General features: G+C 50.9%; 1 protein-coding gene and 1 long non-coding RNA gene across 2 annotated transcripts; one reads left to right on the forward strand and one right to left on the reverse strand.

Moving 5' to 3' along the window:
• Positions 1 to 2,979: 2,979 nt before the first annotated feature.
• On the reverse strand, positions 2,980 to 32,600 carry CCND2 (cyclin D2). Its single transcript, XM_065942634.1, has 5 exons — positions 32,096 to 32,600; positions 30,160 to 30,375; positions 27,356 to 27,515; positions 17,878 to 18,026; positions 2,980 to 8,362 (listed from the first exon to the last, which is right to left on the reverse strand). The coding sequence occupies exons 1-5, from the start codon at positions 32,288 to 32,290 to the stop codon at positions 8,213 to 8,215; spliced, it is 870 nt and encodes a 289-aa protein (XP_065798706.1). The 5' UTR covers positions 32,291 to 32,600; the 3' UTR covers positions 2,980 to 8,212.
• LOC136173192 (uncharacterized) lies at positions 31,281 to 56,327 on the forward strand. Its single transcript, XR_010664190.1, has 3 exons — positions 31,281 to 31,336; positions 55,415 to 55,598; positions 55,720 to 56,327. It is a non-coding gene; the product is annotated as an uncharacterized lncRNA (long non-coding RNA).
• The last annotated feature ends 14,546 nt before the right edge of the window (positions 56,328 to 70,873 follow it).

Below are 70,873 nucleotides of genomic sequence, written 5' to 3' on the forward strand. Positions count from 1 at the left end.
GACTCTTTACCGTCTCGGGAAGACCAAAACATCTGGGTCTTAGAGTGGGCACCTGGATTGAACCCGGGCCCCTCCTTGGGAGTGTGGAGTCTTAGCCATTAGACCACCAGGGAAGTCCCTAGAGCAGAAACAAAAGACCTGGGGTTTTGACATCTCTGCTCCATCACTAACTTCCACTTGCAGAAAGGACACTTGCGTCCTTTTCATAAGGGTAACATCGGTGTTCACGGTGTTTAAAGTCTGAGATTTTCCAAGTGTCAGATGAAGTGGGTCTGAGAATGTGTGTGAAGGGGCCAGTGGATGGATCCCAAGCCAGCTGTGCAGGGTGAGGCTTCGGCTTCCTTCCCACCTTCAACACCCAGAGCCCAGGACGGGAGAAGCTGGCCGCCCTGGACGGTACTTGGGAGGAGAGGTGCTGAGTGTTATTAACAGACAGGGCACAAGTACTGCGGGCACACAGATTGGGGGGAGGGGAGGGAGGGACCTGGCTGCACTGTCGGCCGTGCAGAAGAGGATTCCAAGGATGGTTAAGAGCAGCAACCAACGAGAGAGGCCTTGGAAACTCCCGAGAGGCCCAGCAGACGCCGCTAGGCAGAAACCCAAGAAAAAAGCTATGCCTGCTTTCCTCCAAGAACACTGGAAGTGCACGGCGGACGGAGACAGAGGGGAACTTCTAGAGTCCTTGTAAGATGAAGCATCCTATGGAGTTACTAGGGGATAACAGGGAGGTGGCTCATCCGGACTTGTCCCTCCATGACCACCGCTACCCTTCCTGCTTGCAACTGAGGTCAGAATTAAACTGGAAAACAGCCTACCGTGACTTTTTCCCCCCTTAGAGACTAGGTTATTATTTTCTGTCTCTGCAGCTCTATTTCCTTTAATATTTTATTGTTTAACTCTCATAGAAATTCACATTTTTAAATTTTCACATTTCAGATTTTTATGTTGGAGTGTAACCGATTTACAATGTTCTGTTAGTTTCAGGTATATAGCACAGTGATTCAGTTATACATTTATCTTTTACAGAGTTATTACAGAATATTGAGTAGAGCTCCCCATGCCATACAATAGGTCCTTGTTAATTGTTTTATAACATACAGACATGTATCTGTATGTTAATTCCAACTTCCTACTTTATCCCTACCTACCACCTTTCCCCTTTGGTAACCATAACTTTGTTTTCTAAATTTGAATCTGTTTCTGGTCTGTGAACAAGTTCCTTTTTTTTTTTTTTTTAAGAATCCACATGTAAGTGATATATGGTATTTGTCTTTCTCTATCTGGTTTACTTCACTTAGTATGATCATCTCTAGGTCCAACCATGCTGCTGCCGATGGTTTTAATTCCTTCTTTTTCATAGCTGAGTAATATTCCATTGTATATATGCACCGCAACTTCTATTCAGTGACTTTGAAAGAGACAGGTAACTACAGAGAAAATGAATTTTCATAGCAACAGCAAACGGGCATGACCCATCACTCCTGGGAAAGAGGCTAGTCTGAGTTTCTGAGGTCATGGAGCAACTGGCAATTCGTTTAAGGGTGGCCATTCCCACCCCTTTCCCAGGCTCTGCCTCACCACCCTTTCCTCCGATGCAGCGGTGGTCCTTAAGGGAGAGATATATAGAGAGAGAATCAGGAATCAGGCAGGAGCCACCGGGAAGCAACCGGAAAAGCTGCAGCAGTCTGGTTCTCCATGGACACACCCCACCCAATTAGAGATGGGGCCTCCCTGGCGGCTCAGTTGGTAAAGAATCCGCCTGCAATTCAGGAGACCTGGGTTCCATCCCCAGGTTGGGACGATCCCCTGGAGACAGGAATGGCTACTCACTCCAGTATTCTTGCCTGGAGAATCCCATGGATGGAGGAGCCTGGTGGGCTACAGTCCATGGGTTCACTCAGACATGACTGAGCGCACACACACACACACACACACACACACACACACACACACACACATCCCCTGGAGACAGGAATGGCTACTCACTCCAGACACACACACACACACACACACACACACACACATCCCCTGGAGACAGGAATGGCTACTCACTCCAGACACACACACACACACACACACACACACACACACACACACACACACACATCCCCTGGAGACAGGAATGGCTACTCACTCCAGACACACACACACACACACACACACACACACACACACACATCCCCTGGAGACAGGAATGGCTACTCACTCCAGACACACACACACACACACACACACACACACATCCCCTGGAGACAGGAATGGCTACTCACTCCAGACACACACACACACACACACACACACACACACACACACACACACACATCCCCTGGAGACAGGAATGGCTACTCACTCCAGACACACACACACACACACACACACACACACACACACACACCCTGGAGACAGGAATGGCTACTCACTCCAGACACACACACACACACACACACACACACATCCCCTGGAGACAGGAATGGCTACTCACTCCAGTATTCTTGCCTGGAGAATCCCATGGATGGAGGAGCCTGGTGGGCTACAGTCCATGGGTTCACTCAGACATGACTGAGCACGCACGCACGCACACACACACACACACACACACACACACACACACACAATCTTAAGATGGCACCTCGGAAGCCAGAAGATGCTCGCTCAGACCCAGGAGTGAAGAGCCGGCAATAATCAGGAGATAGCATCTGAGGTCAGTTATGATAGCAGTGACTGACACGCCTCTTGAAAGTGGTCTGAGGCTCGGGTTTTTTACAAGAGGGTTGCCTGGGTGATCCTTGTTGTTGTTGTTGTTTTTAAATAAAGGCCATCGATGGCTTGCACCCAAGTGACACATTTAAATGACCCTTCAGGTTAGGATCCACATTTTACCCCAACACCAACTATGGCCAACAGAGTTCTGACCCAAGAGGGCTGTGCTCCACACTGAGGACTGCTGGTCTAAAAAAATAAGTCAAAGAGCCAGAGACCTTAGGTCAAAGTGAGTTTATTGTCCAAATAGCATAATCTAATTGCATCCAGAACCATATTCAAATCCATCTTTAAGCTAGTCAGAAAAACAGGTTATTATTTTTAAAAATCACTTAACACTGAAAAGATAGGACCTCAGAAAAGGCAGCTTGACTATACCACGTCACCATCATAGCCAATACAACATTTTTTTTCCCATACTTCCTAAAAACCTTCCGTGTATACTGGTCATGCTACTTTAGCACTTGCTCGCACGCCGACCAAATAAACACCCACACCTCTTATAGAGTACATGGTGAGAGATTAACATTGACTCGATATGGCATCACACTCGTTTAAAGCAAAAAAAAAAAAGAAATATAATAATAATAAAAGAAAGTCGAGGACGAGAAACTGTAACTGAGAGAGAGAGATCTGAGGTACATGGTACAAGGGTAATGAACATAATGGAAAAAATCCAATGGCCCCGTGACACGCTGGGGATTTCAGAGGTGGTGAGCAGTAAGAAACAGAACCAACTTAAAAAAAAAAGAAAGGAAAGGCATCTGTGAAAATACACTGGCTACTGTAATAGCTACAGTCAGTAAGGCACTTTTCTTCCCCCCAAAGTAGGCTGCAGGCAAAGGAAAAAATGCGACAGCAAGAGCGCGCGTGTACACGTCTGCCGAAGGCTTCCGGAAACCTAAGCCAAGAAACGGGTCTGAGGGTCCAGGCGAGGCTAGAAGCAGAGACACCGGGATGCAGAACAGTGGTTCTGGAGGAAAGAGACTGTTCCGGGTTGCTTATTAGAATCCAGAACCAGGAAAAGCCGGATGGGATGAAGAAGCCATGAACATCCTAATGAATTTCCCGCCTTGTTTCACACCAACGGGTGACGGAAACCACGCCGAGCCCACAGCGGAGGAGCCTGCGTTCGTTCTAAAGCTACAGGGCGCATGTTGGGTAAGGGACTTCACCGTCTCAGCACTGATTTCCCTTTTAAAGCTATTCTTGGGGTTGGACTGTCTCAAAGATAAACACGGAGGAACCCTTTTGGCTTAGAAGCCAGCTGGCTTACTCAAGATTTCCTGCCCATTCTTATCTCCCATTCCCACTCTACCAATAATTCTCTCTTCTTGAACTAGAAAAATCAGTATATTTACATGATATAAGGTGCACGTCTGTTTCTTCTCCCAGCCCTGTCCCCCCCGTGGCCCATGGGGAGAACAGTCTGCTGCCCTCTTTGAGAAAAAGTCATCCAGTCCTGCCGCCACCCTCATCCGGCAGTCCCAGGTCTCCTGGGACCCTCAGGGGTGGGTGGCAGCCTCCTCGGAAGGGAAGACCCCGATGCCCGCAGCCAAGGGCCGCCCCTCCCGAGTCACACATGCCCGACTCCAGTGAGGACAGGAGGCAGGATGGGGCCTCTGAACAGCCCACCGTCCAAGGGGGACCTGGCTGGGGAACAGTGGCTGCTCAGTGGGGTGGGGACAGTTCCAGAGGACAGCCTCCGTGGACAAAAGCCCCTTCTCTCAGTCTGGAAGTGGGGGGTGCAGTCTGCTGAGGCACCCATCCCCTGCCCCCACCTGCAGGCTTCTCGGCTGCGATGAACAACCGACATGGAACTGACTTATGTTCAGCATATATTTTTGGCATACGAGGATTTTCACCCCCTAGGATTTGGCCAAAATAGGGGAAGGAACAAAATTTGGCCGGCGAGGGGAACAATCAGTCCCCACTGATGGAGAAAAAACAAACAACCAAAAAAAGAAGAAGAAAAAAAACATAAAGAGAACAAAGTGAAGGAGAGATACGACGACAAGGTAGGAAAAATCCAGAATAGGTTGGAACCTCCTTCATGGGAGGAAAGAGAAAAAAAAGAAAAAAAAAAAGAAATGCACCTGAACTCCTCTGGGACAGAAACTCCTACCGAGAAAACCAAGATCCAAGATCCGAGGAGAGTGCACAGGACAGTTCAACAATGCCCGGGGCCCGTCTTTTGTGTAAGGAAGGAGCAGACAGGAAAGCAGAAGCTACCTAGCACCCTTCCCACCTGCAACCCTACGCCTCCCATCACGCTAGGCACAAGGCGGAAAAGGAGAAAAAGCTAGAAGGTCCCAGGAACCCTTAGGGCTCCAGGGAAAGTGGAGAGTGAGAGGCCGCAGGGGGATCTGCTGGCCTGTCTCGTCCCTTATTCCTCTCACTCGCTGCTCCCGTTTGAGCTGAGCAGCTGGTCACTGTTAGAGGGATCTGTACCTCCCTTTCTCTTTAGGTCCCAAGAGTCTCAAGAACTCTAGGGCCCATGCTTGTCTCCACCACACAGACCACCCCCCAACCCCGGTTTGCCCAGAAGAGCAGCCTACGCAGGATGGCCTCTTGATAAAACACAGGCCGCTCAACCTTTCTCCTCCAAACCTCAGAATTCACCGCCCACTGGCCCACCAGGAATCCTGAGCATCTCAGGATCACGTAACTCACCGAGTCCTGAAACCCTTCTAACCCACGTCAACGGAGCCTGACTCACCTGGGATTCCATCTCTGGACAGAAGCAGCCTGCCCACCTGCCTTCAACCACCGATCCGATACTCACCCCGACCCGTTTTCCCGATCATGCCAATTCAGCACACGATTTAAAACCTGAAAACCATTCAATGCCACTCAGCGAGGACCACGCCCTTGCCCCAGCATTTTGCCTGTCACAGGCCAGACAGGTGGGAGCAGTTCCCATGGCAACCCTGCCTGCCGCAGGTTCAGACCTAGGAAACCCTCTGAGATCGTCCTGAAGGGGGAAGGGGCCGGGGTGGGGGGAGTGGCTGCCAGCATCCAGGAGAGAGAAACTTGCGAGAGAGAGAAACATGCCGAAAGAAGGGAAACCTCCCAGGTGAAAGAACTGGAAGCAGGTGTGCTTTAGAAAGGCCCGCCCGATGAGGCTCTCTGAACAAACAGCCTGCTGGAATTGTCTGGTACCCAAGTGCAGATGCTGCGTGCCCAGCACACTGCATCCCTCAGCGCTGTGTGTCGGCCTCGCGGGGGAGGGGAAATCCCTTGGTCCAATTGCATTTTTTCCATCATGATGAGGATACCGGAGTCAGAATGGAAGCCTGATGACCTTCACCGCTGAGGAGGTCTCTGGGCGTGAGACCCTTACCTTCCATCGGGGAGAGGCTGTGGCCCCCTCCCCCCCTCCGCCTTCCCTAACTGATGGGCTCCCAAGCAGAAACTGTACGGTTGTGAGGTATTAATGGAAACAAAAATGTGAACCATTTTCTTTCGTAGCTATTGATTTTGTCCAGTAAACCTGAGGTAAAGAATACTCTGTCTTTGAAGGATGTGATCAGAGAGGGAAAAAAAAAAAACCCATGAATATGCAACCAGAAGAAAACACACGATGTATGGAAGAGGGCTTTTCCAGTACGAAGAACTCCTATCTCAACCAACTACTTCAGGACTTGGAAGTTTAAGCAGTAAAATAATATATTATAAAAATGTTTATATAATAGCAGCACACTCGGTGAAACATTACAGCTAGGTACTGTTAATGTGGATAACGATGAATGATCTTAGCTTCTTAGCAGCGCAAAAAAAAAAAAAATAATAAAAAACTGAACATAATAAAATGAAAAATAAGAGACCCTTAGATTTTTCTCCATCTTAAACCCTCCATACTATGAAACAAGGCAAAATCTGCGTATAAAATAATTCTTCAGAGTAGCCTTGTTCTGATCTTATTTTTTTTTTACTTAAAAAGGCAAATATTTTAATAGCTTCATTACCTGTCAATTATAATTGTGCAAAAAAAAAAAAAAGTTGGTGCATCAACCTCTCTGCTAACTGAATGCCTCTAAGACGTGGAGAGGAAAAAAAGAAGTTCAAGTACGCTGAATGCAACTTTGCAATGAAATCAACGACAAAAGAAACAAAACGGAAATGGGAACAAAATGCCACACGGATGACCCGCTGTCTGTCTTTGCACCAGCAATCATGCTTCTTTCCATGTCCAAAGGGGAAGTATAGAGGTGGGAATTAAGATCCTTGTGTGCCATCAAAATGGTTACAGATCTCTGCTTTTAGGAATGTTGTCATAGGGATTTCAGCGGAAGGGGATGTGTCTTGAGTCCCTGGAGGGGAACCCAGAGAGTGTTGGATACAGGACAGCAACCTGACCGGAAGGTGGGGGGCAAGAGGGGAGGGGACACAGGAGGAGGAAGGAGGCCTCTAGTCTGTATGATTTGCATAAACCAATCCATCTACCCCCTCGGGAACAATTTTTCAAAGTGCTTTTCGAATGGAATGGTTTATACCAACGCTCACCTGTGGACCGGACATGCCAATCAGCACCAAAAAAAATTAGTTTTTTTTTTTCCTAATGAGGGATGCCAAGGTCACATTACTCTCTTGAACACCTCAGGAGAAAAAAAAAAGTTCCAGATCCCACCCTGGGGCTCCATCTGCCTCCATTTCACGGAGTTTGTGGGATGGCCCATAGCTAGATTGCCCCTTTAAGATAAAAATGGGGTGGTATCTGCAACGAACCAAGTTTGGAAGAAGAAGCAAGGTATCGAAAAACATGAGAAACCCAGGATCCAATCACCTGTGTCCAACGGGCAAAACAGAACATCTCTTTTAGGTAGCAGCTACTGCAGACAGCAAGACTTGTCACTAGAGACCCAGCATCGGTCCTGACTTAGCAATAAACAGTTGGTTGGGAGTCGGGCGCTTCTCCATCCAAAATGGTTCGATTGCGCTGAGATTATTCATCACTCCCTCCCCATCCTGTCCCTCCTTTATTTCTAATTCCTTCTCAAGTTCATTGCTTCGCAATCCAATCCTGCCATACATGGCATCCGCAGTTCTTCCAAATTATCCTAACAGGGGTACATACGTGCTAGTTCATAACATGGAAAAAAAAAAAAGTCTCTAACTTGTTCCCATAGTGCAGGCGTATATTTTTCTCTAGCTACTCTGCAGGTTTTCCTGTAAGCATGTTACTATGACTTTTAACATCAAACAGTAACTGTTGGCATATATAAGGGATTCCCTTCTGTTGTACTTCAAATAGGCACCAAATGCTTGTAATGATTTCGTTTTTATAGGACCTTTATCTCTCACTTCTAAAAGATCTTTCAATAGAATCTAGGTGGGGGCAGAATTTTTTTTTTTTAAAGTTTCATCCTAAAACGTAAGAGAGCCAAATACAACCAGAGAGAAGGAGAGAGCAGATTGGACGCACCCCTCCCATTTGGCCCGCCCCACATCCTCACAGGTCGATATCCCGAACATCCGTAGGGGTGCTGGCTTGGTCCAGCTCATCCTCCGACTTGGATCCATCGCCCTGGTCCTGACGGTACTGCTGCAGGCTATTCAGCAGCACCACCTCAATCTGCTCCTGGCAGGCTTTGAGGCAATCCTAGAAGGGAGAAGCAAGGAGACCAGAGCCGTTAGCAAGGGTAACAGGACACAGAGCAATCAACAAAGAGAACACACACGATTCAAGCCCGCCCATCTCCACACTCCAGTAGGTGGTGGTGGTTTAGTCACTAAGTCGTTTCTGACTCTTGCGACCCCCTGGACTCCAGCCTGCCAGGCCCCTCTGTCCATGCGATTTCCCAGGCAAGAATACTGGAGTGGGCTGCCATGTCCTTCTCCACTTCCAGTAGAAAGAAAGTCAACATGTACAAGAGGTGCGTCCTCCTGGTGGCCAGGGAACCACTCCAAGTGGGCTACATAGGCCGGCAGCATCCGCATCACCTGGGAGCTAGTTAGAAACGCAATTCTCAGCTCTCTCCGAACCAGCCGCATCTCAGAATCTGCGTTTTAGCAGAAGCCCAGGCAGCGCTGGTCAAGGCGAGGGGCCATTTACAGCCATGTAGCACCTGGTAACTCAAGGACCAGCGAGATGCCTCCTGCTTAGGGACACTGCGTGGTGAGAAGGGGAAGGTGCAAAGGGGAAGGTGAGCCCTCCAGACAGTGTGACAACGCTAGACCACCCGAGGGACAGGCAGATATAAGCGAAAGGACTAAACTATTCTGAGCCGCATAGCCACTGCAGCAATGCTCATAAACAAGCCAATTTGTCTGTCCGCTTATTTACCATTCCCTTAACTCTCAAAAAATACAACACACAGTGTTTACCAAGTTCTGGACACTTGAGCCGTCTAATTCGGGAGAAAGCGAAAAGAAAAAGCTGCAGCACTGCTTTGAGATTAGTCTATATTTGGTAGGGAAGATTCAGGGTATGTCAGCCCCAGGCAGGAGCTCCTCTAAACTGGGTGACATTGACACGGCAGTAATTAACGGGTGTCATCAGGGTGGGACGGTGGTTGGCGCTAGCAACCGGGGTGTGAGCTGAAGTAACTGTTCGTAGCAGATACTGGGTAGGCCAAAAGGTTCATTCGGCTTTTCCCGTAAAATGTTAAGGAAAAATCTGAATGGACTTTTCGACCAACTCAGCACCTCCCGACCTCTCTACTCATCAAGCTTGGTTTCCTGGCACTCTTGTAAACGTATGGAAAATATGTGAACTCCACTCTGCCTGGGTCTTTCCACAGTTTCATGTATGTTCCCCCTGTGTTTGGTCCACCATGCAATTTTCACTGCCCAGAGGTTGCAGTCTGCCAAGCACACAGGCATTATCTCTATTTTCCAAAGATCTAAAATAATGTTGGAGCTCCTAGGAAAGTTTCCATGCCCCCATATTTTCCTTTTGTATCTCTCAGCCACCGTACACTGTTAAACCACAGCTTTTTAGGAAAATTAACATTTGGAGCGACAGCAGACCCAGCGCTGAGAGCAGATATGAAATACCACTCAGAATGAGTGAAGAGGGACAGAGGAGGTGGCATCTGCTGTTCCCATGGCCAGACTTGTGGGCACCGCTGAGTTATTCTCCTTCTCTGTCCTTGGTTTCCTCATTTGTAAAGTAAGGCTCGGGAGATGCTCACAGAGGGAGGATCAATGGAGATATCTAGATGAAGCTCTAATCATTCGTTACAAAGAGGAAGTCTTGGAATCTGAAAGAATTTCTGAGGTTTCTCTGAAATGAGGTACGAGTGAGCATTTGCTCACGACAGGTGACGGGGGCAGTGGGACAGGCACTGGGGATGGAACGTCCAGCAGGGAGGCTGACTCTTTGCAACCCCATGGACTGCAGCACGCCAGGTTTCCCCATCCTTCACTATCTCCTGGAGTCTGCTCAAAGTCATGTCCATTGAGTCAGTGATGCCATCCAACCATCTCATCCTCTGTCGCCCTCTCCTCCTCCTGCCCTCAGTCTTTCCCAGCATCAGGGTCTTTTCCAGTGAGTTCACTCTTCGCATCAGGTTAACAAGGCAAAGACTGACGACAGTCAAAACTGCTCTGGCTGGTCCCCTAAGAAGATCCCCGCCAACCGTCGACTTTCCTTCCTCTGTGATTCTGCTTCTGCATCAACACAACTGCCACCCAGCAACATGATGAACCCAGGATGCCACAATAATTTCTGCATTAGCCACACCAGCAGCTGAGACAGGCGGTCCTCTGAACAGGGGGATGGGGCTCCAGAGAGCTAAGCAGCTTGGTAGGGGGCCAAGGACAGTCTCCCTGGGGGTCACCCAGGTGCCTGCTCTTCCTGGTATTCAGGTTTCCCTCCCAGCAGCCTGAGACCCTAAAGGAACAGTTCTGAGAAAGTCCTTCGGGGCGGGGCTGGTACACCAGGCAGTCACTTCTACGGGACTTCGAGATAACACAGGCATCGAACGTCATATTTATGTAACTTGCAGCCCCAAACCGTTTTCTTGAATAAAATGAAGAAAGATTTCACACAAAACACAGACTCTCCTTCCTCCAGTCAATGTAACCATTTTTGACAGTGGCCAGCTCTTCCTCTTTGATACGTCTTACTTCAAGAGAAAAGGAAGGACCATAGCAGTTGTCCCAGCAATGAGGATGGAGCAGGAAGCGAAGGCTCTCAGGGGTCAATTGTGTCCCCCATTCCTAGGAAGCACTCTGACCCTCCTCTGGTTCCACTGCTGACAGCATCCGAGTTTCAACTGTGGGACCTGTCGCTCTTGGCTAGATGAAAACCTACCAGAGGGCAAGAGCTCATTTTGCATAAAGGATGCCGATGTTCTCTGACAGTGGCATGAAGGTAAGAAATCAGCCTCCCTCTTCCTGGAGAACGGAGTTCATGCCCTGCACTTCTTTCCTATAGATTTTTCTGGCCATGCAGCATGTGGGATCTTAAGTTACCAGACCAGGGATAGAACCTGTGCTCTCTGCAGTGGAAGTGCAGAGTCTTAACCACTGGACCTCCAGGGAATTCCCCACTCCCTGCATTTTAACACCTTCCTTCAGCATGGCAGGAGCCCTTCCCCTTGGTGGACTTCCTAAGACTGTGAGAATTTCCTGTGAGCTGCTGGCAAGTGAAGCTGGGAGGGCGGGTGGGCTGGTACCCCCACCTGCAGCAGACCTGAACCCCCACCCAGTCCCCCCAGCCCCATCCTGCCCAAGGGGCTCTCAATCTCCCCAGCGGGGACCAGGGTGGAGGGTGTGACCCAGAGGGAGGAGGCCAAGCCTGTGGATGGAGACAGACAAACAGACCGGGGACAAGCTGCGGAGCCTGAAGGGAACAAGAGGCAAAGCTGGAGGAGAGTGACGGCAGGGTTTTCCTGGGCCGGGTTCTTGGGGGTGATACACATAGATCCTTACAGAATCTGAGGACTAGGGGCTCCAGGGGGACTGTAACAGCCAGCAGCCCTCGCTTCCCAGCTTAGAGAACCGAACTGGAGCTGGCTCGTCCCCCAGGCACATGTAGTCAGAAGTTAAACCCGGCCTTCAGAGGGCAAGCTTCCTATTCCAGAACTCTCTTCCCACTGCACCTCTCTGCTCCTTCCAGGTTCCAAGGAAAGACAGACCAGAGAATCTCCAGGAAAGGCAGACACAGCCCAAGAGCGGCCTGGAAAACCCCCACGACAGGGCCTCAGATGAAAAGACGCCCCGGGGCCCTCTGCTCCTCAGCAGCCTCCAAAAGCACCAGCCATTGTGTCGAGATGCCCCAAATTAAGCTGATTAGAAGGAGGGCCATAATGCTCGTCTGTCAGCCTGGACAGGTGGCACTCCCCAGCGCTGGGGGTCGGGCAGGCCTCCAGCCCCACGAGGCTGGGCCCCCTCCCCCTGCCTGCCCCGGCCCGGAGCCCTGACAGCCGCGTTTGTGATGCCGGGCGCCGTCCCCCGGGCCCCGACTTCCTCCGCTTGCTGGCTCCAGCCCCGCGCCCTGCACCCTCCTCGGCCTCGGTGAATGGGCTGCGGAACTGTTACCATCGGCCCCCAGTGTCGCTGCATCAGGGCATTGTCACCACACACGCACTGCACTCAACGGGGGGACAAAGGGCTGAATGAGCCCCAGACCCGCGGCCAACTCAGGCACAGACAACTTAGGAAACTATCTCATTCTTCCTTTCTTCGCAGCCTGTTGGGCTTATTTCCTTGAATACCAAATGAGGCCCGCAGTGAAAATCAGGCAGGCGCGCGGGGAAGCGTCAGCTCCAACTCTGCTTCCTCTGCCGCCCCGCCCCCGGCTTCCCTTCCTCCAGCCACTCTTCGGGAGGCCCCTGACCACACAGACCCGGTCTCGTCCACGAAAGGCAAGTCTCGGGAACACAGAGGTCTCCGGGGAAGGTGTGCTCGCGAAGGCTCCGGGGACCAAGATGACGTCAGTTGCGTCCAACTCTGTGCGACCCCACGGGCTGTAGTCCGCCAGGCCCCTCTGTCCATGGAATTTTCCAGGCAAGAATACTGGAGTGGGCAGTCATTTCCTCCTCCAGGAGAATCTTCCCGACCCAGGGATCAAACCCACATCTCCTGCGCCGACTGCACTGGCAGTGGGATTCTTTAACACGGAGCCTCCTGGGAAGCCCAGTCTTAATCGCATCTCCCCTGGCACTGCAGGTTGTTTTGCAATAGCTCACAGACAATAGGATGCTAATATGCCAGGATAACCCTAGGGGGAGGGATGTCCTGGAACTTCTCTGGGAGCTATTTGAGACTGAGACAGAGGGGCTTCCCTGGTGGTCCAGTGGAACCAGAACTTTGAGATTGAGACTTTGAGTCTCAACTGATTGGCACTTTGCCTTCCAATTCAGGGAACCTGGGTTCGATCCCTAGTTCAGGAACTAAGATCCCACATGCCTCACAGCCAAAAAAGCGAAACATAAAACAGAAGCAATGTTGTGACAAACTCAATAAAGACTTTAAAACTGGTCCACATTAAAAAAGAAAATCTTAAAAAAAGAATGCAACAGACTTTTGGTATCATCTAGGTAGAACAGGGTATTGACTTGAGTCCATACCTGTTCTGTTAACTATCTTCCAATAACTTCACATTTTCAAGGCCTGTGAACCCCATTCTACTCGCTCATTAGGGATTTAGGAAACTGGTGTCACGTGACAGTGAAGTGACTCGCTCTAAGAGAAAGCCAGGTAAAACTCGGGGGACCCTGACATGCTAAGTCCTCTTTCACTTTCCAAGAGACCTGGGGAGACCAGAGCCGGGGAAACACACTCAACATCCACCTGCCAGCTCTTTGTCCCCTTTCCCTTCCTCCCCCCACCCCAGCATCATTCCCCGATGATTCTGCCAGGGGATACGGAGAGAAAGGACTGAGTCAAAGTTGGGTCTCATTCAAGAGTCTATAGACAAGTGAACAAGGAGATAAAGGCGGGCGCCAAGTGGAGCAGGATGCCGAGGGGACGGAAGAGGAACCCCGATTCTGCCAGGGAAGTGGCCCAGTCGGTTCTCCCTTCGCTAGCAGACCCCTGGCAACGGAAGCCCCGGTGGACGGTCCCCCAAAGCCAGCATGGCCTCTCTGGCTGGTGTCTGTTTTTAGCAACCCTCATGAGTGGAAGGAAAGACTACTTAAAATACACCACCCTCTGAGACTTCTATTCCCTGTAAAACTGTCAGCCTTCTCACTCAGCTTTCTCTTTGGCATGAAGCGTTCCGGTTTATTTTGGCAACCAGAGTGAGCAACAGAACACGGCTTTCTACAGCCGTGTGCGTCCCTCCTATCAAAGCTCACTGCCGCCGGCCAAGGAGCCAGAGAGGTGGGTCTGGCTGTCCTGGGGTAGGGGAGTCGAGGGGACCCTCTTTCCGCAGCCGGATCTGTGACAACCTACGGAGAGAGGACACCAGCAGCTGGTCCGGGATCTCCGGGTGCACAAGGCTGACACACAGCTGCGGGGACCCTGGAGTCAGAGGCCAACGCACCCCGATTTCCTAGCTGTCTGAGCATCAGGGCCCGTGGGGCACATGGTGGTCAGAGCGCCTGGCTTCCCCGCGGGAGGACTCAATGCAAACCCCTGGGGCCTTCAATGTGGTCCGAGGGTCTACATCTACAGCCACAACTTTTTGTGAAGGCAAAACATTGGCTTGGCCAAAAATTTCACTCAGGTTTGTCCATATGCTCTTACAGAAAACCCTGAATGACCTTTTTTGGCCAACCCCATATACACCACCTAACACTGACCATCTTCAACTCTTTTAAATGCAGTGTGTTAGCTTTAAGTTCCTTCACTGTGTTGTGTGACCATCACCCTCTCCAGATCTTTACATCAACAACCACTCTCCCCCTTCCCCCACCCTCTGGTCCCTGGGAACCTCTATCCCACGTTCTGTCCTTATGGATTCAACTACTCTAGGTAAGTGGAATCACATTTGGTCTTTTGGTATCTGGCTTGTTTCGCTTAACAGGTCCAAGGCACACCCACATTGTAGCATACATCGGAATTTCATTTCTTTTTAAGGGTGAACAATAGACCATGGCATGTACAGACCATATTTTCTTTCTCCATCCAAAGGACATTTTCTATCATCAAGTGATGAAACTTGATGCTTTTCCCTGAGTTTCACATTAGGCCCGGAGAGTCCTGTACGCAGGCTGATTTCCTACTACGCCTCTAGTTCCTCACACTGGCTTAGCGTCCACTCATTTGCTCTTCATCTGCTGGGAGTTTAGGCATTTTACTGTTGATTCTCCACACACTCGCTGAGTTCCTTGAACACAGGAAGCTCATCTTTCATTTTCCACGTGTCACCCACCCCCGGGCTTCTCCCACGCTTGCCTCGGGTCTGGTGCCTCGCTCATTCGTGTTGCCTTGCTCACAAGGTGACAGCCTGCCCCCAGGGCTCTCCAGACTATGACTCACAAGATGAAACAAACAGCATTGTAAAAAAAAAAAAAAAAAAGTTAAAACCCAGAGCTGATGATCTCAGTCTGCAACCTGGGATCTGAGCGGGAGCCCTGAAAGCTGCAATCTGAAGTCTCACCCGTAGGGTGCAGGCACCACCTGGGACCTTTTCCCAACTGGGGCTCCGGACTGCAGTCGTTCGGGACTTCCCAGTGCTGTTCAAAGAGTCTGGATGTGGGTATCAGCCCAATTAGAGGATGCATTTGCTGTTACTTCTCCCTGCTGTTTCTATTTCTTTTAACGACTGTACACTGAAATTCCCTAGACAGGGAAATGGCAACCCACCCTAGTATTCTTGCCTGGAGAATTCCATGGACAGAGGAGCCTGGTGGGCTACAGTCCACGGGGTCGCCAAGAGTGGAACACAACTGAGCAACTAACATTTGAACACTTAATACTGAAATTAAGTCAAATAATTCTCCATTAAATATTGTTTTAAACAAGAGCCCTCCAGAGAGTCCAGACTGATGGGAGAGAGGACTCGGTGCCCAAGGACACACACACACACAACAGCTGAGCCACAGAGGACAGACACGCCCTGGGAGAGCGGGAGCCAGGCCTGCAGATCCGAGGGGAAGCTGGAAATGCCTGAGGTCTCCATCTGTTCTCTGAAAACTTGGTCCACGCGTGCTCAGGATTTCACATCAAAATGTTACACTCCCAGGCCCACCGGTGAGACTGAAGCATGTGTGTGTGCCATCTCCATCAATAGCTGCGATTTTTAGAAGCTGCAATTTTTAGAAAAATTCTGTACTCAATTGACCTAGTCTGAATGGCCGAGTGAAATAGTGTCTGAAAGAGGCCAGCAGCGTCTCCAGCATGAAGTGACAGACTGGTTCGCGGGCGTGAAAAGCCAGGCACAGCCCACGAGCTCCGGTGATACCCTGGGAACAACCTCTGTCCATCTGAAGCCACTAAGGGGTGACAGAGAGATGCGGAGAAGGTTGGAGACCCCGTGGGGCCATCAGACCGTGAGGACATGTCTGTAAATATCCGAAGGAGGTTACAATGCCTGAAGCGGGGGTCAAAACTCTTGTCACTGACATGTTTTGTCTCTGGGGGTCGAGGAGGGGCTGGTCTGATGCTGGTTAGGAATCCTTTAAGCAAGGCAGCCTCAAGAGGAGACGTTCAGAAAAGGAATGAAGCATATCATTTCTATAAATCCTAATAAATTCTGTCCAAGATTTTCCTCTAGAGGATTTGAAACGCATTCTGCCTGGGAGGGTCTTTTCGATCTACACCTGGGAAACCATGCTTCAAAAGCTTGTTTGCCATTTTCTCCTCCAGGGGATTTTCCTGACCCAGGGACCGAATCTGCATCTCCTGCGTTGCAGGTGGATTCTTTTACCCACTTTGGCAGAAACCACAATTCGGTAAAACAACTATCCTTCAATTAAAAAATAAACAAAATTAAAAAACAAAAAAACAAAAAACCTCTGGAGGCAGCATCTGAAAAGCAAGTCCAGGAGAACCCCTCTCTGTGCCATTTCCGTGAGATGGTAATAAAGATTGGGGCAAAATCTGCAGAGGGGGTGCGGGGGAAAGCAAGAGAACTTCAGCCTTTGCCGAGCTGACATTTACCCCTTCTGCCCAGCATTGCCAGAGGAGGCACCGGCCTCAGACTGGTAAACCACATTCTCCCTTGTAACTCAATATATTACCCCAGCAGGGCACTCAGAATCCCCCTGACCATCCAGAGGGGGTCATCACGAAGTCCCTTGCATTCTTGAGCTTCTCCATGGTAACTCGAGAGGGCCTCGGAGCTGACACCCCTCTCCCGGGTTGCTTTAAGCCAAAGGCCTTTTTCAAACAAAAAGATCCCAGGAGCTGCAGCAGGCAGGAATGCAGGGTTCCCAGGCCCGGGCGTCAGAGCCTGTGGGTTCCAGTCCCGGGCCGGTGACCCTGACCTCTCCATCTCTCTGACCTCGTAGAATCGCCCTGGCCTGGACCTTCTAAGGACCGTCATTTCCAACCAGCTGAATCAGAGCCTCTCTGGACCCTGGCTTCTCCCCCAAACCTCTCTTTCTTCTAAAGAGCTTCAAATTCTGGCATCCAGAGTTACAGCCTCTGAACTGTCCACGGGGCACCCAGAATGGAAAAATCTATAGCTAATAATAGTTCCTTGCGTTTGCATGGCACTTAACTCTTTTTAAAGTGCTTTTTAATCCATCATCACAATGAACTAAAGGGAAATGAGAGGCAGGCGCGAGGGCTTGAGGTCAGTGGAGGCGGACACCTCCTCACGGGAGTGGGGGGGGCCCTCCACTCCCACGCCCTGTGGTGCAGGGGGGCCCCCCGCTCCGGCCCTGCCTGCCAGCCTCAGCGTGTGTGAGCAGGCGAGAAGGCTCCACGCTGGAGGAGAGGCAGGCTGGGGATTGTACATAAATGGAAACAAGCAACAAATCAGACCCGCGGGGAAGCCTGGGCCATACAGGAAAGCAGTCAGCGGCCTCCCTCCCGCCTCGGATCTGCCTGCTGAGTTCTCCCCTCTATCTTGAGGGCACACGGGCTACTGAAACCTGAAGAGGCAGCCTTACCTGCTGAATTCTGTACGATGTCGGAGGCCACGGTCTCGGCAAAGAGAAGCCAGCTGCCACAGAGAAGCTTTGACACATCACCAATCCCACCAACTGTCTCTTTCCCCAAGCGGACGGACGAGACGCCTGGTCTCGGCCAGGAGGAGGGAGAGGGGCCACCTACCACGTCGGTGTTGGTGATCTTTGCCAGGAGATCCACCAGGGCGTCTCCGGTGAGCGAGCTCACGTCCTCATCCTGCTGAAGCCCACAGATCGCGGCCCCCACGCTTCCAGTTGCAATCATCGACGGCGGGTACATGGCGAACTTGAAGTCTGTGGGGACGAGAGGCAGGAAGGTCACGACGGGGTGGAGACAGGTGCTTCTCCGCTCGGAAGACGGATAGCAGAAGTGCCACCTGGTCCCACGGAGGCGTTAGAACCCATGTGATTCACCACCCAAAAAGTGGAAGGTTGGGGTGGGGGCTGCTGCGGAGGGAGGACATGCGTCCCAATTCAAATCCCAGCACAGGGGACTTTCCTGGTGGTCCAGTGGCTAAGACTCTGCACTCCCAATGTTGGGTTCGATCCCTGGTCGGGGAACTAGACTGCACCTTACCGCAACTGAGAGTTCACATGCCACAATGAATACCAAGTGCAGCTAAATAAATATTTTTTTAAAAAAACCAAAAACAAAAAACCCCAACCTGAGCGCTGGGTTGAGCCCACAGAAACAGTTTAACCTATGGCTTCTCCCTCTTGCTAGCATATCAACATTTTCCATGGAGGCACTTTTATCGCTGACTCCAAGGGCTACATCGAGTGAGGGGCGTCCTTAGGAACCGTGCTGGGTGGCTCAACGAGGCACACGCTCCCCACCCCTCCTGGCCGAACTCCATGAACGCGGCAGGCCTGGCTGGCTGTCTTTCTCCCTGGCCTTCTTGTCTCAGTCCGGGCACCGCCTCCACCTCTTGAGGGATGTATATGACAACATTCCACCCAAAGCCTGCTGCGCGGTGACTTGTGCGGGGCCTCCTCTGTGCCCTGGATGGTGACGAAGCCAGCCTCCCTCCCTCTTCTCTGCTGTAGGTCTCTTCACATGGGGTCACGGCAGTGTTTCTCTGCCCAAAAACCTTGTTAGCTCCCCCCACTCCGCCAGACATTCACAATTGCAGAGGCGGCAGCCAGCCTGTGGCCCTGGGCCCACAGGGGCTTGGGGTGGGAGCAGCTGGCAGGGGAAGGCGGGGCAGGAGGAGACCCCGCCTCCTGGCCCCCTCCCCCAGTGCCCAAGCCTCAGCCCAGAAGCACAGGCCACACACTGCCTATCTCTGCATCCCACTACCTGCACACCCAACCCCTACTTCTAGCAAATTGACCAACTTCTAGAAGCCAGCGGGTACGGGTGGAAGGTCCAGGGGGTGCCCAGAGGACTGTACCTCCCTTGTTTGGGGGGAAAATGCTGAGAGACACGGTCCCCCTGCCCACCCCACCATCCCCTGACCCCCGACGGCTGCACCCATGAAGCAAGGGAAGCCAGGTAGGCTCCGCTGAGTCGCCGGACTCTGAGCAGCTGGCCACTCTCCTCTGGGTTAATCCAGTGGAGGCAACATGAGCTCTGCAAAGCCAGGTTCAGCCCCCTGGGGGTCCTGGACCAGTCATGCCCTCCCTCCCGACCTGAAGTTAGTTTTTCTAACTTCTCTTGCAACTCAGTACCCATCACCAAGTTCACTTGTGGGTCGTGACCTGCATGTTCTGTTGTTGCTGTTGTGCTGAACAAAATAAAAGTATCAAGAAGGAGGGCATGTGGTGGAGAGTCAACACTGTCTGCAGAAACTCTTGTATCGATTTGAGGTACACTGATGAGGCATCCCAAGTGGTGTTATAAAAATGTATTTCTTCCCTTATGGTTTAGGTCAAAAAGCTGAAAGGCAGTAGGCTGGCTCATCTCCCAGGGTCCCCTCCAGGTCTAACTGACTTTTATTTAAAAAAAGAAAAAAATTAGAAGGTAACTGCTTTACAGTGTTAAGTTTCTGCTGTACAATGTAGCAAATCAGCTATGTACATACATGGATCCCCTCTCCATGTATATATGGAGAGCCTCCCTCCCACCCACTCGCATCCCACCCGTCTAGGTCACCACAGAGCAGACACCCTGGCTTCTCCCAGGCAGCGAAGTCACAAGACATGTCTCTCCATCGGGCAGTTCTGCATGGCCTCAGGGGCTGCCCCAAGACTACACCCAGAGACACTCCCCTCTCTGCTGATAGAGGAAACAGCAGAGAGGAAAATACCTAATAAAACACCTGGTCTCATCTTTGTCCTAGCTACTGTTCGCTAACCTCCACATTCAACTGTGGAAAGTTCCACCCAGCCCATTCAGCCATTTCTGGAAACCTTAAACTTTCAGCTATGGAACTGGATGAAGAAATAGTCACAATACCTACCTGGGTGAGGAGGGGGGCAAAAAAAAAACTATATGAGTGTGTGCTATGATCAAGATTGCAATCACCCATAAATATATAAATAGGCATAAACGTACATGCATATAGAGGAACTAGAAGATACAAAGATACATGTAAACTTCCCCACCACTGAGTGGGGAAAACTTATTTTAGCAAAAATTAAATATCACGTAACAATCTCCCCTGAATCTCTAAGTCGCTTGCTCAGAAATGCTGACACGTTGTATTCTCGTGCTGAAGGCACGATCAGGGGTGAGCGTCTCCCTCCACCCTCAGCTCTCCACCTGGAAACATACGGTGTGTGTCACTTCCTGAACAACCCGACCCTCGGCAGAGAGAGAGGTAGTTAGCTGGGCAGTTAGCTGGGCAGGGACCCATTCGGATCATGTTCCCCCGCGCTCCAGGCACCATGGATGGTCCCCTGCCCACCAAATATAGGACATAAAAATACAACACAGGGTGGTTCATTCTAAAGATACATCTCTAAGAAGGGAGATGCCCCCTCATGGATAGGAGCATCCACGTGGAGCCACGCAGGCCTCTCCTAGTTGGTGGGAAGGGTTTGGGCCACGCAGCTCGAAGCACTGGAAGATGAAGGCCATGGAGACTGGTAGCCCACTGCCCACCAGCTGCTTGAGGGTCTCCCGGGTCAGTCACCCGACCTCTCTGAGCCTCTGTTTTCTCACCTGCAAATGAGGGTAATAATTATACCCACCTCCCAGGGTAGTTCTGAGGATTCAACCAAGAGAGCAATGCCCTGCTCACAGTAAACAGTTCACATCATCCGTCACCACCATCACCCCCCATTATTCCTAACACTGGGACTTGCTGCGGGATGGGGGCGGGCAGTACGTTTTCGGCCACACCTCATGGTTTGTGGGATCTTAGTTCCCCTACCAGGGCTCGAACCTGTAACCCCTTGCGTTGTGGAAACACTTAATCTTAACCATTGGACCACCAGGGAAGGCCCGGGGGTGGGCAGTTCTGACAGTCAGAGATTCTGTTCAGCATCTGCAGTGATTCAGGGGAAGGTGCATGGGGAGCCCAGAGAGAATGACGGATCTGCTCTGGGCCTGGAGGCTCCTTCCCGGGTGTGTGTGTGTGTGTGCGCGCGCGTGTGTGTGTGACAGGAACACGGCCTCATGAAGTCCCCGCCACCTTCTGCTGCTCCGTCAGGGACAGGAGAAGCTGAGGTCCCATGGGGACGTGGGGGTAGGGGAGACAGAAAGACGACATAAGTATACAGGCAATCAAAGGGAAGCTGGATGGACCGTATTCATTCCTGCAACAGTAGGGGCAGCCAGAGCCAAGGAGCAGGCCCACACACCCGCAGCCGCGACCAGACCCCCGCCCTCCCGGTGAGGTGGGGCAGGCAAACGGCACATCTCCACCGACCAGCCCTGAAGGCGTTCCTGCAGTTTGCTGACTTGGCCGAGTATTAGCAAAAATAAGGTAAAATTCACCTGTTTCAGGACACTGGCTTTTACCGGTGAATCGGTGAAATCTCCAGAGGTTAAGCGGCTTTGTCTAGTGTCTGCTGCTGGGTTTGCAGGCGCCTGGACTTGGCACCCAGACTCCTCGGAAAGTGAAGAGAGCCTTCCCCCCCAACCTCTAGCCCCCCTAAGAACTCAGGGTCGTCTGTCCCATCAGAAGCGGAAGAAATGCCTACAGGAGGGAGTCTAGGCTTTGACGTCCAACAGACGGGAACCCGTTCCATCCTCAGCCGCCCCCGCCACACCCCCACCCAACCCTGCTCTTGCTCTGGGACCCTGCAGAGATTCTTCCCACGTCTTTCAAGGACCTCTGGGAGGCCCCTTAACCCAGGCAAGGGCAAGAGAAGTGCTCCACGTTCATCAACTCAGGAAGACGTCACTGGAGGAAGCGTTCTGAGCTAAGCAGGTTTGCAGCCACAGATTACAGGACCCTGGCGGGTCGCGTTATCCCAGTTGTTTTGACTACGACGGCGGAGGCCTTGACCGGGTAAGCGTGACTGCCGTGCTTCTGTTCACCACTGGGGGGCGAGAGAGGCTCTCTCTGAGGTGTCAACCAGAGACGCCCTCCTCCATCTCTCCCGCAACCTGGCGTCAGTCCGGTGGGGGTTTCAAAGGCCAGGATGAGGGTGCTCAGTGGCCTCCGAATGACGGCATCGGCGGCCCCCAGCGCCGGTTCAGCCCACCCCGTCCTTGTGGGGGCCTCGATGCCAGTTTATCTCCAGCGGCCTGGCTGGGAGCAGGTGGCGGGAGGAGGACCCTCAGCCTGCTCCTCACAGCAAGATGGGAGGTGAGACGGCCTTGCCAGGTTGCCTGTCCCCACTAGGGAAGAAGGGGGACTCGGGGCCAACGGGCCACTCCCCCTGGCTCCTGCGACCCTGGCTCCTAGAGGGCGGACAGCGGGTTTCCATGCTTCTTCCACTTTCCAACCACCCAGGCAAACCTCCTTTTCTGGCTCAGGCGCCAAGTGGTAGATCCTCTCTGGGCCATCACTGTGTGTGTGTGTGTGTGTCTGTGTGTCTGTGTCTGTGTCCGATCACTGTGTGTGTGTGTGTGTGTGTGTGTCTGATCACTGTGTGTGTGTGTGTGTCTGTGTCGGATCACTGTGTGTGTGTTTGTGTCTGATCACTGTGTGTGTCTGATCACTCTGTGTGTGTGTTTGTGTGTGTCTGTGTGTGTGTGTCTGTGTCCGATCACTGTGTGTGTGTGTGTGTGATCACTGTGTGTGCTTGTGTGTGTCTGTGTCCAATCACTATGTGTGTGTGTGTGTTTGTGTCCGATCACTCTGTGTGTGTGTGTGTGTGTGTGTGTCTGTGTGTCTGTGTCTGTGTCCGATCACTGTGTGTGTGTGTGTGTGTGTCTGATCACTGTGTGTGTGTGTGTCTGTGTCGGATCACTGTGTGTGTGTTTGTGTCTGATCACTGTGTGTGTCTGATCACTCTGTGTGTGTGTTTGTGTGTGTCTCTGTGTGTGTGTCTGTGTCCGATCACTGTGTGTGTGTGTGTGATCACTGTGTGTGCTTGTGTGTGTCTGTGTCCAATCACTATGTGTGTGTGTGTGTGTTTGTGTCCGATCACTCTGTGTGTGTGTGTGTGTGTGTGTGTGTCTGTGTGTCTGTGTCCGATCACTGTGTGTGTGTTTGTGTCCGATCACTGTGTGTGTGTGTGTGTGTGTCTGATCACTGTGTGTGTGTGTGTCTGATCACTGTGTGTGTTTGTGTGTGTCTGTGTCCAATCACTATGTGTGTGTGTGTGTGTTTGTGTCCGATCACTCTGTGTGTGTGTGTGTGTGTGTGTGTGTCTGTGTGTCTGTGTCCGATCACTGTGTGTGTGTCTGTGTCCGATCACTGTGTGTGTTTGTGTCCAATCACTGTGTGTGTGTGTTTGTGTCCGATCACTGTGTGCGTGTGTGTGTGTGTGTGTGTCTGATCACTCTGTGTGTGTGTGCCTGTGTCTGATCACTGTGTGTGTTTGTGTGTGTCTGTGTCCGATCACTGTGTGTGTGTGTGTCTGTGTCCGATCACTGTGTGTGTTTGTGTGTGTCTGTGTCCAATCACTGTGTGTGTGTGTTTGTGTCCGATCACTGTGTGTGTGTGTGTCTGATCACTGTGTGTGTGTGTCTGTGTCCGATCACTGTGTGTGTGTGTGTCTGTGTCTGATCACTGTGTGTGTTTGTGTGTGTGTGTCCGATCATTATGTGTGTGTGTGTGTGTGTGTGCGCGCGCGCCCGTGCGCATGGTTGTGTCTGATTCTTTGCAACCCCACAGACCGTAGCCCGCCGGGCTCCTCTGTCCATGGGTAGAAACCAACGCAACACAGTAAAGCAACTCAATTCAAAACGAATGACAAAAGAATACTGGAGTGGGCTGCCTCCATTTCCTTCTCCGGGGGATCTTCCCCACCAAGGGATTGAACCCACATCTCTTGCCTCATGCCTACACTAGCAGGCAGGTTCTTTACCACTGGGGCCACCTGGGCCATCACTCTCTGGCTGCAACCTGGGGATGAACTTCACAAGAACACCTGGAGGCAAAGCCAAGGACGGCTGGGAGCACGGGGCGTGATACCATCACCGGGGCCCAGGCCGGGAAGTCTGGGGGGGGATATACTCATGTGCAGGATAGCTGAGGGCAGCACCTTGGGGTGGGGGGCACCTAGGCAAAAAGAGGAGAGGCCGGGCGCCAGGGGTAGGGAGGCTAATCACCTCCTCTCCCCACCCCCCCACGCCAAGTTCAACCTCAATGCCATTGGCTCTTCTAGACTAACTGGAATCATCTGTTGAGCATGATATCATGCGTCAAGAATCTCCCCACGCCAGCGTGCGATCCTGAGTCACTCCAGTGGTCTCTGTCCCCCTTGGCAGACCTGGGGGGCTCTGCCATCAGGACCCGCCTGCCGCCTGGCAGCTAAAGCTCCACAGGAGCCGTAGCGGCTCCCCCTCGCCCCGTGGCCCCCTGGCCCCCGCCGACCAGGACCAGCCGGAGGGAGTCTCCACCCCACTGGCCATTCGGGGTTGAGCAGGGGAGGTAAGGGGCACTCTCCGTCTCGCCATGTTATGCCTCGAGCCCCAGAAAGAAGACCGACACCTCCTACTCGTCCGGCCTCCAGCCTCTTCCCCTTTCACACACAGGCACTCTCTGCAGGCAGCGGGACCAAGGCCAGCTCTTTCACAAGCAGCTTCCCCCCTCGACTGGCCACCGCGCCCCGGGGTCGCTACCGCACCCCTGGCTGCCAGAGCTCAGAGACAGAACCGGCGGGATCCATGTAGGGTGGGAGTGGGGAAACAGGACCCGAGCCCCTGGGACTTCCCACCTGCTACCTGTCCCAGACACACACGCAGGGTGTGGCATCTCATCTAACTGAGATGAAAAGCAGCTAAGAAAAGCAGCCCCTGGGCTATCCATCAGGTCAACGGCCTTAAAGCCCCAGCCAGCAGGATGCCATGTGACATAGCCTTGCAGACACATTCAAGGGCAGATGGGGGAAAGAAAAGCCTCCGGAGATAGGCTCCTTCCTTTAGGAGACACAGGAGACCTGTGCTCTGAGCAGACCACACCTGGGGCTTACTGAGTACCTGGCTAGAAGTCTCTTTTCTCCTATCCTTCCCCACCCCCTGCCCCACACTTGCAAGGCAGTCTTCCCAACTTCCTCCTCCTCCCCTCAGACCTCTGTCCTCAGTCCCTGAATCCCAGGCTCCCTACTCTGGCCCCAAACTTGGCAGCTGCCCCAAGGATCTGGCCAAGAAGGCCCGGAGTGGGGGATGGGATCCCCAATTTTAGAGAATGGGCCTTTAGAGAATGTGGGGACCTGCTCTAGGCCTGGGTGACTCCACCCACCCTCCTATCCAAGTTGGAGATCATCGAGGAGCGGGCAGACGGACCCCTAAAGGTACATCAGTTAAGAGACAAGGTCAAATCAGAGCTCCGGCCATCAACAGCTGGGCAATGCGGGAGCGCAGGGTCAGGGGTCAGCTGTCCGAGAGAGAAAAGGACTGGCTGACCCCCCTCCCCCAGTGAATAACGACCACGGAGAGGGGGGACAGGCGGGGCCTGGGAGACAAAGTGACAAGTCAATGAGGGGCTGACCTCGAGGGCCCAGGCCAGACAGCAGAAAGGGAAGCAGCTAAGAATGGCCACAGCCTGCAAGGCAGCAGAGATCAACGGCTAAGAGTGGCCCCCGGGGCCGCAGGAAGGGCACACACTGCATCTGGGAAGCCCAGGGAGGGGAAGCTTGCCCTGGGATCCATGGTGGGGGGGCTGAACCCTGCATCTGAGCCAGCGAAGGCCGAGCGTGGCGTCCTGCTGGACTCAGACGGCGCAGCAGGGTCAGCGTGAAAGTCACTGTATCCGCCTTAGCTGGAAGAGTCAGCCTCGGAGTCATGTTCAGTTAGTACTAGGGCCCATCGCCTACACCTTGCCTGGTTGACAAAGGGCCTCCTCACCCATCATCTCTTCTGATGTCCGTTTTCCTAACCACCCTGAAAGGGTTGTAGGAATGTCACGTGTGTTTTGCAGATGAAGAAGCTAAGGTTCAGACAAAACTTCAGAGCGCTCAGAGGTCACCCAGTGATATGTAGCAAAGCCCGACCTTTTGACTTCGAACAAGGCATGGACGCTATTGCAAACAATGTGTTCATCTCCTTGGACTCCAATATAATATGTAACAAGATTCTGAAAGAACTCAATCCCCAGGCCCACCTTTGCAATGCCAGTGCAGACTCCCGGCAACCTTGAACTCAGCCCTCTCCCCCACCTCCCAGCGGGGGAGCGGGGGGGGGAGCAGGGGGCGGAAAAAGATCTGCCCAAACAAGTTCTTTCCCTGACACTTCTGCTTGTGAAAATATGAACTCCTGACGCTCCACCCTAGATGATTGCGGGTCGGGAGTTTCTCCCACAGGCACTACAGTTGGGGGGCGGGGGGGGGAGGGGAGGAATGTAGAAACTGGCCAAGGTTCAGTGTGATGAGACTGTATCAAATCACTGCCTTTAGTGTATTAGTTAATGGCACAGGGGCCAACAAGATTACATATCAATTGTGGGATCAACAGGGTAGGTGTAGCGCTTTTTAACATGAAAAGGCCATTGCAATGTTACAGGTTGCAATCAAAACCTCAACACGTGGAGGGAGGGTAGCAGAGCCCAGGCTTAGGAAGTGACTCCCGGCTGCAAAGTCCACAGGTCCAACCCCACCCTGCCAGAGGGAGCAGTCGGAGGCAGTCAATGCCTTGCCAGAGAAATCCTGGGGCCTCTTCCCTTCCCACGTAACAGGGCAGGCGGTATTTATCTTGACAGGGTTCCTTAACCTGTATTTGCCTCCACCCCCCCAAATTTCCTCTTGGGCTTATCTCCAAGCCATCCTTTCCCCTCCAAAGATGAAAGATTTAAACACGACCAGAGAGCATATAATAATCTTCAAAAGAGCAGTTTAGACACCATAAAGAATATTTTAACAGGCACTATTTTTTTTTTCTTCTCCTTACCACACCTGTCCTCGTAAACCATTTATGAGTTTGGCAGAGAGAGAAAATATACCAGCTGAGATAAAAGACGGAAAAAACTGCCCAGGAAGGAAACCTTGGACTCTATAGAGACTACTTGGGACCCCTCCTGTACATGCTCAGAAGTTAGGGCTGTGGTCTACCTCCCCTCGCAGCCCCCCAAAGCCCTCCTCAGCACCCAGCCACCCCGCCTCCCTGGGGCTCCGGCAGTTCCTACCAGTGGCGCACAGAGCGATGAAGGTCTGAGCGTGCTTGCGAATCAGCGACAGCTTCTCGCTGGGCTGGGGCAGCTTTCGAAGGATGTGTTCGATGAAGTCATGGGGGGTGACAGCCGCCAGGTTCCATTTCAACTTGCCCAGCACCACCAGCTCCCACTCCTGGGGAGGGAGGGAGGCGGAGAAGAGTATAAAACCCACACAGGCTGACCCAGTGTCCCGGATGGGAGGCTTGGGATCTAGACCAGTTGTTCAAGGATGTTCATAAGGACGAGGCTAGACTGGAAGGCGGGTCCATTTATCAGAGTGGCCCTAAAGCTTTGAAGTGGGTGATGGCTCTGAAGGCTTCAAACGTCAGGCTCCCCGGAAACCAATGAGCGCCCAGGTGGCCACTGGCTCGATGGTCCTTTCTGCTGTTTCTTCAGCCTCTTCAGCTGCACACCCCCCCTTCCCCACCCAACCCTGACTTCCAGACGATGCTGTCGCCCGCCCACCCAGAAGGTTGAATCCACAATAAAATACCACCAAGGTCGTGGTGGCCCTTTGGTAGGAATTTATCGTATATATCAGTGACTGGATTAATGTCTTTTTTTCCTCCTCCTGGAAAAAAGATGTACACAGAATGAAGCTCAAATTTAGGTTTCTTGGCCCAAATCCTTGGCAACCAATTACCTTGCCTGCTGTTGGTGCCAAAAAGTGCCATTTTCCTCTCTGCTGCTAAGACTTCCCACTGCACACACAATGCAGAAGACCTCAGGAAATGACAGCCAGACACAGCGCACCCTTCCACATAGAGGTTTTCGCAAGTTTTTGTTACCATGACTGAAGGACCGGAGGGTCACTGGCCACCCCGTTTTGCGGCTGGAGGGGATTCAGGGGAGGATGAAAGTGTTTGTTCAAGGTCATAGAGAAGCACGCAGCCCAGATGCTGGCACAAGGCAACCCCGTGTCTGTGGGCCTCTCACCAGCATCCCACCTACTGAAAAAAACCTTGTTTCTTTCCCTCATTGAGATACTTCAGGGGGAATTGTGTTCAAGGGAAACAAGCCAAAAAGAAGGCCTTAAAAATATGTGCTGAGGGAAAACAGGCCTGTCGATCGATCATCATAAGAATGAGCGGTTAAGAGCAGCCTGCCAGTGCAGCTCGCTCCCACAATCACCCGAGGAAACAAGGAAACGGACTCTTTTCCCCCCAGCCACCGGAGCCCCATTCTACCCACTTGCCACCCACCAGCTGTGTGGTCTCGGCCAATGCCCTCCCCTTCCCTGGTCTTAGCTTCCTCGTTGGTAAAATAGGAGGACCCCTCTAGATCTCAACTTCTGGGATAAAGAGACTAGGAAAAGGCAGATGCGTCTGCAGAAATATAAATTAGCTTGGCAGACCCTCCAAAAAATTGGGGCGCTCTCAAAAGATCTGAGCTCCCCCCATCATGACGAAACAGTGAAGCAAAAGGAAGATAATTTTTCCTCGTCTCCCTTGGGGGGAAAAACAATAACGGGATCTTAATTCTACCCATTTGTTTGTCTTTGCTGGCTTTAATGTTGGCCTTCGCTTTTTTCTGGAGGTTGGGGGTAAACACACAGATAGCCTCCTAAACAACCAGGGTCTTTCCAAGACGGCTTGAAATTCCAGCTCTCCTTCTCACGGGAGAATGTGAGTATAAACCACTCGACTTGTACCATTATTAAAGGAAGCAGATCTCCCAGAAGAAAGCACCTTTCTGGGCCTCTCCGACCAAACCAGAAGCAGCTGAAATCTGGCAGCTGTTCAAAGGTGAGGTCATTCATGCCCCTCTGCATTCTCGGAGATTCCTCCCCGTCCTTGCACATGTCTGCCGCTAGGTGGCAGCACAGCCTCAGGGAGGAAGACCTCTCACAAAGAACTCAGTTCAGGCAGCCTGTCCCGGCCCTGGGGACTTCGGTGCAGGCCTGGCCAGCAGGGAGGGAGGTTGGAGGGGAGGAACAGGGGGGCTCCTCTTCCAAGGAGTTGGGAGATGGGTGTGCAGATCACTGAAGGTGGGCCTCTGGGGCCGCTCAACCAACGCCACGCTGCGGCTACATGGCCGTCTTAAGCGTGACGCTGCAGAGGCGAGGGGTACTGGCTGGGAGAAAGGTTTGCTGGCAGAAAACCAGAGCCCAGACAGGACCCCCATGTCTGTACAGAGGCTCCAGCCCCACCGGAGATGGGAATCCACGCCTCAGAATCCGCCCACAAAGGGCCAACCTTGACTCTGCTCAAAAGCCAGTGAGTTGGTGTTTAGTGAACAGTTGCTATATGCAGCTATGCTGGAGAGTCTGAGAGATTCCCTAGACCGTACCTTTGAACTCCTAGTTCTTCGGAGACACGTCACAACATGTCTGGATCAAGTGAGAGGTTGATGACTGTCTCAGAAGTCAGTGATTGAAAATTGGGAATTTAATTAAAATATTATCACTGTGTTCTATACCTCCGCTACACACACACACACACACACACACACACACACATTCTGCAAATGAGTGTCACCAACACACACACACACACACACACACACACACACATTCTGCAAATGAGTGTCACCAACCCAAACCTCTGTGAAGGATCTTATGCATGGGCGGAGCCTGAGTACTTTGTATATACAGCCCAGCACACAGTAGGAACACAAGAAGTCTCAATATAAACGGCAGAGCTCCTCGAAGGGTGGGCATTTCACAGATGGGTAATTTGGGGTCCTAAGGGTTTGTTCTGGGAGCGGTGGGTCAAGGCGGATTAGGCCAGGGCAGAGCAGAAAGGCAGGCGGGCAGGCAGGAAGGAGGCAGTCATTACCAGCAGCTCCTGAGGCTTGATGGAGTTGTCGGTGTAAATGCACAACTTCTCAGCGGTCAGCGGGATGGTCTCTTTGAGCTTGGACGCCAGGAACATGCACACGGCCCCCAGCAGCTGCAGATGGGTCTTCGGAGTTGGGACTCCGGCCAAGAAGCGGTCCAGGTAATTGATGGCGAGAGGAAAGACCTCCTCTTCGCACTTCTGCTCCTCACAGACCTACGACACGAGTGGGAAGGGGTCGGGGTGGGGGGAGACCATAATATCAGGAAAGGAGGAAGAAAGGGAAATCGCACAATCTAGGGAAATGACAAAAATATTGAATTTGGGGGGAGGGGTGGGGAGTAGAATAAGCGATAAGAATGAAGACAAGGAAATTGGGGGCAATCTCCATGGCCATCCGCGCGGGGGTCCTCCCCGGGAGCTTAAAATCTCAAAGGAGAGGGGGGTTAAGGACCCCGAAGCCGAGGGCGCAACAGCGCCGGCCCCGCGGCCCCCGTGGGCCGCTCACTACTCCGGGCGCTCGCACTCACTCACTCTCTTTTTTGGATTTCGTCATCTTTTCAAAAAATCAATAAAAATATTCTGGAGGCTCCGGGGGTCTCGTTCTTGGTCTCATTCGGATCCCCAGACCCTGCTCTATCATTCCCGACAATTGAAAAAATTGTCGGGAGGGGTCCTCGCGGCCCAGGCGCCGCATTTGGGGGGGTGGGTGGGGAGAGGTGGGGAAGCGGGGGGAGGGCGGAGGGAGCAAGCGCCGCGCAGCCTGGGCGGCCGGAGTCGGAGCAGGGGAGACGGGTTCAAAAAATAATTAAAAATCGAGGAAATATCCCAGAAAAGCCCTTTCTCCGTGAAAACCCCGCAGAGGACCCAGGCTTCCCGCAGCGGAGGTTTGGGGCGCCGGGAAGGTCTGGAGCGCGACCCCTGGGGCTTCGGATCCCGAGGGGAAACTTGCAGGGGAGAGCGCGGCGGCGGGAGTGTCCGGCCGCGGCCCACAAGGGCAGAGGCCGGGGACAGTGGCGAAGAGCTGGGGGACGCTCGAGGACGGGGAGCTGCCGGAGAGAGGCGCGGGGGGCTCCGGCCTTTCCTTCGGGGGGGGCCCCGCTATCCCCCCTGCACACACCTCCTCCCCCTCCCACCCCACCCAGATCTCCGCACCCAGGAAACTGAAGGCCGAACCGTAAGTAACCTTCACGAGGGGGCGGGGTGGGTGATGGGGGGGCGAGGGCGCCATCAGGAGTGGGGGGACCGGGGTCGTGGGGTGCGAGGGGGACTAGGCGACGCGTCCAGCCTCTCCACCCCCGAGTTTACAAAGCAACATGGCGAAACCACGGCAGGTCCGGAGCCGTGCAGACGTGGGCACACGGCAAGGGTTCGGAGCAAGGGGAAAGAAGTGCTTCTTCTGGGTTCCCCGAAAACACACGTTTCTTCAGTGTGACTTCCGGGGCTCCTGAATTCCCCGTTTCTCTGCTCCCTCCGCCCTCCCCCTCCCCCATTAAGTGCCAACGCGGAGTCCCGACCACATGCGGGGACCCGAGGCTGGGACCCATTTGCCCTGGCCTGGGGGCGGGGGCGCAGCTGATTTTTTAACTTCGGGGTTCACCCTCCTATTCTCTTCTTCAAGGCACCGAAAGCAGCCTCGGCTTAGCAAAAGGTCGCGGCGGGGGTGGGTGCCGGTGGGAAGAGGTGGCAGCCACATGCAGGCACACGCGCTCGGGATGCTCCCCAACCCCCCCGCCCTGGGACACCCTCGCTGCTCTCCCCCTCCCCCCGGGAATCTTGCACGCCCCGCAAGGAACCGAGAGGAAGCCACGCGTCTCGCCGAGGGCGCGGGGGTAAGCTCTGGCGCAGGAGTGGGGAGGCGGGCTCCCAAGGCTGCCCTCGCCCAGGTTCGGGGACCCGGCGCGGGGGCCGAGGGAGCGCCTGCCTGCAGCCCTACCTCCAACATCCAGGTGGCCACCATCCTGCGCATGTAGGGCTGAATGTCCTTCTGCACGCACTTGAAGTAGGAGCACTGGGGCAGGTAGCGCTCCTCGATGGTCAGCAAGTTCTGCAACACGCGGTCGTCGTGGAGCAGGTTGGCGTCCGGCACAGCCCTGCGGACCGGCTCCACCTCACCGCACAGCAGCTCCATGGCCAGCGGGCTACTCGCTCGCGCCCCTGCGATCTCCGGACTGGAAAAGTTGGGGGTTTTTGGGGGAGGGGGAGGGGAGAGGATTCCCCGTACCTCCTTCCTTTGGCTAAATAAGGGGTTGTTTTTTGGTGGGGGGGGAGAGAGTTAAGGGCAGAGAGAGAGAAGCCGGGGAAGAAGAAGAGTGAAAAGGGATAGGATGGGCAGTGGGAGAGGAGCGCCCCGGGGGCGGCTGACTCTCTCTGCCCTCCCCTTCAAACTTGTCTGCTCTCCCCAGCTCGCTCGGCTCTCTGCTCGCCGAGGCAGTGACGCAAACTGGCTGGGCAGTTACTTCTCCTCCCTCTCGCCTCACCCCCCTCTCCGGTTCCTCCTCCCCTTCCCTCCCCTCCCGAGCCTCCCCTCCTCCTTTCAGTCTCTCCCTCCTTTCCCCTCTTGTTATTAAGGAGAACAGCAGCTGGCCCGACCAAACTTCAAACGCGGTCCCCCGCGCCGCCCCCCACCCTCTCCCTTAGCTCTCCAAGGCCCTCTCCCTCCACCAAGCCAGGGGCCCAGGAGAGGGGAACCCACCAAAAAACAAAAAACCCCACCGATCCCTACTTATTCCCTGTAATTGCAGCACATTCTGTAGGTGCATCCCGCCAAAAATACGACCCTCCGACTCTGGCTTCCTCAAACATGATCGCCACACTCCAGCCCACGAATTTAAGATCCAGGAATGACGGGTGGGTGAGCTGAAGATGAGGTGGGCTCAGACGATTGAGAAATAAGATCCCTTATATGAGCCCGAAGGAGGGCGATTTTGGAAAACAGTTAACTTTGCATACCCAGAGGGAAAGGGTATGTATGGCCCTGAAATGTACGTTCTTGATCATTTTCAGCCGGTTTCCGAAACCCGATTCTAGGGACCGAATACATTACCCCCCCATCTCCACCCCATGCCACCGCCCTCCCCCCCCGCGAGATGTGTGGGGAGAGGAAGAAGGCGGAGGGGTGGGTGTTCGGAGGGAGGGGGCGCTTCTTCGACGTGGGAGAATGTGACCTAGGAGCAGAAACCCTCCCGTTCTTGGGGCGCCGCAGGCGCCACTGGGAGACACGGGGAGGCGCCCCGAGCCGCCGCAGGCCGGGGGCAGGGCTACCAGCGGTTCCGCCGCGGCCAGCGGCCACGCAGGAAAAACCCGCTTCCTCGCCCTGCATCTGCTGACAAGCCGCCCGAGGTGTCTGCGCCGAGCGTGGCCACACTGATACAGCTTTCTAGGAAATAGTCCGGGGGGGGGGGCGGGGAGGGGGGCGAGAGAGGGGGTAGGTTGGGCTCCCCGTCTCTCCCCCAGCGCAAACGACACCACCCCTTCGTTTCCTCCGAGGCCCAAGATCTCCCACCCCGGGTCCCTCGCCGGCACCCTCGCGGACCCTCCAGATTCACACTTCTATCGCAGCCAGGGCTTTCTCCCCGAGAGCTGGACTGCGGTGGAGACGCGGTCGGCTCCGACACGTGCTCCGACGCATCCTCTGGTCAAAGTCGCTTTGGGAGGGGATCCGGGGGCGTTTCCTCACCTCCTTCCTCCCGCCACCCCCCCCCCACCACCATGCTCTCTGTGATATTTCATTCCAAGGGGCAAAGGAACGGGCCCTGCGTCCTGGGTGCTGGCCGAGCTGGCACGTGCGGCGAGCGCCGCGTGGGTCGGGGCTCTCGCGACACCCCGAGGTCAGCCCAGCATCTCCCTCGCGGAGCAAGGAGGGTCTCAGAACCGGGGCACGGAGGGCGAGCGTGAGCGGGGGGGATTGCGGGATGGGTGAACCAGGCGAGCGGTTCCCCGAAAGGAGAGGGAGGTGGAAGGGAGCGCGGGGAGCGCGCAGAAAACCAGAGGTGCGAGCGATTAACTCCGGCCCCGGGGCCAGCCCCTTTCCACGAGGGTGGGGCGGAAGAGGGGGGTGGGTGGGTGGGTGGGTGGAGGGGGCTATCGCTTTAAAAGGGTGAGTAAGAGTTTGGGGCGCCGTCTCCCCTCCCTCTATTTGCATAGCCAATAGCTCTGGGTCTCCTGCTACTGCGCGCTGATTGTTACCGGGCAGATTACTTTTTTTTTTTTTTTTTTTTTTTTTTTTTTAGTAGGACGCGTTCCCCGCTACATCAAAAGGAAGCCAAGGAAGGGAGGGCGGAGGGAGAGCGGGGATGGGGCGGGCGGGGGCTGGGGAGAGGCCGGGGCGCCCGCGACCTTATCAATAGCCGCAGGAATTAGGATCCAATCGACTGTACGTAAAGAAAGGGGAGGGAAGGGGGCGGGCGAGGAGAATGTCTAATTGCGGTGGAAGCCATTAGCTTTCGGGAAGAAAAAAAAGCTCGCTGAAAAACCCAAGTTGCAAACTCAAAATGAAACAGCCCCGCGCGGCGGGTGACACCCGGGGCCCAGGAGCATGTTCCTCGGAAAAGACCGAGTCCCTCACAATCACCTATTGATTTCAGTCAACGTGGACTTCCCGACTCAGGCCTTGAGTCACTCCGGATAAATACGTTAACTTACATTTTAAGACCCCATAAAAGACCTACTCAAACTTCAGCTCAGCCACCTTTGAGCGGATCAAAGCAAGCCTGCAGGAGTAGGGGGTGGAAGGGGCTGGGGGGCAGAGGGGGGCGAGAGAGGTATTTTTAAAGTATAAATCTACCCCGACAGGCAAGGACAGAAGCCGGCCAGGGCCCCCAGCCTCTTGACATCACTTGATAACTAACCCAGCACGGTCTTTTCTCCACCTCCCTGCAGAGAAAGCATCCAGAGCTCGGGGTCCCCTGAAGAGGGGCAGCGGGGGGCGGGGAAGAGGCGGGTGGTCGTCCTCCGGGCCTCGCCCACCCTGGGGAGAAAGCCTGGGTGGCAGGGCCTCAAGTCTCCGGAGCGAGCCGAGGGGCCCCCTCGCCCCTTCCCTCCCCCCAACCCCAAACCCGTCTGGCTTTACTGAGAAATTCCGGCGGGGAGCGGGGCCGGGGGCGGGGGGCGGTTGTGAAGGGGAGGGGCGCAGGCGGGTGCCCCTCTCCCCGCCGCCCTCTCCGTCCACCCAGAGCCGCCAGTGCGGGCGCTCCCCGCGCGGCAGGCTCGCCCCTTCCAGTTCCCCGTTGACTTCCCCTTCCTATCACGGACTCTATCCGAACTGCAACCTCGCGGCGAATCCATCCCCCAGTGGTTCGGGCGCCGAGGCTCGGGGTGGGGCGTGCGAGGGTGCGGAGGTTGGCAGGAATGTCTCCGGGAGGCTTGGACTGGAAACTGAGTTTTCCCTTTTGGTCGCCACTCCGACCATGTGTTAAAAGCTTAATTTTGCTTGTTAAAAAGCACACCGTCTCGCACGCGGGAAAAGGCACGTTGCCTTCTGGGCAAACCTGCTCATTTTCTTTCAGTGTAGACGTAGGCTTAGAGGGGAAAGAAAAAAAAAACAAAAACCAAACTTGTGCTCTGGCTTTTAAGTCAAAACTGGTCACTGTTGGGGGCGGGGGGGGAAGAGAATGTTGGCTCTTCCTTATTCCTTTTCCATCCCTCGAGGGGGAAGAAAATTCCTACCCTTCGAAGGATCAGTGATAACCTTTAGCGAACGTCAGTTTTATTGGACTTTTATTCCCTCCCTGGCCGGCTCACCACCCCTCGCGTTGTGGAGTTTCGGTTGGAAAGTGTACAAAACCCTGTAGGTGTAGGATGTTTATAGGCACATTTCTGCAGGAGCCTGCAACGCTGAGCACACTCACGCCCCAGCTCACCTGGCGGACGCCGCCCAGCCAGGTGACCCCGCCGTCGACGGGAAGCTGCGTCCTCAGAGGGGCGCTCAGGCGGGGTGGGGGGAGGGTAGGGGAGCTCGGGCTCAGGCCCGCCCCCCACCCCTTACAGCCCCCACTAGAGCAGAGTTGTGTCGGGGTTTTCCCATTTAGGGACGGACAGGCAGTAAAAACCGAAAACCCGACGGTCGCTTGAAAGTAGATGGCCGAGGGTCCGAGTCCCGGCTCCGGGTGCCCGGGGTACCAGGGAGGAGCCGGACGGGGTGCAGAAGGAGCAGCTGGTGTGGGAGAGTGGGGGGGCGGGTAGCAGCAAGTTATAAAAATGTGCACGAGGAAGACCGACAGGTCAGGAACTGGAGCGCACGGGGGCAGAGGGTGAGTGGGTAGGGATGAGCCGTCGGGAGGCCCCCCCGCCCCGGCCAGGCCCAGGGACACCAGGTGTGAGGGCGCTTCCGGGACTTCGCACGGCTGCCCCCTGCCCGTGGCGGCCCCGGGGCGCCTGACCCTGCAGGGACAGAGTCGGGCGGGGGCCTGCGCTCTCCAGCCGCCCTGCCGGGGTCCGAGCTCGAACCCGGGCTGCGTGCCTGGGGCGGCAGATGTGACAGGCAGGGGTCTGGAACGCCTGCCATCCATTCGCCCACCTCACATCTTCCTCCTCTCCCTTGGAAAAAAAATAAAAAGTAAAGAGACCCGAACTTTCCCCCTCTTCCTGTCTGATTCAGCTGCTGGACACGCCTCACGCGGCCGAAAATAGCCCTGGAAATGTATTCGCTTTATAAAAAAAAAAAAAATGACTTTTCCACTAAGATTTGGGGCGGGGGGCGTCTGGCCCGCGGCGTCGGCGGGCCCGGCCTCCGGGAGGAAAGGGAACCGGCCGGCTCACTGCTTCGCCCTCCCCCGCCCCCGGCGCCCGGGAGGGGCCCGCTGGGCGGCGGAATCGCGCCTCCGCTGGAGGAGCCACCACGCGGCTTTTTCGCGGAATTTTGACGTCACCCACACGTGGGGGAAGGGGCTGGGAGAGAGAGAGGAAGCGGCGGGGGAGGGGGCGGGCGGCGGCGGCGGCGGCGTGGCCAGCACCTCGCGAGGGACGCTCCTGCCGCGCGCCCCCGGCCGCCGCGCTCGCTGGGACCCGCCGTGCGCGCCCGCCCGGAGCCGAGCGGCGACCGGCTCCCAGGCCTTCCCCACCCTCCCCCCCCCCGCCCCCGCATCTTCCACCCCGGGGAGAGGATTTTCAGCCTTTGGAAGCCGCGAGCTGCTTCTAGCTCCGCGAAAAGCTGATTTCTTTGGGTTGCGGTCCAGTTGCGCTCGTTGGCGACATCAGATTGGATATCGCGATTGCTGGTCGCGACGCGCCGCCACCCGGCTCTCCTCCGCCTCTCCAGTGATGGAGACGTGGGTGTGCTTTCTGTTCCCCGGCAGGGAGTTCGGCACATATTTTGACACCAGAAGTTTTTCACGCGTGACTTTTCCTCCCTGCTACCCCCACCCCCGTCACCCGCCCCATCCACTCCTTCAATACCGACTGGCTGATGCGCTGAAAATGACATGTGACGTCTGCATAGAAGCAGCTTGGGACGAACTTTACTGGGTTAGGAGCAAATCCATCTACAACTATCTACTTTTCAAGAGTTCACAAATCGGTTGTCAAACGTTTAGGGCGACTCCCCTCCCACCCACTGGGTACCCCCATGGTGTCCGAGCTCCGGGAGAACCTCCTAGACTCTCAGAGCTAAACACAGCAGTTGCAGAGTGAGCCCAAGTACCTTCCTTTCCCCTACATTTGGGCAAAGTCTTTTTAAAAATCTTTCCGTTTGAGGGGGGGGGGGGGGTTGATATCTGAACTATGCCATTCCTGAAACCCACGGTGACAATGCTGAGTTTCTGCTGAAATTTACAAGGAGTTTTGTGGGAATGTTTGGGAGAAAAATAGTCAAATGTGAACTAGCTTTTAACCTCAGTGAGGTATACAGACTGTTGCAGGAATCAGATGTAGATAGCTAGGGGTTTCTTAGAAAATGTGGATTGGAGGTGGAATTATTTGTTTCAAATGTAAAGGAGGAGCTTTCTGTGTGAATCAGACATGAAGTGTGGAACTGTTTCTTTTTGAAGATGTCAGACTTTGGTTATGAACCTTCTTCCTTCGTTTGAACACATTCCCTCTATTTTTAACTCATTATTTCTTTCTTTTTCGTTTAATGGTTGCTGATGTGACCCAAGAGACTTTGTTTTGTTTCTTCTGGGGGGAAAAAAAGAGTTAAAATGAATAAAAAATGTCAATACTTGCTGTTGAAGGTCAGTCTGAGTGAACTGTTTTTGAGTTCCTGGTTTTTGGTGCCTGATTTGATGGGCACTTGGTTTGTATGTACAAAGGTAGAAAAATAGAATAAATTATTGAAGAAAAAAAAAGGGAAGGAGTCAAAGAAGTGTTTTAAGAAACCAAAAAAGACAAATGTCGTTTAACTTTTACTTCTGCTTCACTTTAGACATTTAAGTTCTGGGAGATCAGAGTAAGCATTTTGTACATTTAAATCCTTAGTGAAATATCAAGACTACCCCTACCAGAAATTTTCTTGGAGCAATGGTCATTTTATTTTGTTTTATAAACACTTCAGTTTTGCCCAAGTTCAAACGTTCATTTGCCTTGAAAATATTCACTTTTCTAGTATGATTGAATATTCTTTTGATTTCGTGGCTTTATTTGGCTGTGTATTAGCTACAACCAAATTGAAGCAATTTAAAATACTTCTAACAAATAGTCCTTATTTCATATTTTATTTTTCAATTTTTAAACACAAGGATTGTCAGCATTTGTTAGTCTACTTTATAGCATAGTTGTACAACACCCTGAATTCACATTCTGCAAACTTAAAAAAAAAAAAACACTAATTAATATAAACCAAAGACATAGTTTTCTTGTTGAGGTTTTAGGTTTTATTGTTGTTCTTGTTTGGGGTTTTTTTCCCCTGGTGGCAAAATTCAGGAGGTAGATTGAATATTTTTCAAAAATTATTTTCTTGGTGGTCTTTTGTTGGCATTTCTAATTTGAAATGTGGAATAGAGCATGTTTTAAATTTTATAATCTTTGCACCTCTGGAGAGAGATGTTCTTTCTATTTGGGGATTGACTTGAAAGCAAGCAGTTTGCAGAAGTATGCTGGACAATCCCAGCTAGGATGGATTTACACTCCTACTTAAGTAAGGGCATTTGCTCTCATATGAACTTGAAACAAAGTCTGTGCCTATGCATTATATAAACAACTTTGAAAAGTACAAATTCAGAGGACACGGGTTCATGTGGAAGGTGCAATTAGAACAGAAAGTCCTAATTTATTTCTGCTGTTAGCCCTCTCCAATCACACTTCCATTGTGAGTCCATCAGCTATAAACCAAATAATTTTTTCTTTGTGACATACAGAGGTATGTCCTTTCAAGCCCTATTTAATAATGATGATGATAATAATCATAATAAATAGTAATAATCCACCTGTCTCTTTCTCTTTCAGTGAATGTGTGTGAGCCTGCACTTTATTTTTCTTTAAAAATTGTGAGCATGTTATAAAGAAATGGATCCCCAAATTAGGTTTTTTCACTGGGAAATAACAGCAAAAGCACTCGATTTTGTGCTTTTGAAAATAAAAAGTCACCAAAATTTAGTAGTCATGTTGCTTAAGAGAGGGTGGGGGAAAGGCATAGGATTAAAAATGAACAGGAAAAATCCTTTGCTTAATTTACAAATCCTTTCCTTCATCCTGCCCGGATATGTTTCCATTTTTGAGAGCAGCCAGGCAGTCCCTTAGGCAAATGCAAACTCAGGACCTAAAGTCTTTCCTGGTGTCAAGAAGATGTTCTAAAGTGAATGGTATGGGTTTACAGAAGGTTTCGGATAAAATGTCTTACATCTGGCATCTCACAGGCACCAATTATTTCAGGATAATGAAATACTATTTTAAAGAAATATTTTGAGGGAGAGGGAGTCTAGATCACGCATCACATGTGGGCAGGCCATTGTGTGTGGGGGGTCTTCCTAAAATCTATTAAACTCAAGAAATTTAGTTGTTTCACATAGCAGTCCATGAATTCCCTTTTGTACAATTTCAATAAGCTGGTGAATAGCCTTTTTTTTTCACCCCCTACTTCTGAACATATATTCTTGTTATGTTTCTCTCTTTTTTAAATAAAATGGCACACCTAATTATAAATTTCCCTAACAGAATATAGACTAGGGCTTCAATTTACTCGCCTTTGTATAAGGAGAGTTCAGATAATTACTCTTTGTAGTGTGATTACCAGCAATTTTATGTCATCTAGCAAATGATTTAAGTAAGTCGGTAATCGAACTCCAGTGAAATCTGCTACACTTGGGATGAAAACCATACTTTACCTTGAGAAATCAAGGTCTGACCCTCCATTTAGACACTTAAGACTTGACTTCTGCTGCCTGTATGTTTCACCCAGTGGAGCTCTTTCAGGTTTAAGAAACCTGGCTCTCTGCTGTAGATTAGATGCAGTCTTGCTTAGAAACAGGGGAACGGTCGATGGACCCTCATGACATTTTGGCCAGTCATAGAATATGCCTTCTGTGTCAGGGAGTCTGCAGTTGAAATTCTATATAGTATTCATCAAGGTTATTCATGCTGAGCGATCACATATGTGTTAAACTGATAACATCGCAGGTCTGTGCAGAAGTACAGCAGAGCATGTCGGAGGGCACGCTTCAGATTTGTAAGGTAGAATTTAAGTGGTTTTAATGAAGGAGTCAGATATGCAGAGGTTTCTGTGCTTAGGAAATTGCCTCTGGCTTTTGTGTTTTATTGTTTCATTTATTTGATACAAACTGAGTCCTTACCAGGTGTCAAACAATGTGCTAGAAGTCAGGGATGTGGTGGGTATGAAGACTGGACACTAAATGAATGTTTCGTAAGATTGGCAAGGAGGAAAAAGTATTGGATAATATAGTCCCTGTCCTTAACAAGCCCACTGTCTAGGGATCAAACCTGGGAAAGAATTAACATCCCATACTTGAATGCTTTAGGAAGGTAATAAAACCTAGAACAGAAGGCATAGAATGAGATGCTGTGTCTTACCCACCTTATGCTACCCACCTTAAGGCAGGGGCATGGAGATTTCTATTTTCTTTAAAATTCAGTCTACACAAGTAGTTATTCCTTGGACTGCATAGTGTTTTTAAATTATTTTTCTTAAGTTATTCATGAACTGTGTTCTTAATTTGATAATGATTTATTGGAACTTGTTGGTTGGTTATCTGGGTTCCACGTCTGGGGTTTGGTCAGTCCTTTTAAAGAACCCAGACTCCTTTCTTGGTCCATCAGTCTACAAGCAGTCCTTTTTTGGAGTAGCTGTTTTTCCCAGACCATCTGTTTCTCGTCTGAATGAGCCTTCCCTGCATCAGACAGAGTATTGATTAGCGTTTCACTCCTTTGGTTAGGGAAGTTGAGGTCAAAAGTGGATCATTTATTAATACTCATCCTGATTCATCCAGATGTTGAGAGAGCAGAGTGTAGACCTCTTATTGTGAGCTCAGATGTCTCCTAAAATACATAAAGGAAACATCTTGTCCTCGGCACCATGTTGGTGAGATGGCACCAGCCTAGAAGTCAGAATTCTCATCTTCTGGTTCTAAGGGGATAGCTTAAGTGCTTCCATTTCTGATGTTCCTTTCTCATCTACAAAATTAGCTAGCTGGAGTAAAGGATCATGAAGTTCCCTTTCAGCCCTAAATTTCTCAAGTTCCTGTGGCTTTATCATCATCATCATCAAAATAGGAATTATATCTAATAGCATCTATTATGTATTTTATGTTTAACATAAAAAAATCTTAAATTGTGAATTTGTGTGGATGTATTCTCACTCCCTATGTATCTGGGAGATATTAAGTCCTCATAGATTGAAATCTTTTATTTACTTTCTATTTCTTAAAGAAATATTTGTTTCTATTTATTTGGCTGTGCTGGGTCTTCGTTGCAGCACAAGAACTCTTAGTTTCAGCATGTGGGATCTAGTTCCCTGACCAGGGATTGAACCCAGGACCCTTAGCACTGGGAGTGCATTCTTAGCCACTGGACTTCCAGGGAAGTCCCTTGAAAGCTTTTAAATTCAGTACGTTACACAGGCGAACATGTGCTACGTGTTGTCAGCTGATGAAAAGACTACTTTCATTGTCCCAAGTCAACAGAAGATGGTAGCCTTTAAACTTCACGGAATGTAAAAATATATGGAATATAGGAGCGTTCTGGTGCTTATGAAAATTCCAGCACAAAACTTAAATTCACCTAGTGCTTACCTCCGCATCCCAAACACAGCCCCATCACAGCATATGTGGACATAGTGTTTCAACTGGATCCTCACTCACAGACCCTTCTTTAAGTAGCCTGACTAAGTGACGGCTCAGAGCCTTGTGGGCCTCTTTTCAGCAAGGCTTATTCCGAACTCCATGGAACTCCCAGGGCATCAAGTGACTCCTTGGGTTTCCAGCGTTGCAGTCTTTAGACTGGACATTCCTCCTTGTATCCTAACAGCTAAGAGTAAGCAAGGGGAGCTTTCTGCTCTGTCCCACTTTTCATTGCTTTGAACATGTGAGAAATGTCATTTGTTGAGCAAAATCCACTTAATGTAAATTATTTACCATATAAAATTATGTATATGTAGACTGTTTCCTTCTTTAAAGTGTGGCTCCTGGGGAACTTCCCCTGGCAGTCCAGTGATTAAGACTTTGTCTCTCAGTGCAGGGGTGCAGGTTCAATCCCTGGTTGGGGAGCTAAGATTCCATGTGCCTTGAGTCCAAAAAACCAAAACACAGAACAGAAACAATACTGTAAAAACTCAGTTAAGACCTGGTCTTAATTGACATGGTCCACAACAACAACAAAAGTCTTTCAAAAAAAAAGCCTGGCTGCTAAGAAGGAGAAATTAGTCCTGAAGCTGGCTAAGATTGAAGGCAAAAGGAGAAAAGGGCAGCAGAGGATGAGATGTCTAGAAAGCATCACTGACTCAATGGACGTGAGTGTGAACAAACTCCAGGAGACAGTGAAGGACAGGGAAGCCTGGATGCTGAAGCCCACAGGGTCGCAAAGAGTCGGACATGACTTAGCAACTGAGCAGCAACAGCAATAAGCAGTTACATCTGGGAGAGTTTCTGGACGGTTCTATATCATTTTAAGATTTATTTTTTAATTCACTAATTAATTTGGTTAACGGCCACAGAGCATGCAGGATCCTAGTTCCCCAACCAGGGATCAAACTCATGCCCCGTGCAGTAGAATCGCAGAGTTTCAACCACTGGACAGCCAGGGAAGCCCCCTGTAATTTTTTTAAACATGATGTATGGTGTCCTGGAGAAAGCACTAGACTTGGGGTTATGAGAGGTGAGGTCTAGTCCCCATAATATAGTGGGGTGTCTCTACCCACTATTTATACCACTATGGGTCAGTTACTCAGTGGCTTCTGCCAGCGTGGTTTAATCTCAAACAAGTCAATTCTAAACATCCTGTTACTTCATCCTCAGAGAGACATGAACTCAGAGATAATCCTCCAACCTTCATAATCTCCCAACTTGTGCAAGGGACAAAGGAGAACACATTTACACAATCATAGAAGTGAAGAGATCCTTACATATAAAATCCACTGTTTACCAAAGTGAGGTAGTTGGTACGTGGAGGAGCATTTTGTGTTTTAATGCTTTGAGGTTTATTTTAATGAGTAGCAGAAAAAACATGCAATGTATCGAACTCATAGCTACACAAATACTATAGATGGTATTTAAGTTTTAAAAAAGGATCCATTTTTTAAAAAATTATTTAAGTTGAAGCAGTGATAACATAGATACGGTTTTTAAAAATTTGGAAAGTTGTATGCAAATTATTAAAATTTAGGAAACACAGTCCAGTTCTTCCTTAGAAAACTAAGGGACAGCATCTCACTTAACATCTATAATCTCACAGCCAGTTGACGGTAGTCTAAGACTAAAATAGCACACTTCACTTCTGAAATTAAAGAAGCTAAATCTTTGGATTAACTTTTCCTTTAATGGCTTCTTTTCATTTAAACTATATCGTTACAATTTACCCATTCTGCTTGTTTCTTCTCTGAGTATTTTATTGTGACTCACAGATAGGTTCTGTTTTTTGAATGGTTTTAGATACTTCTTACTGTTCATTTCTGTTATAATGATTTTCCCTACTTTTAATTTTTAGGCTAGGTGCCTTGCTTTTTTTCCAGACCACCACTGCCTGCTACTTTTGCCTATCTAAGTAGGTTTCCCTTTTGTCCTGTCGCCCTTGCAAACTTATCTGCCTTTTTAAGGGTAGAGAAATGTCACTGTTTGACTTATCTATCAGTTTTCTGGAACAGCTTCTTTCTCAGGGCTTGTCATCATCTGACCTGTCTCAGAGCTTGCTCTCTGAACAAGCATATCCCCAGGGTGTTTGCCCAAAACAATCAGCGGTAATTGTTTAACATTTCAACTACCTGAGGTGGTGATACCCATTGGAGCTAACAAGAGGCTGACTGAGAAAAGTAAAAGGAAATGCTGGAAAATGTGCTGTCCATATGGGCTTTGAACAGTTCTGACATATTCTTGGGAATCTAGAAAGTCGCACCGCTTGTGCATGGCTTTTCACATACACAGGCGAGACTTGAGCAAGCCCTAATTACTCACCACCAGCCGACCTTGAGCCTCTGTGCAAACAGAAAGTGATAGTTAAGAGCTAAAAACTGTCTACCACTTGCTGAAGCCAGACTCTCCCCTCAACACACACTGGGTCTCTTGGTAAAGCTAAGAGACATTGGTTCAAGGCATTTGTTGGTAGGCTTATAATGCTTAAAGATGTAATGCGCATGACAATAATAGCACAAAAGAATGAGAGGGAACAGTGTTGTAACGGAGTAAATTTTTTGCAAACTATTGAAATTAAGTTGGTATTAACGCATTGTTTTAATTGTGGCCCCCAGGACATCTACAAAGAAAAAAAAACAAAAAACTTTTTTTAAAGGAAATGAAACAGGAGAATTTAAGTGTCACACTTAATAGTACTACTCAAGACAAAAGAGTCTATCAATGGAAAACAGAAGAACAAAAAAGACATAATACCTACAGAAAGCAAATAACAAAATGACAGATGTCCATTCTACCTTAGTAATTACATTAAGTATAAATGAACTAAACGGTCAAAGGAAGTGGTTGGCAGAATAAAAGAAAACATGATCTAACTCTATACCATCTGCAAGAGACACACTTTAGAGTAAAAGACATAAATTTAAAGCACAAAGATGAAAAATATGTATCATGCATGCAAACACTAACCAAAAGAGAGCTAACGTGGCTATGCCAACACCAGACAAAATAGACTTTAAGACAAGAGCTTCTACTAGAGACAAAAAGAGCAGTTGATAAAACGGTTAATTCATCGGGAAGATTTAATAATTACACACATTACGTGGCCCTAATAAATGAGCCCGCAAATATATGAACGTAATCTCGTTTTGTATCGAGCAGGAGTCTGTCCCTGTTGCTTTTACTCTGGGTGCTTATTTCTGCCTCTGGAGCCTCACAATGTACGTCTAACCCCTGTGTGACTAGAGAGTTGTCCAGATATCTAAAGCCCACTCTCGTGTCTTTTCTCCCTTTCAATTTTTGTGTGACCTTTGCCTTATACCATTTTCCCCTTGAACTCAATTAATGTTCTTTTACAAAGAAATCCATTGCAATGTGAACAGCAGAACCTACTTCCCTAAAATTTCAGAGTTGAAAGGAAACTCAGTTTACTTTTTCCCTAAATCTCTAATTTGATAGATGAGTGAACTGGGGTTCAACTGGCAGGATCACTGAGCTGATTAAGGGCAGATCAACATCCATAATCTTGGTTTCCAAACTCCTTGTCTGGTACTTGTCCCTACATTTTCTTTCTATGATAGCTTCCCCCCACTTTGGGTACTAAGGAGGGTTGCTGGCTTTGGGTGAAAGAAACTAACCCCGCTCTTTTAGCAGTACCTGGCATCCTTCGTCTTGAATTTGCCATGGAAGGCAAAAGCTAAGCGTAATGGAAGGCACTGCATTGGGCATTAAGAGATATGGATTCTCATCTTTTTGGGTCACTGACCGATTTCTGATACCTCGGATAAGTCACTTCAAAAAATAATGAGAAATACTGTTAATATCTATTGAGCACCTACTGTTTACCAGGCCCTGCGTTAGGCAGTTTGCCTGCAAGCCTCACTGTGTGTTCTGATGTGTTTCTTCCTCAGCTATAAGATAATCGGATTGTACCAAATGTTGTCTGTTGTCCCATCAAGGCCCAGAATTGTGTGACTGTAAGGAGCTATCTATTAGAATATTCTTATAGCTCCTGAGGGTTCATCTTTATCCCCTTCCTTCCTATTCCCTGCTTTCCTGATGGCTCAGACTGTAAAGAATCTGCCTGCAATGCGGGAGACCTTGGTTCAAAGCCTGGATTGGGAAGATCCCCTGGAGAAGGAAATGGCTACCCACTTCAGTATTCTCGCCTGGGAAATGCCATGGAGAGAGGAGCCTGGTGGGCTCTAGTCCATGGGATCTGAAAGAGTTGGACAAACCTGAGCAGCTCACACTTTCTCTTTCCTATTTCCTAGCTGGCAGTGGTGGGGTTGCTCTAGAATAATTGCTTTAGACTTGTCTCTACAGCAAGCCCATGAGTTGTGACATCGTACTTTGCCCTCCCAAGAGACTTTCCATTTTACGATTTGGCTGGACTCTTACTGGTTCCTTTCTGGGTTTCCGGGACTGTATTCTTTGTTTTCTTCTTCTTCTTTTTTTTTTTAAATTTATTTATGCACTTATTTTTGGCTGTGCTGGGTCTTCGTTGCTGTGTGTGGGTTTTCTCTAGTTGTGCTGAGCAGGGGCTACCCTGGCTGCGGTGCGTGGTCCTCTGCTGTGGTTTCTCCTGTTGCGGAGCGGTCTCTAGGGCACGTGGGCTTCAGTAGCTGTGGCTTATGGCCTTAGCTGCCTCGCAGCGTGTGGAATCTTCCCAAACCAGGGATCAAACCATGTCCCTTGCATTGGCAGGCAGATTCTTAACCACTGCACCACCAAGGACGTCCTTCTTCTCTCTTGAGCTTCTCCCCATGGGTCTTTGATTCACCTGTAGGCTCAGAGAGTCAAGAGCAAAGTGTTAGTCGCTCAGTCACCTCCGACTCTTTGCAACCTCATGGACTGTACCCACCAGGCTCCTCTGCCCGTGGGATTCTCCAGGCAAGAATACTGGAGTGGGTTGCCATTCCCTTCTCCAGGGGATCTTCAGAGGAGTCAAATAATTTTTAAAAGTTCACTCAGCTTGTATATAGATGGCAGACAGCAGCTGTCTGACTGCACTGCCTCTGTTACTCCTGGTATAACATGATTCTTATCTCTGAAAGTTCACTGGTTCTGATTTTCCCACCCTTGCTGCAGACCTAGCTCAAGCCCTGCCTTCTCCACCATCTGAGCCTAGCCAGCAGTCGTTCGTCTCAGTTTACCCAACCAGTGTTGTCTGCAGTGCCCATCAGGCCCCACCCTGGGGCTTGTGTCTTGGGAGACTCTAGGGCTTAGTGGTTATGAATGTGGGGCCTGGAGTCAGAAAGCCAAAGTAGGAATCCTGGCACTACTGCTTCTTAGCTGTGCAATCTTGAGAAAATTACTTAACCTCTCTGGGCTGGGTTTCTGCCACTATAAACTAGAGAGGCTACTAGTACTTACCTCCTAGGGTTGTTGTAAAGATAAATGTGAATCGATTCCATCACCCGATCTAGGGGTAATCCCTGATTGGCCCAAGTCGATTGACATAATCCCATCCTTCTTGCCAGAGAGATTGAGTTGCCCTTGGGTATGTGAACTTGACTAGGCCAGCGCAACCTATGGGACTGCAGTTTGACAACATGGTCTCAGATGTGAGGTCTAGAATTGCTAGAGTTTTTTTTTTTAACTATCAGGAAGCCAGCCTGAGGACAAAACTGACACAGGGAGCAGGGCAGAACTGAGAAAAACCAAAGAGAGATAGAGCTAGAAATCTGATCAAGCATCTCCTGAAGTCCTTCCAACCTTGGAATTTTCCATTGCTTGAGTCAATTAGAAAATTCGGTATTTCAGCTACTTTGGGAGGTTTATTTTATCATTTGCAACTGAAAATATCCTAATCCATTCTTGCTTGTTGTTGTTGAGTCGCTAAGTCGTGTCCGACTCTTTGTGGTCCCACGGACTGCACCACACCAGGCTCCTCTGGCCTCCACTGTCTCCCGGACACTCATGTCCACCGAGTCAGTTATGCTAACAATCTCATCCTCATTATTATTGCCTTCCCATGTATATCCAATGTCTTGTTATTAGATTGAGATGTCCCCTGGAGCAGAGACTGACTTGCTCAGCTCTCTGTTGCCGCACCCCCTAGCACGGTTCTGTCACACATCATCTGTGCTTCATGCCACAATCCTCACCGCCCCTGGGTATCTCTGGACTTAGTATCTTCAAGGCAGAGAGAGAAGACGGCCAGAGACCCAGGTAGGCTGGTCCCCTGCTGGTTCTTCATCGTCTTACTGTGCTAAGATAATAGGAAAGTAAAATGCCTCATAGATCAGCTAAATCTTATTGAGAACAAGACATTGAACAGAGAATCATCTTTTCTTGTTTTTTCTCGGTTACCGATGGTTACTATTACCATGTCCTGTTGTTACAGATGAGAAACAGAGGCTTACAGAGTTTATTCAGCTTGTGTTGGACACGCAGCTTCTACATACAGTAATTTAGGGACCTGCACCCAAATGACTACATCCTTATCTCTAAGTTCTCCCTCTACGTTACAGAAAATGAAACTAGCAGTCACAGTCGGTGCTTTATGGGTGTGGCTTACCAGGAGAGATGATGGAGAGCTCCATCATTGGACCCCTGCTAAAAATTCGGCGTTGGATTGACATCAAGAGATTAGTAAATAGGCACCTCCCTGGTGGTCCAGTGGTTAAGACTCCATGCTTCCAATGCAGGGACGTGGGCTTGCTCCCTGGTTGAGGAAGATCCCATGTGCCATGTGGCATACCCAAAAAGTAAAAAACAAAACGAAGCAACAACAAGCAAAACCACTAAAAACTTAAAAAAGATTAGTAAATAAAGCTACATCCACTTCAAATAAATATTTAGGTATGTATAATTCATTTTTAAATGCTATCTCATTTTCCCAACATTTTAAGATCATCCAACACCTTCCCAATCAGAGCAGAGAGATATTTACTTCTCATTTTTCTTTTTCCGAGCATTGGAATTGTGAAAACCCTAACTAGGATCATGCCAAACATATTGTCCCACAGCTTTATTTTTTTCAGTGAACAGTTGATATAGATCTGCTTCATTCATTGTAAGTGCAGAAGGTTTTTTAATAGTCGCTCAGTCATGCCCAACTGTTTGCAACACCATGGACTGTAGCCCTCCAGGCTCCTCTGTCCAAGGGATTTTCCAGGCAAGAGTACTGGAATGGGTTGCCATTCTCTTCTGTAGGGGGATCTTCTCAACCCAGGGATCAAACCCGGGTCTCTTGCATTGACAGTTAGAATGTATCATAATTTAGCCACTTCCTATAATTAATGGAGGTGTGGGCAGCCTCCCCCACCACTTTTTTTTTGCTTTTATAAATGATGTGCCATCATTGTACTTTGTTTCTTTGTGCATTTAAGTGTCCATGGGAGGAGAAAAGTCTAAGACCTTAATGCTTGCTGCAACCTCAGAAGTAGTCCAAGATAGAAAATGAACACCTTGAGATCCCGATCTTCAGCAACCTCACAGTCTATAGAGAGCAAATGTATTCACACATGGCTTTCCCTTTAATATAAGAGCAAGATAGATAGGAATCCCCTCAGTGTTACAGGAGCACAGGAAGAAGGAGACTGAGGGGCTCTGTTGAGTGGATAGCCAGGAAGGCTGCGTGGAGGAGGTGGCATTTGAGTGCAGTTGCGGAGGATGGGAAGGCTCTGATGCTTGGACTGCCCATCTTCCTATCGTGGCCTGGCAATGTGCCTGTCATTTGGTTGGCCTCTTTTTTGGTTGGATGATGAGGGTGAAGATGGAAGGGGAGTATGCTCTGAGCAAAGGAGACACAGCCCCAGATCTAAAGTGACGAGGTGTCCCATTTCTCAGAGGGCCAAGAACTAGCTGCTGTGGCCAGAGCGAGCACAGGCCACTCTGAACAGCATGGGGATAGAAGGCTGTTGCGGGGGCTTGGGGGGTGACTAAGAGACACCCAGGAGGCATTTTGATTTGTCTGGAAAATGATTTTTCTTTACGATGCATGCTGCAGGTGGGGCAGAAAGAGTAAGGACAGAGCAGACAGCTCTCTGATGGGACGATGGGAGCCAGACAAATGGGTCAACGTTCTTTATAAGTGACCCGGAGCTCCAGGGTTTCCTGAGTCTGTTACTGTGATGCCTCTCTGCTTCACTCTGTGTCTCTGCTTTGAATTCAAGTGAAATCACCATGTGGAAGACAAACTGCAAAGTTTTAGGGGAAAAAAAACCCACCGACTTTCAGCTGCTGCTGGGTCTGTATCCTTAAAAATTCCCTCCGTGCTCCATGAATTTCAACATGTAGTTTATCTCTTTTGTTCCGTAAAACACGAGATGCGACTTTAATGGCCTAACCCCAAAAAGATAACCCGACAGCCATCAAACGTTCAGCAGCATTCCAAATAACCTTTTGCTGCAGCCTGCCTTCTACGGGGCCATGTGGATGTCAGACGCACACAACCGGAGTCACGCTGACATAGCTGGCATGCCTGGACCGCAGTGGAATCTCGGGGGTACCAATCACAGGGCAGAGAGAAGCCATTGGCCAGAGGAAACAATGCCAGCATGTTCACATCTCTGCAGAAGGAGCGGTGTTGATGGTGACGGGATTGACAATTGCAGCCAGAGGGGGACCATGACCCCGAAGCAGGATGGACACACACGTCAGTGGTGCTGGCATGAGGCAGAAGCATTCCGGGGCTCAGGTCATGGCCGCATCCTGCTTCTCCTGATCCCCAACCAGAACAATTAAGAAGACAGCAGATACTCCCTAAAAATACTTCCTGCCTAGAATGCCCTTCCCTCTTCAGGAGTCTGAGAAATTCAGAATGGATAATAATGACCCAAATTCATTCAGCGCTTACATCTACCAGACAGTGTGTTGGGCATTTAACAAATAATTCGTTTACTTCTCTTTACTCCGTGGTTGGTAGAGTCTGCCTGCAATGCAGGAGACACAAAAGACAGGTTCGATCCCTGGGTTGGAAAGGTCCCCTGGAGGAGGAAATGACAACCCACTCCAGTATCCTTGCCTGGAAAATTCCATGGACAGAGGAGCCTGGCAGGCTGCAGTCCATCTGGTCACAAAGAGATACAACTGAATGAATGAGCATGCGCTCAATGGTGAAGGGGTATGTGTGTGTGTGTGTTGTGTCCAACTCTTTGCAACACCATGGACTATTTTCTCCCAGGTTCTTCTGTCCATCAAATTCTCCAGGCAGAATTACTGGAGTGGGTTGCCATTCCCTTCTCCGCGGGATCTTCCCTATGCAGGGATCGAACCCTGGTCTCCTGCATTGCAGGCAGATTCTTTACCTTCTAAGCCACCAGGGGTTGTACTTTGCACAATTCCCACTTTAGGAAGGAGGAAACTGAGGCTAGGAAGGAGTAAGAAATTTACCCAAATTCCATAACCAGTAACTGGCAGAACTGTGGACTTGAGCCAGTCTTTCAAAAGCCCAAGCTCCTGACCCTGGCACTCAAAGCCATGTGGCAAGTCCACCCAATCTGTGGCACCCATGCATTCGCCCCCTCCGATGGAATAGGTCTGTGTGTTTGTCGGGTGGAGAAAAGTCCTTCAAGGGATTCTTTTTCCTCCCCTGGTTTCCTGGGGGGCAAGCAGGCATGCTTCAATATGCTGTTCATTGAATCCTGGTCTATTTCGGGACCCCTGGCTCAGCCTGGCAAGGGGTGCCCTGGACGGGGGCCACTTCTGGGGTGAGGGGTGAGTTGCAGACATTTTATATCTCTCTTGAGTTTGGTCATCACTCTTCTATCCAGACTTGATCAGCCTTTCTTTTTTTCTTCCTTTCAAGATTCTCCTTCTTGGGACTTCCCTGGCAGTCCAGTGGTTAAGACTTCACCATCCAGTGCAGGGGTGCGAGTTTGATCCCTGGTCGGGAGGCTAAGATCCCACATGCCTCGGGGCCAAAAAACCAAAACATAAGTCAGAAGCAATATTGTAACACAGCCAACAAAAACTTTAGAAATGGTCCATATGAGAAACACTGAAAGGAAAAAGGTTCTTCTTCTTCTTTTTTTTAATGCTATATAAGCTCTAAGTGACTTACTACATGTCAATTACGGTGCTACCTCACTAACACAGACCAATTAGCAGGCAGCATCTCCTATGGTCGTCCAACACTTTAGGGAAGTAGGTGCTATGATTATTCCTACTGTAAGAAGATGAAGAAACTGGGGCTCAGAGAGGTTAAATGATGTCTCCGGGACGCCTGATGCAGTCTCCCACCCTCTTAACCACCATCCCAACCAGACCCTACACTAACAGGGCCCTCACTCTGCACAAGGCACCGTTCAATACTTCTTTTATACCAACTCCTCCAGCTCTCACAACACCACCGTGTAGGGGCACTGTTATCCCCTTTTAACAGATGGGGAAACCGAGGCTCGGAACACGCACGTCACTCACCCAGCCTCACCCTGCTGGTGAGTGGCGGGGTGTGTGCTTCACTCCTGACGTCTTGTGATGCAATAGGAAAATGTTCCTCCGTTTGGGTTTTATTTCTCCCTGGAAATCTCCTGCGAGGGAGGGTCCGGGGGAGGATGCCAGGGTTCTGAGAATAGAGTCTCTGAGCTGAGCCGGGACGGGGTGCCAGGGACAGCCGCGTTTCTGCAGCTCCGGAGATGGTGAGGGCGGAGGGGAGGGTGATGAGACAGCAGCCACAAGCCTGGGGTTGGGCCAGAGAGGGCCCCAGAACCCACTGGCGGGTTGGCGCCCCCGAGCTGGGCTGAGCGCCAAGTGTGGCTTCGAGGGGACCGGACGACATGGTCCTCGGGAGACGAGAAAGCCGGCGGGGGTGGGCTGGCATGACCTCAGCCCTCAGATCTGAGAAGGGCTGTTCTGTGGGCGAGGGGATGTAGGAAGCGGCTCTCCCGAGAGCCAGGCAAGAAAAAGTAGGTTTCTGTTCGGGCAGCAGCAGTGGGATTTCAGGGAGAAAGAGAGCCATCCCCGACAGGGTACAATGCCTGACCGTGACAAAGGGTGGCCGTAGGACCTCGCCCAGCGAAGGGGTCTCTAGACAGAGGAGATGGGCCACCGCAAAGCTGGCCTCTTCACTGTCTCTGCCCCTAACCTTCTGAAATCCCACCATTCTTTAAAGCCTTGGTTCCATGGCCGCCTCCTCCAAGAAGCCCTTCCTGACTGACCAGCGCCCGCACACATAGAATTCACAGTTCTGTTCTGAGGGTACAAAGCCTAGGTTCTCTGAGGTCCAGGCCAGTCCACACTCCTTGAGGGCAGGAGTCTCCAGAGGGCTGGGGTTCAGACTGGGTGATAAAAGCCTCAGACACTCTGGAAGCCAGCCCAGTCAGTCCAGGGACCTGTCTCCCCAGTAACCCCATTCTTATGGCAAACATACCCTCCCTAGCGTCCATCTGGCCTTGGGCGTTGGAGGGCTTGCTGGTGCGATGTGTCCTGGCCGTAGCAGCTTCTTGCACTAATGCACCTCTCAGGTGTTCACAAGACACTTACAGAACACTTGGCATGCACCAGGCACTGTTTCCAGGCATTAGCTGATTTAATCCTCCCAACAACCCTATAAGTCTGTGTTACTGTTATTGCTGCGTTACATAGTAGGGACTGGAGGCCCCGCTCCTCGGCGGCTAAGGACCCAACTGGTACTGGGTGGACCACAGTGTTGAAACCCCGGGCAGGCGTCAGAGTCTGGGATTTGTCTCTGTCTTGTTCTCAATAAGACATTGGCAAGGACGTTCTTGTTCCTTTGTACCTCCTGTAGCCCTTAGCAATGTCCCTACAGAGTAGTTGCTTAAGAAATATTGGCTTACTGATTGTTCAAAGGCTCTTCTAGCCTGCTTTTCCAGTGATCTGTGAGTTCGGGTGCTTTTTTCTGGCCATGCTGTGTGATTTGTGCTCTTAGCAGTATAGCCTGGAGTCCTAACCACTGAACCACCAAGAAATTCCTGAGTTCAGGTGCTTTTGAAAGGACAAAATAGTAGTGAGTCCTTGCTGGACAAAAACCAGGTACTCCTTGGGAGAAGTGAGAGGTTTCCAGGCATTTCATTCCAAGTCTTCAGGTTAACTGTGACACTTATATATATATTTGGTCTTTGTCCCCAATTCCCACTTCCTTACTTCCTAGGAGTTTCCCGAGCGACAGGAGTGTCTTTTGTTCTCATGAGGCCACTCTCAGAGGTGGGGGGACAGTCCCTAGAGAGTTTCAGGATGGGACTAGTCACGAAAGAGACCAAGGTTAGAGGGTTGGAACTTTGGGTCCCATCCCTCCTCCTCCTGACGGGGGAGGAGGCTGAGGATTGAGTTCATCACCCATGGCCGATGACTTAACCAACCACGCCTGGGAAGGCAATGCAACCCAGCTCCACGGGGACAGAAGGTTCCATGCTTGGGACCTTTCCAGACCGCACCCTCTGTACGTCTTCATCTGGTTGTCTGTTTGAATCCTTTATAATATCCTTTATGTGCGTGCTAAGTCGCTCCGGGGGTGTCCGACTCTTTGCAACACCACAGCTCCTCTATCCATGGGGTTCTACAGGCAGGAATTCTAGAGTGGGTTGCCATACCCTCCTCCAGGAGATCTTCCCCACTCAGGGATCAAACCCAAGTCTCTTAAATCTCCTGCACTGGCAGGTGGGTTCTTTACCACTAGTGCCACCTGGGAAGTCCGGAATTGTTCATTAATAAACCAGTAATTGTATGTAAATTGTCCCAGAGCTCTGTGAGCTGCTCTAGGAACGATCAAACCCCAGGAGGAGGCTGTGGGAACCCCTGAATTTATGGCCAGTTGGTCAGGAGTCCAGGGGGCATCCCATCTGAGCTGGGCAAGTCTTGTTGGCTGAGCTCGTCACCTCAGGGTCTATGCTAAGACCCTGTGGTCAACTGTCAGAACCAAATTGACTTGTCGGACCCTCAGTTGGCGTCAGGAGAGTTGGTTGGCGTGGGGATAAAGCCCATATATTTGGGGTCACACGTACAGTGAATGAATGCAGTCCATTGTGCCAGAGAAAAATGGGAAGACAGCCCACATCAGTTGGTTGATAGACTCAGCCAAACCAGAACACTGGGTTAACTGCTCTCCTGTCCTCCACTTGTAGGAGGATATATGATGAAGCTGGCTCCTGAGGATTGATGTTGAACATTCACCTTCCAGAAGATGCCTGGCAGACTGGACTTGATCTCTACCCGCTCTGCCTACAATCTCCAGTCCGGGACAGTCAGACCTGATGCTCGGCGGTGACCTGAAACCAGAAGAAACCTCTCGCCAAGCTCACCAAGAAGGTAATATTTGTTCCTCCGTGGTGGTTAAGCTAGGAAAGCAGACGCCTGGCTTTGAGTGGTTTTTTTTTTTTTTTTTTGTAATGAGATTTGAAACCTAAAGGATTTTTTTTTTTTTTTTCAGACTATCCTTAAGCTCTTAGAAATGGAGTTTGGAAGAACTTCTCCAGACTCTGTAGGTGTTGGTCAATGGACCTTAACAAACAGATGGAAAAGCCAGGAAGAAATTGAAGCAGAAGGGACACCTTCACCAAAATATTTGTTATACTGACCCAGACAATTTCCCGAGGTGATTCTTTAAATTGAGAGCATTTCGGATACATTGTAAATGACTTCGTTCACTTGAAAGTGAGATTTGTGTGTTCCATTCAGAGAACCTGGTGAAGTGTAATTGATTTTGAAATCCTCGAAGATCGTATCATGTTCAAGCTGAAAGGAGCATTTCGGTCTCATCGTCCCCCTTTACCGGAGAAATGCCACAGCAACCTGGAGATATGAAGGGATGGTGGCAGCACAAAGCTTTATCCACTGCAGGCCGTCCAGTTTCCAGCCTCCTCCCAAAACTGGGCACCTTCTTTGCATCCCAGCTACCTGACTGTCCTGGTTAGGACTCTCTACATGGTCCTCAGCTGCCCTCATGGATGCTTAATCATTGATACCCTTCTGGATTTTTTTTTTTTTTTTGGTATTGTTTTTATGGAAAGTTTTCAGACATAAAGGTAGAGAATACAATATAAATAACTCCCATGTGCCCTCACCCAGCTCCTACAATTATTAACATATGGCCAACCTTCTTTTATCTATACCCAGCTCCAGATTCCACTCCTGCAACGAAGATTTTTAAAGCAAATCCAAACATCATGCGATATCATCTGTAAACACTCCGCGTGCACCCATGGAAGAACTCTCCCATGTGTTTGTACCTACATATCTGCAATACGATGATTATAACTAAGAAAATGAACAGTGACTCAATATCCAATTTTCCCCCGCTGTTTGCCTATCGCTCTTGAGCGATTGATCTGTTAGAATAAGGGTGCAGTGGAAATTTGGGTCCCAGTACTCATTCAAAGTTCTTGCATGAGGCTGTTGAACGAGAGGAAATAAATTACATAATAAAGACGTGCACTATGTCCTAAGTTGCTTTAGTCATGTCTGACTCTGTGCAACCCTGTAGACTGTAGCCTGCCAGGTTCCTCTGTTCGTGGGATTCTCCAGGCAAGAATACTGGAGTGGGTTGCTATGCCCTCCTCCAGGGGATCTCCCCATCCTAGGGATCAAACCCACATCTCTTATATCTCCTGCATTGGCAGGCGGGTTCTTTACCACTAGCGCCACCTGGGAAGCCCTTAATAAAGATACTTTATCATAATGATAGATCACATTTACCTACGCCTTTACATTTCCTAAGTTTCTCTGACCCTGACCTTCCTGTCAGATGGAATAGACGGGTGTCATTTGCCTCCTGCAGAGGTAACCAAGTCCTGGAGATGCTTCAGGATCCAATTAGTGGTCAAGTTGAGACTAGCTGTTTCTTGATGACAACAAAGCCTTGTAATCACCTTCATTTCATTAAAATTTGAGCCTTTACTTTTAAAAGGGGAGGCTCAAGAGATTCTCACCTTGTTTGAAACACATTTTGTGGAGAAGCTCCTGGAACCTTCACAGCAACCCTGTGACGTAGGGGCCTTCATTCTTATTCTGCTGGAGCACAGAGAGGTTGAGACATTTCCTCAAGGTCACACAGCACCACCATTTAAACTTACTTCTGTCCTTAACTAATATGGGCTTCCCTGGTGGCTCAGATGGTAAAGAATCTGCCTGCAACTGCAGGAGACCCAGATTTGATCCCTAAATCGGGAAGATCTCGAAGAAAAGAATCACTACCCACTCCAGTATTCTTGCCTAGAGAATTGCGTGGACAGTCCATGGGGTCACAAAGAGTCAGACACAACTGAGCAACTAACACTGACTTTATTTTCAATTGATTACAAGGCAACTGTAATTTTCAGTGTTGAAAAGGCACTTCAATGAACTTTATCATTTTTCCCTTTTATTTAAAAAAAATTGATTGATTTGGCTGTGTCAAAATCTTTGTTGCATCTTGAAGATCTTTCATTGTGGCACGCAGGCTTAGTAGTTGCAACCTGCAGGCCCAGTTGCCCCGCGGCATGTGGGACCTTAGTTCTCAGTCCAGGGATTGAACCTGTGTCCTCTGCATTGCAAGGTGGAGTCTTAACCACTGGACCACCAGGGAAGTCCCTTTTTCCATTTTAGAATGTGGCTTTGATTTATGAAATAGAGTGCCGTTTAAAGTAATGTCGACTCTTCAGACGTTTCATCAACGTGGACGTGATTTTTCCTTTATCCAAAACTGTTAAGTTTTACACGACTCCCGACTCAGTTGTCAAGAGCTGAAAATAAATCTTAGACTGGGGATCTGTCTGCCCCCACCTTCTGCAGTCGTGGGTAACGTCACAAAGTCCTCGCCGTGGCCAGGCCCCGATTACTCTGTCCTGAGCCTTCAGGAGCAATCAAAGCCCTTTTTAGAAAATATTTCCTGATCGTCTGTGGCCTTGGATGGACAGAGTTTTCCACTAGACCTTTTTTTTTTTTTTTCCAGCCACACTGGCCCTTAAGAAGATGTTACTCAAGACTCCACACCTACTTCAAACATTTTTAGGGGCCTTGGCTGGGGCTTTGGGTGCGACTGCCAGGAACCCTACAGGGGGTGGAGCCCCGACTTGGGGCCTAGCCTCTGTCTCGGGGCTCAGCGCCCGGGGGCCCACTGTCGCTGGGGTGACTTTCTCCCAGGGCCCCCACACAGCTTATTCGGTCAGGCAGCTGCCCTGGCTGCTTCTCCCATGTTTCTGTCCCTGGTAGGATAAACCCCTCCTCCCCTTCCCCTTTTTTTAAGGGCTTTCTCCCCAAGTCTGTCTGTCAGGGAACAGCTGTGCTCTGATATTAGATAGAATGTTTTCTGTGCTCACCGCGCGCCTAGGAACAAAAGGGTTTTAAGAACCCTGATAAATGAACAAGGTCCTTGGGAAGATGAAATGTTACCAGCGTTGCGAACAATTACAATCCTTGTGCATCTCAGAGGCTTTGGCCTCTGCAAAGCCGAGGGCCAGCCGGGCGTTTGGTGGTGGAGTCTTGGAGACTGGGAGTTTTTTTCAGCCCCGTCTGGACCCGACATGGGAAAGTTGCTCAGAAGGTGGCCTTTTCACTGGCATCAAAGCCCCCAGCTGCTTTCTCACCGCTGCTTGTCCAGGGCTGAGGCCCCACTGGGTGTGGAGCGGGGCAGGTTCCAGGTATTCTATGAGCACTGAGGCCACGGCTGAGCTTTCTGGTTTCTGAGATCTTCCAGGTGGAGGTGTTAGGGTCCTTTCCTGCCCCAAAGCGTGCCCAGCATCCCTGGTTACATGCTGCCCACCTGTAAGCACCAGGCTGGGCCCTGGGTGGTTGCCTGTTCCATCAGCAGAGCAGCTGGTGGCATCTGAGTCCCTGTCCTTGGCTTTCCAATGTGGAAAGTGAAGCTTGGGGAAGTTAAGGGACTGACCCAAAGTCCTAGCAAGCAAGGAGTCAAGCCAGCCTTTAAACCCAGATGTGGGGGTTCCCAGGGAGGACAGGGAAGCCTGGCGTGCTGCAGTCCATGGGATCACAAAGAATCAGACACGACTTAAGGACTGAACAACAAAAAAAGAGCCTTGGCTTTTTTGATAAAAATGGCATCGCTGGGTGTCCGGCCAGAGTGGCCAGACAGGAAGGGGTTCCTAGGCTATTCTGTGGTCCCACTTCCACAGAGGACTCCTTCTCACTGGAGCCTCTTTTTTTTTTTTTTTTTCCTTTTTTTTTTTTTTTTTTTTTTTTTTTACTGGAGCCTCTTTTATCTTTCTTTTAAATTTAATTTTGCAAAGAAATTTTTGGCTGTACCGAGTCCTTGCTGCCTCGCACAGGTTTTTCTCTAGTTGTGGCAGGCGAGTGCCGTTCCCCATCGCAGGCTTCACATTGCGGTGGCTTCTCTTGCTGCAGAGCAGGGCTCTAGGGCACGTGGGCTTCAGTAGTTGTGGTGCACAGGCTCCGTTGCCCTGTGGCATGTGGGATCTTCCCGGCCCAGGGATCGAACCCATGTCCCCTGCAATGGCAGGCAGATTCTTAACCACTGGACCATCAGGGAAGCCCTTCTCCTCTCTTTAAACCTTTCTCTTCACCCCACCTCCCTCCATCACAGCCCTGAAGGATGTATTCTGGTCCTTAATGCACCCTTTCAAGGTTATCTGACCCGTCTGCTTGTTTAGGTTCATTTGCTTCCTAGTCCACAGCCCAGCCCAGGCTTCTATCTGGTACCGCCCCACGTGGGAACAGAAAGGTCAAGGCATGAAGTAAAACGACAGATGGAAAGAAAAGCCGCTCCCAGCCTCTGAGCCCCATGAAATCCTTCATTATGGGATTTCCCTTGTCCGGGCTGCAAAGAGAAGCCTGAAGGCTCACGGCAAAAATCTGTAACTCATAAGGACACCATCCACATAGGCGCTGCTCATCACAGTGGGGGCATCTGATAAGCAGCCCCACGGGTGGGGGCCAGCGACATGATGGACTAGGAGGAGGAGAGGGGAGAAGAAAGAAAAGAGGGAAACCATCAGCCTCCTGATTTTGTTTCCTACCTGTTGGCATCCCGCCTGCTCTCTCCTCCACTGAGATTCGAAGGTCTTTCTAAAATGCAGCAGGAAGGATTTAGGCTAGACTCGAAGTAGAACCTGAGACCTGAGAATTGATCAAGGCGCCCCCTTCTCTGGAAACATGCAAGACCAGGGTGCAGATTCACCACTGGCAGAGTCTAGGACTGTGCTGGACCTGGTGACTTCAGTTCTGTGGATTCAGGAATGAGTCTGCTGCCTTGGAGGGGTCTCTTCTCAAGCCAGTTGGGGTCAAGTTAACAAGTTCACGCGAGAAACTGCCGAGAGGTGGACGCGTCGCAAGAGCGAGCCCCTGCAACTGCTGTCTCCAGGCCCACACGTGCACATCTTTTCCTCTGCCCTCTTCCTCCCCCAGTTTTCTTAATTTCCTCTACCCTCTGAAGCTTCCCATTCCTCCTATGGAAAAACACAGACAAAGCATCTTTCTCTGGGGGTTTTTCACATCGATCAACAGATTTGCCCAGGACACAAAGCATGTGTTTCCAGCAAGTGGGAGAGGCAACGGTGGGTCCTGGTGCCCAGATGTGATGAGGCTGCCCAAGAAGGAGTGAATTACTGTCTCCCCAATGCCCCAACAGCTCCCTACATGGGGCACCTCCAGGGTCTTTTCTTCAAAAGGGAGGCTGTGAAAAGTGAAAGACATTTTTGCCATGACTTCTGGGATTACGCTGTGTCACCCAGAGAGGGTGTGATGTTAATGACATGGCCTGGGGAGGACTCCGGGGGTTCCATGCCAGTAACCCCAACATAGGATGTTGGGCAAGTTATTTCACCCTCTCTGGTCTCAGCTTCTTCTTTGGCCAAACGGGATTGGTCTTAATTATCCTGGGAACCCATGGGGACCATGTGGAATAAAATATTAGAAAGTTCTTTGAAAGGTGGAAGTGGACCCTTAAGGGTGAGCTTTGCTATTCGGGATTTCAGGGGACGAGGAATAGGAACCAACAATAGGCCACCCGCCCCGCGGGCCAGGATCTGCCAGGCCTTGGTCCAGCAGTGACCGTGCCCGCCAGAAGCCGTGGGAGGAGAGGGGGTCCCGAAGCCAGCAGCCTTTGGAACCATGGCCGCAGACACCGCCCACCTCCCTCCTTGCTGGGGCCCGCTCCAAACCCCAGGAAAGTCAGAGTTTCTGTGGCAACTTAAGCCGTGCCTGCTGGACCAGACTGGCTGGAGGTGGGGTGGGGGCTGTGCTCTGCCAAATGGTGGGCTTGGAGGGGGAGCGACAGCTGGAGGGTGGAGGGCTGGGTGGGGGCGTGGGGGCGGGTTGGAGCCCTTCCCCTGCCAGTTCTGCCAGGCCCGGGCACCGCCGCCTGCTCTCAGCACAACCCACGTGGGTGGGGGGACCCCAGGTGGGGGAAGAGCGGGGCTCCGGGAGCCTGGGTAAGGGATGTGGGAGCAATCTGGGGCTGCCCCAGGTGTGCGCTGCCTGCGGAGACCGAAAGGGCGGAGTCCAGCCTGGCTGTCCAGGTGACTTCTTCCTCCAGGGGAAGATGCTTCTCGCTTGGCTAGAATCCCGCGAAAGACCGTGGACTCGCCTGCTGCCCTCGTGTCTAAAGACCCTCCCCTCCAGACACATCCCCCCACACTCCCACTCCCACCTCCCCAGCGCACATTCCCCCATGGCTCTACTGTCTGGGGGTCACCCAGCGGAGAGGACTCTCCAGTTTGCAGTGGACACAAGCATGCTCTCTCTCTCTCCCCTCCACCCCCCTGCCTGACCCCTCAGCCAAGCAGGCACCTCCCTGTGCCCCAGTGACACGCGTTACAGGGCAGGCCAGTGACATGGAGGCCTCAGAAATGCCTGCCCAAGGTGTGACCACCGCCACTCAGGACTCTGGGCTTCCATGGCCAAGCGTCCGGACACAGCTTTATCCTCCTAGACACTGCGGAGCAGCATTTAGATCCTGGCCCCTGACATCAACTGGCCTCTCACAATTTAAATGGCACATACCATGGTTTTTAGGGCTTCCCCGGTGGCTCAGAGGGTAAAGAATCTGCCTTCAATACAGGAGATACAGGAGACACGGGTTCAATCCCTGGGTCAAGAAGATCCTCTGGAGGAGGAAATGTCAACCCACTCCAGAATTCTTGCCTGGGAAATCCCATGGACAGAGGAGCCTGGCGGGCTACAGTCCATGGGGTTGCAAATAATCGGACATGACTTAGTGACTGAGCAAACACCCATGGCAATTGTGGGGACTAAAGCCTTCCTTTGATGCCACCTCTAGAGGGACTGAGTCCTGTGGCTGGAAAGTAGCAGAGTCAGGAGCTGGTGGGAGCCAGAGCCCCTCAAGATGGGTGCTGGGGGCCGTTAGTGGGGTGTCACTAGGTAATGAAGTGTTAGCATGTAATTTACAAGAAGAAACCCAAATGAATCAGTAGTTTTCTAGCTTATAGGTTAATAGGGGAAATAAGTCATTAAAATGTACATAATGACACATACACAAAGGACACACCCAGCAGGTGCATAAAAATAGCAGCTGAGCAGAAATCAGAGTGTGGAGAGAGCGGCTGTTGGGTGAGGGGAGCTGGGTGAGTGGGTTGGTTTCTGGGTAAAAGGGCGTATGAGTCAAAGTTTTAAAGAGAAAGAGGAGGAGACGGGCTGTCCCGCTAGGCGGGCCCTGCCTCCCTGTGGGTTCCGGCTTCCTCACAGGGAGCGGGCACTCAGGCAGTGGTCTCAAGACCCCTCCCAGTGCTGCTAATTTATGACTCTGGGTTGGTTTTCAAAGCGGAGAAGATACTGCCCACACACAGCACTCAGACTCTCCGGCGATTCCTGTGATTTTTAAAAGATTTCTTGGAGAACAACCGCTCAGACTTGCTTGTGGCCAGCTCTCCATGAGGAGCCAGTTTCCCTCCAGCTCTGTCCAGGCGGTGTGTGGATTTTAATATTCAATAGATTCGGGAAAGTCAGCTGCAGGATAAGAACCGCCTAGTGCTCCCAAACAGAACGGGTCTGAGATCCCTCACGTGTGTGCTGTCCTCAGTCGTGTCCAACTCTGTGACCCCCTCACCCCCAGGCTCATGTGTTCATGGGAGTTCCCAGGCAAGAATATTGGAGTGGGTTGCCACTTCCTTCTCCAGGGAGTCTTCCCAACTCAGGGATCGAACCCACGTTTCCTGCTTGGCAAGTGGATTCTCTCCCACTGAACCACGGGGGAAGCTTGAGATTCTTCATGATTTTATGTCACTGGAGCCCATTCTTCCTTAGAATGGCAGGAATGCTGCAGGACTTGGATGATAGGTGATGGGTGGAAAGCTGTGTGGTCCACAGGCCTGAGCTTGGCTTTTCTCAGGAAAGCAGGGAGCACTTAATCCCACGCTACTTCCTTGCTCTTGGCTGAGTGTCGCTTGGGGTGCTGGGTAGTCTGGGGGCTTCCCAGAAGCCCACGCACCCTGCCCACCTTTGAAGGATAAGAGGAAGATGAATTGGATGATTCTGGTTCCAAGCCCAAGAGTCATGGCTGCATTGGGGTGAAGGTCACCAGCACTCAGGAGTCCAGAGGAGGAGCAGCAGCCTGGGTAACCCTTGGAGCTGCCAAGGGCCTTCCATCTGAGGATCCCAGCGGTGTGTGTGGTTGGGGAGGCACAGAGGAAATGAGGGAGGGGTGGCATGAAGGATAGATACTGGAAGAGGTTGTTGCTGGGGACCAGTTGTGCTGAGCCTCTGGGCTCCGTGACTTCCTGGGGGCCACTGGGTGCTTCTCTGGAGAAATTCTGAGGAGGGATGAGGTAGACAGTGGGGAGGTGGTGCCCCAAGCCCTGTGTGACAGAACAGCTCCCAAAACCAGAATCCTCCTAGCCTGCTGCGGGGAGACCCTTCCACCGAAGAAGCAGTTTTAAATATTCATCGGACATATCCTCTGTTTGTGCCGGTGGACAAAGGATACGTATAAGGAATGAAAGTGTTAGTCACTCAGTCGTGTCCGACTCTTTGCAACCCCGTGGACTGTAGCCTGCCAGGCCCTTCTGTCCGTTTGGAATTCTCCAGGCAAGAATACTGGAGTGGGTGTCCATTTTTTTCTCCAGGGGATCTTCCCGACTCAGGGATCGAACCTGCATCTCCTGCATTGCAGCCAGATTCTTTACTATCTGAGCCAACCAGGGAAGCCCCGTATAAGGAATGGCAAATATTAAATGTGACTCAGCCATGGATGTCTGGGGAGCTGGGTGAGTAGAGTCAGGATTAGAGTGAGAGTGTAGAAGTTGTTAATGGAGAGACAGAAGGTTCCAGAAAAATGGATGGAGGACTAACTTGACCCTAACGACTTTGGATTTTTATCCTCCAGGCACTGCGGCCCCGCTGAGTGTTAAGGGTTTGAGCGCCACTGTCTGTCCCCACGTGCACCTTCCCTTCTCCAAGAAGGCTGCCTAGAGCTGGGGCTGAGCCTGGTTGAAGCTAACCAGCCCGGCTGTTCAATGGCCCTGTGGTCACAGCTGTCTCTGTGAGCCACATGTAATCTTTAGCCCAGGTGAACCAGCAGAGGAACGGGTGTGGGTGTACTTGGGGTGGAGGAGCAAGGTGGCTGGCAGAACCAAAATGCAGCCACAGCAAGGTCCAGAAGCAATTTGGTAACTTGGTGCCATGAAAGGAGTAGCAGGACCCAAGGCTCAGCGTCCCCAGGCCTTTCCTGGTTCTACAGTGAAGGAGGTAAGGGCTGCACACCAGACCCTGAGCTGGACACGGAAATGCAGAGGGAAGGGACCCAGTCCCACCTCCAGGGATGCGCACAGATGATGAAGTCGTTTCGGCACCACATCGGTCATCCTTACGTTCCTACCTGTCTGTGATCTGGGTTTGTACCCGTTTCTACACCCCAGACCTCTATGATGGCCAGGGTGCTGGGCGACTGGGCACAGGTCCATGGGCTCATGTCTGTCCAGATGCAGGGGACCCCAGGCGCTCTGCTTCCGGACCTCCTCCAATCTAAAGTCACGGAAAACCTGGGAATCAGAATGTGAGCAGCAGCCAGCAGTGAGTGGGTGAGTACTGTGTGTCGTGGGTGCATTCTGCGTATACGTGCCAGAAAAAGCCTTGATTTCCCCAGACAGCTCTTATCTCATGGTCTGCCCTGAAGAATGGGATGGGGGTCTTGCTACAATTTTCTTCTCCAAGATCGTGACTGTACTCCAGATATTGGGTTGGCCAAAACATTTGTTCAAGTTCTTCTGTAAGCTGTTATAGAAAACCAGAACAAACATTTTGGCCAAGCCAATACATGGACTCCCAAGGGTCAAGGAAAACCCCACTGTTTTCACGGGGAACCAGTACACACAGGGCCCTCCCACATGCTGCAGTGGTAAAGAAACTGCCTGCCAATGCAAGAGACGCTGGCTTGATCCCTTGGTTGGGAAGACCCCCCAGAGGAGGAAATGGCAACCCACTCCACTATTCTTGCCTGGGAAATCCCATGAACTGAGGAGCCGGGGGGTGGGGGGTGGGGCTACAGCCCCCCAGGGTCACAAAAAGTCAGACACAACTGAAGTGACTAAGCACAGCACACACAGGACGCAGAGTTCAGCAGAAGAGACAGGACTTGGGCTCAAAAATAATGCAGACGGGCTCTTGGAGAAGGAAAGTACCCAAGACCCAGGCCTGGAGTCCACCACCCACTGCCCTGACTCAGACCAGCTCTGTGTCACTTGCCAGGCCACGCTCCTCATGCAAACCAGATTCCACCCCACTGCCATCCCCTCTGCCTCCGCTCCTGCCTCCCCTGGGGTCTGTACCAGGGCTGTTCTCCACCCTGAAAATGCCAGACCCTTCTCTCTAGCAGTCTCTGACCTCCCTGGCTAAACCCAGCTTCCAAGATGCTTTCTGGACTGATCCTTAAAGCCACCAGTCACTCCATCTCTGCTGATCTGCCCAGCACTCACACTCTTGACCTCCCTTCACCTGATATCCCCTCTCAGCCTCATTCCTGAGCTATCTGATGAGCAAGGGGACTAAGAAGGGACCTCCTAAAGCAATGGTCACCACCGGGGCCACCAGACAGGGGATATGCCGGAGGCTTGGGAGTTAGAAAGAGAAATAATAAACTTCTATTTATTTCAAAAAATATCATTGTGGTCCCTGGCAGTCCAATGGTTAGGACTCTGAACTTCCACTGCATGGGGTGTGGGTTCAGTCCCTGGCCAGGGAACTAAGCTGCTGTATGCCACACACGGTGTGACCAAAAAACCCGAAGAAAACAAAACATAGTAAAGCAGGGGCTTTAAAATAATCATAACAGAATCAGTACTAGTTCATAAACTCTACTACTATGGAAGATGTTAATACCAAGGGAAGCGTTGTTGTTCAGTCGCTCAGTCTTGTCCAATTCTTTGCAACCCCAGTGGACTGCAGCACGCCAGTTTTCCTGTCCTTCACTATCTCCCAGAATTTGCTCAAACTCATGTCCATTGAGTCAGTGATGCTATCCAAACATCTTATCCTTTGTTGCCTCCTTTTCCTCCTGCCTTCAATCTTTCCTAGCATCAGAGTCTTTTCCAATGAGTCGACTCTTCGCATCAGGTGGCCAAAGCATTGGAAGTATATAGAAGTAGGTAGATACACTGGTTCCAAATTGGGACAGGAGTACGTCAAGGCTGTATATTGTCACCCTGTTTATTCAACTTACATGCAGAGTACATCATGCGAAATGCCAAGCTGGATGAAGCACAAGCTGGAATCAAGATTGCTGGGAGAAATATCAATAACCTCAGATATGCGGATGACACTACCCTTATGGCAGAAAGTGAAGAGGAACTAAAGAGCCTCTTGATGAAAGTGAAAGAGGAGAGTGAAAAAGTTGGCTTAAAACTCAACTGCTTTGTTGAAAAACTAAGATCATGGCATCTGGTCCCTTCACTTCATGGCAAATAGATGGGGAAACAGCAGAAACAGTGACAAACTTTATTTTCTTGGGCTCCAAAATCACTGCAGATGGTGGCTGCAGCCAGGGAATTAAAAGATGCTTGCTCCTTGGAAGAAAAACTATGACCAACCTAGACAGTATATAAGAAGCAGAGACATTACTTTGGCAACAAAGGCCTGTCTAGTCAAAGCTATGGTTTTTCCAGTAGTCATGTATGCACGTGAGAGTTGGACCATAAAGAAGGCTGAGCACCAAAGAACTGATGCTTTTGAACTGTGGTGTTGGAGAAGACTCTTGAGATTCCCTTGGATTTCAAGGAGATCCAGCCAGTCAATCCTAAAGGAAATCAGTCCTGAATATTCATTGGAGGTACTGATGCTGAAATGAAAACTTCAATACTTTGGCCACCTGATGCAAAGAACTGACTCACTGGAAAAGACCCTGATGCTGGGAAAGGTTGAAGGTAGGAAGTGAAGGGGATGACAGAGGATGAGATGGCTGGATGGCATCACCAACTTGGTGGACATGAGTTTGAGCAAGCTCTAGGAGTTGGTGATGCACAGGGAAGCGTGTTGCGGACCATGGGTCCAAAGAGTCGGACACGTCTGAGCAAATGAACTAAGATAGATTGAGGTCGCTGCTCAATTTTCTAAATTAATTTTTATTGGAGTAGAGTCACTTCACAACGTTGTGTTAGTTTAACCACTGCTCAATTCTAACAACTGATCCGGGTGTGCAATCAAAACTGTTTGGGTCACCATCTAAGATGCTAGTGAGGCCACAGTGTGCATCTCTGGCCCCAGCTTCTGGGACCCTGCCCAGTGACTTCGCTCCAAGGTCCAGTCAGGTCTGGTAAACACGGTGTAAGTTCCTGCTGGTTGGTTTCAGACCTCGAAGCCCCCTGTCCTTTGGGTCTTCATCCCAGCTCCCCTCATGCGCTGGAAGCCAACTTACTTTCCTAGGAAGATCCTTCCAGTCCAGGAGGCTGAGGGAGTGAGGGGGAGGGCTGGGGAAGGACAAGGACAGCGTCTGAGAGGGGTGGGCAGACAGAGAAAGAAACAATGCCAGATAAAGGCGGAGGGTGATAAGGAGAAACAGAGAGCCTAGGCGTTGGGCCTGGAGCCCAGGAGAGGGCAGCCGAGGAGAGATGTGGCCCCAAAGGAAGTGGACTTTTATCTGGGGACCGGTGAGGTCACCTACCCTCCAGAGGTGGGAAGGCGAATGGTGTACATCCTGCTTTGCCAAGGTCGTCTGCTCTGGAGGTCATCTGAGAAAGCAAGAGGGAGGGGCGACTTTGAAGGTGAGCAGAGGGGATGGGTCACCCACATTCTGCTCACACTTGGGGCAGACTGTGTGTAGGTCCTGCGTTTACTCGTGCAGGTGAATTACCTTCTGGGTCTGTGCTCATCTCCCAGGAGACCACAGATGCCCCCATACATGTCTCCCTCGAGCTTAGAAGAACAAAGTTTCAAGCCAGGTGAAATGGGGGTACCTAGGAGCCCCGGATAACTTTGACATGTGAGAACTAGGGAGAACTTCCTGGAGGAGGTGGCAGCCTTGAAGGACAGGAAGAGAAACTTGAACAAGTAGAGATGGGATGGTGAGGAAGGACACCAGGGTAGAGGGAACCCTGTGATCAAAGGCAGGAAGCACCAAGGAGGAAGGAATAAAGTGGGAGGGAGGAGGGACCTGGGGAGCTGCCGGCACTGGAAACAAGAAAGCAACAAAGTGACTTCCCCGAGTTACAGCCCTGTGTTGCCTTTTCTGTCTGCGGGAGATAGGTCGGGACCAGGTGTCTGGGCTCCTGGTCTGACAATGGGCAGCATTCTGCAGTGCCTCTGCCCCGGAGGCCCTGGGTGTGGGGAGTTCACATCTGCACGATGACACTTCTTTCTCATCCTGAGGATCAGAGCTTCCCGAGTCCTGGACTCCCAGGTCATCCTGGTTTCTGTGGGGCAGCTCTCCATTGTACAGATAGTCAGCTGACAAAGAGTGATTCCCCCACCCATCCCACCCTCCTCTTCCCATAGACTTCTGCCTTCTTCTACTGTCATTGATTTCAGTCCACTCCTGTGTACTTCTTCTGGACCCTTCTGTTCCGCGGACTTGCGGGACACAGGCTCTAATTCTCTCCCACCCCAGTGATGCTCTTCGTGTCTCACTGCTCACTTTCCCTCTCTAACTCCTTCACCATTGGCCTCCTGTTTGTTTCTTCCTCCTTGCACACTCCTTGGCTTTATTGTCCCCTTTGTCACGGAGCTCTTTCTCTGCATAGGTGGCGTACTGGTTGAAATACTTAGTACAGCAGAGATGGAGACCTCGACTCAAGGGGCTTAAGTAAAGAGGACATTTATCATCACACGGTGAGGAGTCCTGAGCCTCTTTCTGCGGTTGGACAGTCTGATGGCCCAGTATCACCAGAGAGCCAGCTTCTTTCCAACTTTCTGCTCTGCCATCTTGTGTGTGTGTGGGCGTGTGTGTGTGTATGTGTGTGTGCAAACTCAGTCATGGCCAGTTCTTTGCAACCCTGTGGACTGTAGCCCGCCAGGCTCCTCTGTCCATGGGATTCCTCATGCAAGAATACTGGAGTGGGGTGCCATTTCTTTCTCCAGGGGATCTTTCTGACCCAGGGGTCAAACCAGGGTCTCCTGCATTGGCAGGCAAATTCTTTATAGTCTGAGCCATCAAGGAAGCCCTCTCTGCCTTCCAAAGCATGTTGATTTTTGCCCTTAGGATTTCCCCCTCATGGTCACAAAGTGACTGCAGAGCTTCAAGACATGAATCTTCAAACAAAAATCAAAAAGAAAAACAGACCACCTGGCGTTGCAAAACCATAGACGATAGACCTGGCCGCGCACAGTAGAGCTGGGGAATTACAGTCTCCTTGCCCCTCTCCACCTATGTTTTTTGCAGCTCCTGTCAAGAGTCGCTTGTCACCAGTCTGGGAAGACTCTGCCGGCTCTCTGGGTCTCAATCCGCAAGGACCTGGGATCAGGCCACTGCCCCGGTGTTCCTGGTGCTCTGATTTCTGAGTGAGTTCCGGTGACAGCCATTGCCGGCGTCACCATCATTGTCACCATCCTCATTATAACCCTCTTTCCCAGCATCAGACAACATTGCTCTTTCCCCCTACTTTTTGCCTGTCCCACTAGACATGCAGGATCTTAGTTTCCTGACCAGGGATTGAACCCACGCCCCCTGCAGAGGAAGCAGGGAGTCTGAACCACTGGCCTGCCAGAGAAGTTCCCAGACAGCATTTTAAAATAGATTGAACTGTACTTTAACGTGATTTCCCAGGCAGCTGAGCAGTAAAGGTTCCGCCTGCCAATGCAGGAGATGCAGGTTCAACCCCTAGATTGGGAAGATCCCCTGGAGGAGGAAATGGCAACCCACTCCAGTATTCTTGCCTGGGGAATCCCACTGACAGAGGAGCCTGGTGGGCCGAAGTCCATGGGGTCTCGAAAGCGTCGGACATGACTGAGTGACTAAATAACAACAAATACCAGGATGCTAGATTGAACTAGACTATAATGAAAAGGAAAGACTCTAGTTTGTCCTCTCTTCTAGAAGCTTTTAATATTCAGGGTCATCCCATGCCAAGCCAAACACAGAATAAGCACAATGAACTTCTGGGCTTTCCCATTTTGGGCTTCCAAGTTCCCCTCTCTGAACTGGGAATGACTAGGACTGCCTCCCTTCCAACCCTAAAGGATAAGAGAGACTT

This window comes from Muntiacus reevesi, chromosome 1, assembly GCF_963930625.1.
Source record: "Muntiacus reevesi chromosome 1, mMunRee1.1, whole genome shotgun sequence".
NCBI lineage: Eukaryota > Metazoa > Chordata > Mammalia > Artiodactyla > Cervidae > Muntiacus > Muntiacus reevesi.

What these genes read in the sequence shown, in the direction of transcription:
- CCND2 (XM_065942634.1), bottom strand. Translation starts at nt 32,290, where the DNA reads ATGGAGCTGCTGTGCGGTGAGGTGGAGCCGGTCCGCAGGGCTGTGCCG. An exon ending in TCAAGCCTCAGGAGCTGCTG is followed by an intron (nt 27,516 to 30,159) that starts GTAATGACTGCC and finishes CTCCCTCCCCAG; the next exon opens with GAGTGGGAGCTGGTGGTGCT. An exon ending in CATCGCTCTGTGCGCCACTG is followed by an intron (nt 18,027 to 27,355) that starts GTAGGAACTGCC and finishes TCGTCCCCACAG; the next exon opens with ACTTCAAGTTCGCCATGTAC.